This window comes from Lutjanus erythropterus, chromosome 12 (genome assembly GCF_056507025.1).
Source record: "Lutjanus erythropterus isolate fLutEry1 chromosome 12, fLutEry1.hap2, whole genome shotgun sequence".
NCBI classification, from domain to species: Eukaryota; Metazoa; Chordata; class Actinopteri; order Lutjaniformes; family Lutjanidae; genus Lutjanus; species Lutjanus erythropterus.
In genome coordinates, this window is record NC_139328.1 from 38,651,426 (window position 1) to 38,723,514 (window position 72,089).

The following is a 72,089-nucleotide window of genomic DNA, read 5'->3' on the forward strand; positions in this document are numbered from 1 at the left end:
CCCCCAGCTGTGTTTTTTCTCTGACCTTGTGTATATCATCAAGTTGAACTTGCATAGTATTACAAACGCTCTGATGAAGGCTTTGTGCCGAAACGCATAAGCGTTCGTGATGTGAGCCAAATAAATAACTGAAATGTGAGTATTTTGTCCTCCCAGACTTGAGATGTGCTACCTTTTTGATTTTTTGACGTTGCTAGCTACTTTTAGCTGCTGGAAAACATTTTTAACCAATGAACAATGGTGCGCTTTTGTGACCAGGAATGAACCGTTCCAGAGTTCACTTGACAGCATAACAGGACCATCCCTCCTAGGTGGACCAGAAGGTAGCTGTTTGGTCCAGGCCAGACTTCAAGTCTGGTGTTCACACCAACCCAAATGAACCGCTCTAAGGAGGTAAATGCTCCACGGTTTGCTGTGACTTTACAGTGGTGCTATGTCTTCAAAGACACGTGCATAAAAAGATAAGCCAGATCATATCACCTTTTTCAAATCAGAATGTTTTCACAAGAGGCATGAAAGGTAAATAATTTGAACATGAAAGGTAGACTCTGGCAGGAAGCAAACACAGTGAACTTAATGCTTGGAGTAAAATTTTTTCCTCCACAACTAAAGAGAACAAGTAAACACAACTCTTTCTAGTAATGAGCTAATTCAGCTAAAGATTCTGTTAGCAATATATATTTTTGTTAAAGCAAAAACAAAAATAGTAAATAAATGTATGTACTGGGGAACAAGATGGAATAATGATTCAGAATTTTACAAAAAAAATGATGCTGTAGTTATTTTTGATATTCTGAGTATATATTCTGTTATTACAGAGTAAACATGACCTACTGAGCAATAATCTGGATGTTTGGTAGGAACGTTGAAAGAGAATTAATACCATAGTTATTATTTAACTACTGGGTATTTATTCCAAGTATTTATAAATATTGAGTATTTATTCTGCGTTACAGGCTAAATACAATCTACTGGGCAATAATATGGATGTCCAGGTTGTATTTACCCTATAATTATAGAATAGGTACCCAGTGGTTAAAAAATAAGTACAGTATAATGTCTTTGTGAATCCCAAATTCTTACCCCCTTATTCCAACTTGTTCCCCAGTATCCCTGCATATATGTATTGGTTTGTACTGTACTGGTACAACATTATTACAAAAAATTACACCGTAACACCAGAGTCATTAAGCAGTACATGACAGGCTGTAATCTAAAGCGTTATGAGAAAAATAATAGTCTGATGTCACAACTTCTTCTTTAACTGGTTTTACAAAACAACTTGTAATACATATTGGTGTTATTGGTGTATATGTGGCTGTCTGCAGTGTGTGTGTGTGTGTTTGAGTGTGTGTGTGTGTGTGTCTAGTACTCATAAGCAGAGTGTGGTGTTCTCTGTGATGTGGTTCTGGTGCTCTGACTGCTGAAGCTAATATGTCTCTTCAGACAGGGGATCTTCTTTGCCACTAGCCGTCTGAAGTGGCTCTGGAACTTCTTCCCCACAAACGTATAAAATACAGGACTAATGCAACAATACAAATAGGCGATGTTCCGGGTCACGTACAGTGCGTAGTCCAAGCTTTCAGAGTCTGAACACGACTCACCATCCTCACGGGGGATGGAGATCTGAATAGCTCGGAGGAGGATGATGATGTTGTAGGGTGTCCAGCAGGCGAAGAAGGTGAAGATGATGACAAATATGAGCTTGATGGCACGGCACTTCTCCCTCATGCGGGTGGACAGGATGCGGATGGTGATGCTGATGTAGCAGTACATCACCATGAACAGCGGGAGGAGGAAGAAGAGCAGGAATTGTTGGTAATAACTGACCAGACGCCAGCGCTCCATGGTGCTCTCAGGGTATCCTGACTCGTCACACATCAGTCCTTCAGTTGGATTCTCCTGCACATTCTGAAGAACCAGCTCTTTCACGCTCGCCACAATACTAATGCACCAAACTGCCACTGAAGCAATGATGGCATATGCCCTTTTCCTGCTCTTGGCAGCCGCCACTGCATGCACCACTGCAAGGTATCGGTCAAACGTCATGAGTGTGAGGAAGAGGATGGAGCTATAGAAGCCGATGAAGTAGGCACTGCTGACCAGCTTACACAGAGCCAGGCCAAAAATCCACTCAGACATGTGGTACGCTGCCCAGAAAGGAAGACTGGAGGCGAAGAGAATGTTGGAGAGGACCAAATTCAGGAGGAAGATGTTTGTTACTGTGCCAAGCTTCTCATATTTGTAGATGATGAAGAGGACAAGCCCGTTGCCAAGGTAACTCAAGAGGAAGTTGACATAGTAGAAAATTGGGATGATTCTGGCACCAAACTGGTTGACAGCGGTCTTTGAACAGAGCTGGACAGAATTACTGACCACGTAACTCATGTCAGTTGTATTTCCGTAGTCATCGAGTAGGTCCAAGAAGTCTTGAAAGCTGCCCATGTTTGAGGTTTGTCCTGTGGCACAAAGACATTAAAGATTTGTGTAAGTCTGTTTGCTGGTAGTTGAAGACACTGCTCATAAAACACAACTGGTCCTAATAACACAAGCTGGACAAGACTTCAGCTCAACCTTCACACACAACGAAGAGGCCAGTGTTTGTGAGATGGGTGGCCAAGTGCTTGCTTGGCAGTGGTGTGGAGCAACTTGATTTGAAGTTTACCACTAATAACTCATGACTGTACTTTGCCCTTGACTACTTGATACCTTCCCCCAAGTACCCCAAGGTAAACAGTCGAGTATTTAAAAAGTGTGAATCAACAAAGCAATTCATTTGCCTTCATTTCCTGTATCAGGTATGCTAATTTTCTGCAAGGCAACACTTAATTCCCAAAATCAACTCTGTTTGAACAAATCTAACAGCATTCAAAGAAAGTGCATGAGAGAACCATGAAGGAGACACAACTTCCAACTTCACGGCGTAAAAAATGTTAACTCGAGGTTGTTAAAATGGCATTACATTTGTTGAAGCGTGTATTACAACTTGTTTTGGATTTTGAACTCCAAGTTTACTTGGGACTTCAGTCTTAACTGGAGACTTGACTTTGGAGTTGAGTACATAGACTTGTGACTTTACTCATTACTTGCAAAACAATTTTGGTCCCACCTCTGTTGCTTGGTAGCAGGTCATGTAAGTTAACTCACTAGCCCCATGCCAAGCAGAGTCAGCTCACTGTTATGAACATCATGACATAAGCAAAGAGTCGGAGGAGAAGAGAGGGACTATGCAAGTAACCACAAGACAAGAAAAAATTCAGGACTGGCTTTTAGCAGTTTCGCATCTCAGGTTCCCTTGTTTCAACTTCAATAGATTTTTGGTTTGATGCTAGTCTTTTCAGTTTCACTTTATCAGTGTTCAAGAAAGGCCCAGCTCTGCACATTATAATTCTGCTGTTGGGCAAAAAGAAAAAAAGAAGAAACTAGGCAGTAACTTTTAAAAACAGTAACACAGAGATGTATGCTGCCTGAAATAGGCAGCCAATGGCATACTTGTACCCACAGTCTAAATCTGGTGGCTCAGTTAAGTTAGCTGCCTGTAATGAGGTCTGGTGGTCAACTGAAGCTTGAGAGAATTTCACATTTTGTTCTACAAGATAAAATATGTCAGTAAAAAAAATTGCACTCTTGAATTTTGAAGCTTTAATGTGTTTTTAAAAAGGTGGTGCACAAGCTAGTATTGCTAAACAGAACGTTTAAGTTTCATAAACTTTTGTTGGCCACAGAGCTTTTTTTTTTTGCACTTGTCCAAAATCAATGAAAAAAAATCATACTGGCTGTTAGTGAAGGGCATCAGAGAAATGCTAATGCTTGTCACATTTTTGTAATTGCCTGATGTTTTGCTGTGATTGTAAAGTTATCAACTCAGTTTACACAATTTACAGTTTCACCTGAGGAAATGCTCCAAAGCAAAGATCAAATCTGATAGGACATAGGTGCCAACAGGCAGTGCAAGAAGCAATGTATGGAGTGCATAAGATGCATTTTTTGTTTGTTTGTTTGTTTGTTTGTTTGTTTGTTTTTTCAGTCAATCAAGCCCAGAGGTGTTCACAAAAGAGCTGAGTCTTCAGTCTTTTCTTAAAGTGGGACTTGAAGTAGAAAGTAATGCAATCAGATAGGAAAATGTCTGCAATTCTGCCTAAAATGTTGCTATCAGTTATCTGAAACCACACAAGTTTATGCACTGATCTGATACCATGTAATTTACTAACCTAGAGATGTGACCCTGCTTCCTACCAGCAGCGTCCTATTCATCATTTTTCCCTCAGGATGGCTAAGTTACGATCTATGGCATTTATTCTCTGTATGTATTTGTTCATGTTTACAAGTTAATTTATTTTAACACACTGTTATCAGATTGGTACGATATCAGTGGATATGTAAAATTCAGGTATCAGAATCTGTATGTGGTGGTATGGGAACATCTCCACACAGCTGTTCATATTTACGACACCAGTGTGTAAATGTGTAAATGAACTGCACTCGCAAATTGTAAAAAAAACCACCAAATCTTACATCATTTCAACTACTTACAGGAAACAAGAAGTTCCTCACATTGCTCTCACATTGCTCTCACATTGCGCAATCTGCAGAGTGGTCAGATCTGTTGGCTTATAATGAGGTTGTGTTGTTTTTTTTGTAAAAGCTATCAGTTGGTAGCTATTAGTACAGTGTAGATTTATGATAACCTCAGTTACAAAATAGATGTGCATTTGATTTATTCATACCTGACTATGTATTTAATGTATTTTGCCAGACTGGTTCACTCAAATTCATCTGGCCTGTGCACTGTGAAAGCTTGCACTGACTCATTTCCTGACTCATAATCATATCATCTGGTTCATCAAATGTTATAACAACACCATAGCTGTGGGTCTCCATATAGTATTAAAGTAAATGTAAATGTTGCTGTTGCTTTCTCTTTATAGTAAGCAAATTAAATCAGTAGTGACAAATGACAAAAGACTTAATTATAACATAACATAACATAACATAACATAATTTTGTTCTGCTATTATTAAAAAATGTAGTTGGTTAATGAGTTTTGATCAACATAAACTGTGTTCAATCACTCTTTAAAGCATGATTATATTTCATCATTTATATTACATCATCAGCAAATATGCACACAATGCCATTATTAACAATCAACAGAAATAACATATCTATTTATACATAATATTGTATTTTATCATAGAAATAAAATATCTAAGAAATATATAGGTTTTGTAACAATACAGTATTCACTAATGTTAAGTGTCTTATGACCTACTCAGCAGTTTTGTCTGTGTTACATTAAAGAATGGTTATAATCTGTGTAACCAATTCTTTATGGCTCCTCACAGTGAACTGCAGTTGTAATCATAAAGTGTTACTGTTACTTTTCACATCAAAGTAAAAAACCTGCATCTCTGCGACTTTTCTTTATCTGATCAGACTGTTAGTTTGAAGTTAGTTTGAATCAGTTTATTGGTTGTCACTGTTGCAAACAATTATGGATTAATTTTCATGTCTTTAAAGAAAATTCAAACTAGGAAAACAATAATAAGAAGAACAAAACATTTGTGAATCTTCCTTGTGATTTAGATCCGCTCTAAAATGACATTGGATCATCCTTGGTGCGTGCTATACCCTCACACCAAGTTTAATCAAAATAGGGCTAGTAGTTTTTCAGTAATTCTACTGACAAAAAGACAAATCCCACCAAAAACCTTACTGTATCACAGAGTAACAACATGAAACATGAGCTGTCACAGGAATAAAACACTTATGAGTCATTTCAGTGTGTGAAACCAAACCACTTAAACTTAAACCACCAGTGCTCTGTCTGATCTGTTGAAAGTCACATTTAAAGAGACACATCATCCTCACTGGCCATTTGATAGTTTCAATTTAGATTGAACCAGCAAAATATGAATCTTAAAGAAACATGAATTGATTAATACAGATCACTGTAAAAAAAAAAAAAAAAACCTGACTTTCCCTATCCCTGTCCTAAGGCTGATTGAACTCACCAGTACAGCTTTGCAGATGTGCAGTAGAAGGACAACAAGGAGCACAAAGAAGCACTGAGTGTTCACTGCAGCTCCCTGAGCTTAAGTGTCACCAGCATCTGCTAAAGGGGCTGTCCTAAATCTGTGTGTCGTTTGTGGGCACAGACAGGACTTATTCAGCTGAATTTGTTTTGGCTGTTGATTTAAAGGGAAAAATCAGCACTTTTTATGTGGAGGTCCAGTCAGTTTTGATGGTGAGTGTAGTCAGTTGAAGCAATACATTTGTCAATGTGTGTTAAATTAAAGCAGGGCTCTGCATAGACATAAGCTATGATGCACATGCTAGTTGAAATATATATATTTTTTATTTATTTGGCATGTAGGTTAAACATTTTTACAACTGGGGAATTAAGAATCAGTTTAGGCCTACAACAATGATAAATGAAAATTAAATGTTAAATTGGCTAATTCTTGTCAACGTCACAGGAAGCCACAAACGCATATTAAATGTGTGGGAAACCTTGAAAAATAAGCTTCTTTACTACTTATGCTCCCATACTGAAATTCTGCCATTCTGAGTGTGAGTTTTGATTTGAAAACCTCTTGTAGAGAACACAGATTGAGTGGCTCTTCAAAGGTCTAAAATCTTACTCCATAGGAACTACTTGGCTGTTCTTTAATTTTGCTGACAAAAGCACAATAATGGTCTGGTACAACGTCAGAGCTTACATGTTCCTTCTTTGTCAGGTTTCACACCAGCCAGCCAGGCAGAGGACACCTGGATTTAAAGTTTGGGAGACACATAAAAGAGGAATCAGGAAAAATGTTTGACCTGTTCACTAACAAGAATTTTTTTTATCTTTCCACTGATCGTGAAAAATACAAAAATACAAATCTGAAAAACAGGGATCAGCAAGGAAAATAAGGAACTTCAAGGTTCAGGAACTTCATTGCCATTGTGCAAGCACAATCAAATTGCAAACTGCAATTTCCTCAAATAATACATTTAAGACTCAAACATACTTACAAGAATAAATAGGAATGAGATGAGCAATAAATAGTGTAGAGAAGTACAGAAAATTAAGCAATAAAGTAGAAAATACAATCAAATACAACTAAGAAGCAGACAAAAGCACTGGTGCAGTGTGACTGATGTGGAGTGATGGTATACTGAATGACATGTGGTGTTTGGACTTGGTGTTACACAGTGGTTACTTTGCCTCATCTTGAACAAGCTAGGACATCTTTACCTTGTGAGGCAGCTGGATTTGCGAGCTCACATGTGAATTCATCTCACCAGGCTTTGAGTTACCTGTTTGTGTCTGCGCCAAAAGTGGTGCAGCCAGTCAGCATCCTAGGAGGAACTACTGTCAGCTATGAGGAGCGTCCATGGTCCGCTGGTTGATCTGATTGGTTGAAGTTAGCTTGTGTTAGATGTGATAGACACACAGTTCATCGAGCAACCTGTCAGGTGTCTTTTGAAAGTGCCTGTTTCTAAGGACAACTTCCCATATGGTTCTGTGTAACAAACCATCTGGAGTGTCAGGTTGAGGATGTCTAGGACAGATCAAACAATTAATACCACGTTGAAATTACTGTAATATAAATGTAAATATAAATTGTGTGCATATATGTACATAACACTGTGCTCTTACACAATTTAATCACAACCCTCGTGTAAAAGGTAGTTCAGAGGACAACAAATGAATACTATGCTGAAAGGAGCAAAACATGTGAATAAAAAATACCACTGATCTTAACTGTTTCGTTTGCTCTTCCTCTTTGCCCACATTCTCATGTCTCACTTCTCTCTGCTGCTCATCTGAAACTATCAAGACACCCAGTCTTGATATTTGGTTACAGGATACAGACAAAATATTGCATTGCCAGTCATATGGGGGCCTCTTGGCAGAATAAGACAGAAATTGAATACAAGAATCATAAGTATGTTTTCATTTGTGTATAATCACATGAAAATAAGAATCATTGGGCCTCATGCAAGAACATTTTCGTATTCTTGTCTTAAATTTCTTTATCTTCATATGATGATACACACAAGCCACGTCAGATTCAGCAATCAGCTGTAACTTCAGATGCCTGTGTAAATGTTCCACTGTTCCACTTCCTGTACGTTCTGAGTGCACCTGCATGAGACTGGTAAATGAGCATAATTAATGCCCCAGTAATTCTTTATAATGCTATGCTTCCTGACCCATATGTCAGGAAGTGTTCATGAATGAAAATGGCAACAAAGAGTAAAAAGAGGAACTTTACAGTTTGAAGTAAAGAGGAAACGTCTTGATATGAAAATGACTTCAAAGAAAAGTAAAGGACTTACCACAGACACAGTGAGGGGTGATCGATGACTGCAGCGGGAAGAGAGGGTCAAGAGGAAGTTTTAATCATAGAGACAGAGGACAGGCTAAGGATGTTGCATGAGGAAGAACAGCAACTTCATAAACCTGCATGTGCAAATATACAGCCAATACACCTGACAGGAGGTAATACACCATTAAATTAATGATGAGAGGCCTTATAAGTAAATTTACAATTATTATAATTTGAAATGTAGTCAAATTATGAAGTGTAATTTATTTTTCACACTCAAAGTGTCTTCAAACTAATGATATATACAGTCACTAGTGAAAAACTTTGGTTTGGATACCAGCAGACTGACTGCACATGACTCTACAACATGAATCATGAATTGTGTTCATATCTGACAGAACATTCAAAATTGGTTGTGACAAGTTGTCCCAAATCACTCGTACACACCACTTAAGAACAAATCTGTTTGTATGAGTGGTTCTTGCATGAGGCCCATTGTGTTTTCTTTACCTCAGAACAGTGTTTCAAAACTTTTTACAGTCCAGTACAACTTCAGACATCCAGCTATGTACCCCCTGCACCTACCCACCCACACTTACGATTTTCTTCCCCAACCTTTGTACACCTCTTCCACACATATAGCCTATATATAAAATCCACTTTAAACTGTGAAATACCAAACACAGGTTAATGAGAAGGGTGTGCTTGAGAGGACGCTCATAACTCTGCAATATTTGGCTGAAACTGAAAGTTTGAGTGTTAAAGTTTTTTCCACACACAGTCTGTGCCTCTATTTTTAAAAACACACAAACACGCGTGTGCTAGATCACTTCACATAACCTTGGGGCTTCTGTCACAGAACAAGGTCTCCCTGTTGGCTGTTCTGCATGGCCGTCAGGTAAGGGAGTGGGCTTATGTGGTCAGAGGGTGTTGGTTTTGAAAGTGACGTGCCAAAATAACATAGCAATGAGTAACAAGATAAAATAACAAGACAATGGGAAGCAGCTATGGGAGAAATGCCAAAGTGAAGACAGTTTGTTTGACTGCTGCAGCTAGAGGACCTTTGAATTTCCCCTTTTTCCATGCAAAGTTTGGTTTTGAGTTATTGTGTGCATGTTTAACACTAGAAGTGCCAGAATTCCATCAGGCCATAAGTATTCATTCTGACCTTTGACCTCCAAACTATCTCATTATCTCTTATGATAAATACCAGGCTTAGAGATTATAGTATTTATTCTATTAGTTTATATTTTTAAAAATGAAATAGCACCAAAATGTACTTTTGTAAAATGTATTTGTGTTTAACAATATTAAGAATTAATGTGCAGGAAACTGTAATGATTGCAAATATTCACAACAGTATTTTTCTGAATGGTAACAACCATCAGTGATCTGATTCAAATTTTAGATTCATCTAGAATTACTCAGCGCCCAAAACAATTAAATGTATCTTATAAAATTATTAACATGTTATTTTATCCACCAAAAATAATTACAGCCTGTGGGAAAACGCTGGAAACATGTACAAACATAAAACCAAAATAGTTGCAAACATTGCTATTTGTAATAAGTAAAGATACTTTGTTTCAAAATTTGAGAGCTTTAACACAAAAAGTTTTGAGTTATAGCTGCTGAGAGAAAGAGCGTTACAACCGTTCCTGGTCTCCCTTACTTTATTTTTAATGTTTACAAAATCAGCTGTCAGTGGAACACAGACAAAAAGTGGTGACAGAGAGGAATCAGGTGAGCTCATGCACTTTACTTTTAGCCTAGCAGCTGAACTCTCAGTTTTCTCGTTGTTTGATATATGCAGTACATATACTCCAGTTTGGGAACAGGGGCATTAGAAGGAGCTCCTCGTCTACAGAGAACACCATGTTGTTCCACCATATTTCTACAGTAGCTCAGAATGGACAAACCAAACACTGGCTTTAGCTACGGCCTGTCATGTTTTTCACCAGTTTCACATCCACTGCAAGTTCTCCTACACACTGGGAAGGGGAGGGTCAGGGCGACATGTTTGCAATCTGCAAGCTAAGTGCTAGATCCCACTACACACTGGTCCTTTAAATGAAAACTTGTTGCTAGGCAATGGAAAAGCTAGCATAGTCCATTATACTACAATTGTGGCTGTACAGCAGGTTATGAGCAGTGCTGGAAGGAGTACTGAAAATCTGTACTCAAGTACAAGTACTGTTACATTGCAAACAATAGGACTTGACAGTGACAGGTGCATGGGGGGAATTTGAATTGGCATAATAATAACAACAACAACAACAACAACAACAACAACAACAACAACAATAACAATAATAATAATAACAATAATAATAATAATAATAATAATAATAATAATAATAATAATAATAATAATACAACACAAGCCAGGTGTAAGCCCATGAAATATGTGAGAAATATAGCCAAACCCAACCATGGGAACTGTACTACAACAACAACAATGGCCAAAGCTGGCTTCAATATTTAAAATGCAAGACTAAATGAACTAAAATTTCACTGATGAAAACTAGACTGAAATTACTTAAAATTGTGCTTGACTAAAAATTACACCCCCCCCCCCCAAAAAAAACAACAAAAACCTAATAATTAGAATTTAACTAAAGCTAATATACGTTCTTATCAAAAGACTAAGACATGAGAGACCACCCTGAAAAATCAAGCTCAGGGGAACAAATAGATTTACATAAGCTTTTTTTTTTTTTTTTTTTTTTAACTCCTTTCCTAGAAGCAACAGCTGTGAAACAAAGGTGTTAAACACCAGCTCACTTCCTTTCAAAGTGACTCCTCTGAATTCAGTATCTCACACATCAACCCACACAATAAAGCTAAAAATCTAACTATTCATGTCAGGCTGTCTGACATAAGACAATCAAACTTCTGTTTAATCTTTAATCATTTGTTAAAATGTTGTCTCCCTTCATACAGACAATCTCTCTGAGGGCTCCAGTACTGAGGAAATAACAAACCTCTAACCAGCATTGTGTCTTCAATGGAAATTTATTACTATCCATTGCGCACTGCTGCAGACAGTGATCAACACATCATTCTTATAGTTTTTAACAGTTCCTGCATTTCTTTCCATACATAACACTGCCTGTGCAACAAAAAAATACAATTGCAGATTCTATCAGACAATGATATTCTAAATAAAATGAAATGTGTTTCTGATGAATCAACTTTTCCACTGTGTTACAATTCACAGGAACGCAACCTCTGACATGGTATTAAGTATTAAGTCACACGTGAAATGACTCACAATGCTGCTGCACAGATACTGGCCATAACTTCTTATAACATCCAGTTTGTTGTATTTACACAGATGCCTGGTTCCAGACCTTCCAGTCCACTGAGTTGAGTGATTCTTTTGGAAAAGGAATGTAACAAGTTTGGTTAATTCATAGTCATTAATTATCCCCACAAGGCATAAGTCTGGAGGGGATCATGTAATCAGCTCTGTGTGTGTGTGTGCCTGATCACTGGATCTACATTTTGTCTGAAGCAAATCTCAAATACTACTGGATTGATCAGCATAATTTTGTGCACATTCATGATTGTATGTTGAAGCACCTCTGGGATTCAGAATTTTTGACAAACTATGATTTTTATGCCTTTATGGCCACAGGCATCAGGTTTTCAGGTCATCCCATTTTTGTGAATGTAGTCTTGCATAGCCAGACCTCTGCTATATGGGAAAAAATACCCTGCCTTGTTTGCATTTCTTTAAACCAATCACAAATGGGCGGAGCTAAACCCAGGATGCAGCAACAGTGCTGCTGCAAAATAGTGTTGAGGAAGAACTTGTTTTGGTGGAACATTTGGACATTTGTTTCCCGGGGACTTTGACAACATGGACTATGGATGCTGCAATACCGTAGCCAATGGCAGGACTTAAACCCACTGTGTGCATCCAGGGTGTCAGGCTATTGTGGAGAATGCCTGGAGGGAATTTCCTCACACCTGACACAAATGTTGACTTGGACTACAGCACTTTTAATCAACCCACAGTGGTCATAATAAATGCAGGGATAGTTAGACCACAGAGATGATTATAACCAGCCCCAGCAGATTCTGTTATTCTGGCCTATGTATTGTGTGCTAATGCAGATAAAGTGAACATGAATGATATGCAAACTGATTTGCATTTGATTTTCAACATTAACAGTCTGTGTTAATGCTATATTATTTAGCAGATGGAGGCCTGTCAAAAGACTGCAAATCTAGATTCTGTAATCCTGACCTCGTGGTATCTGGATCAGAATGATACTGTAGAAAAATCTTTGAAAAACCAAGACAAAACCCACAAGATCACCTTTGTCTGGGGTTGTAAAAAAGGGGGGTTACATAATCTGGATAACTCTGATTTAATTCTATTCTACTTTGAAATAGTGGTCCCAGGAAATACTTAAGCACACAGGATATGTTCATGTATTTTATCTAATAAGTGTGAACAAACATGTTTTCTATGTTCTATGTTTCCCTCACCTACATCTGCACAGGAAACAGGAAGTTGTGGCAAATTAAGTCAGAAACCACAAGTTTGTATCCTGTTGTGTGATCCACCTGCTGTTTGACCTGCACTCTCTCTCTCTCTCTCTCTCTCTCTGCCTGTGTGTTTGAATAATATATTGATGGATGGATAGAAGTTAATTCAATTCTAACTGATCTGAGCACTGATCTGGACTATGTACCCTTGGTCTCTGGGGGTTCTTGCTGGGTTTGGCTGCTGGAGGTACTCCAGGGTTGAGTCAGCTAATTAGGTGGCTAGGTCCATGGGCCAAGGGTGGAAGTAACTAATTACAGATACTCAAATTACTGTAATTAAATAACTTTTTGGGGTACTTGTACTTTTACGAGTAGATTTTAAGGTCTGTAATTTTACTCATACTTAAGTATGCATATACTATGTAATCTACTTAGTTACTTTTAAAATCAGAATTGAGTATTGAATTGACAACAATTTGAATTGATGTCCAAACCTTTCATCTGCATTTTACTAGCCAATAAGATGATCTGATCGTATACAGGTCAAAGAACCAGAACATACGGATGAAAAACTCCCTAAAATACTACAGCAGGGATGGCTTTGGCAACACGTTCATTACGACAATTTCTCACCGCCCCTCAGCCTCTAATATCAAAGCACAAGGTTCCCTTTAGTGACTTGTAACTGACACAGCCAGAAAACCTTTTTAACAAGATTAATCCTGTGAAACAGTCGCAGTTTGGTTCAGATTTAAGCACAAAAAATACTTGGTTAGGTTTAGGATAAGACCATATTTGGAGTTACATTAACTATGTTACCTCACTGAAGTGACTGGCAACACAAAAGTCACGAGACTCACATAACATTTTGTACTTTACAACTTTTAATAAAGTTTTGGTTTTATACGGGACACAAACTTCGGTCTCCTGGTGAAAGTTCTGTTTGTTTGATCATCCATCCATTGAGTCAGTGACTAAAAAGTAACTAATAGTCTGAGTAGTTTTTGAGAAGAAGTCAAGACAAGTCTGACAAGTATTTTTCTAACACCAGCACTTTTACTTGTAATTGAGTGATATTTTAGTAATGTAACAGAATTTGTACTAAAGTACAGATTTTCAGTACTCTTTCTACCACTGGCTAACGCTAAAGTATGTCCACTGCTGATGTATAGATGCATGCAGTCATCATTCACTTAAAAAACATTTCTTTATTTACCGTTATAAACTGTCTCTTGTTTAAATATGCATGTAATTAAGTAATTAACAGAAAATAGTGAAAAGAAATGCCGCATGATATATTTGACATGTTTCACTCCCTTTATTATTAGCTGCTTTTAACATTAAAATGACTGTATCAGTGATCTTGGCGCTGGTAATACTTGGTATCAGAGCAAAACCAATTCTTGTGGTATCACCCACCCATCCACAATGAATTTCTCTAAAACTAGCGCAAGCAAGCATCAATGTTATAAATGTTTCTTCAAATTAGATGTTGAGGTGTTGGATGATGACAGTATTTTCACAGCTGAAAGCAGAACTTTCACTGTTCTGCAATGTCCTTCCCCTTTTTTTTGTTTTTAAGACAAAATACTGGAGAAAATTCTACTGGAAAGTATTTTTTCACTAGAGACCATGCTAATGAACTGGTGACTGTAGTTGCATTTCACTTGAACACCAGTATGGACTCATGAAGTGTTGTGATATGTGCATGGTCGTATATTGTTCTTTATTTTACAATGTTTTGTAATACTGATAATAATCTCCATTTTACTATTACTACACAGTGGCTATTGAAGTTGGGATTTCAGTTCAACCTAAACTTAGCCCAACACCAAAGATACAGCAAAATGTAAAAAAAGATTTTGCTAGAATAAGTGTCAGCCAGCTTGTGACGTGTTTGTGGTAGCAGCACAATGATAGCAGAATAAATAATATTTTTTGTTATTTAAACTTGTATTAACAGTAGATAATTGCCATTTACTCTGTTACTACTGTTTCGATAAGTCAAAATTCAATTTGTGTTTGGCATTAAGAGCTGTAATAATCTATATGAATCATTCTGAGTTTCATTGAATCATTCTTATTTCTGTGTTTCAGTCCCACGCACACAGTTACATGTAGCACAGATCTATATTGTTATGTTATATTATTTCCGTCTACCAACACAGCTCTGCCTGTTGTGCTGCACTGTTGGAAGTCCTTTCCAGATCCTCTCCCAAGTTTGAGTTGGGCACAAAGTTCAAAAATCTATTGCAGTATGTTGTACACCAAATTTCAAAAAAAGTGTTAATATTTCATCAAGTAAAATATCAAAAACTGTGTCTATGGCTCAGTGTCTTTTCCTCTAAATTGTGATGGTGGCTCGTCTTCTTGAGTCTCTATAAGCTATGGCTGCCAAAAAAGTCCTCAGGGAAAAGAAAGAATTTACTAGTTGCGGCTCCAGACAGATCCCCCCCCCCCCCCCCCCCCCCTTTTTTTTTGGTCAAAAAAGGCTCTTTTGATCATGAAGGTTGCAGACCCCTGTCCTAACCAGTGAGAAAGGCAGCTCTAAGCTTTCTCTGACTAGAGATAACAACAAAAAAATCTGATTGGATGAATCAATTTAGCTGTTTTCAGGACAGTAACCCTTTCATTTCTGAGGCAAAGTTGACAGAAAATGAAGTTTAAATATGAAGAAGAGAAGAAAATAGCCTAATAATTAAATGAAATAAATCAAATATAATATATTTAAATGCAACATTTGTTAGGCCTTCTCTAAAGGCCTTGAAGACTCTCAGGGTTCCCCTCTGCTGTAATCTGATTAAATGTTTTTTTTTCTGTAACTCTATATATTCTGTTACTTCCCAAGCCTGCTTGTCTATGAAGAAAACATGAACATGATTAGTAACTCAGAAATCATGACGACTAAAAATACCATTAACTTATTGTTTTCACATGAGAGGCTGTTAATTCATTAGCATTCCTGATAGTTCATGAAGTAACACTTGACTGAATTGATACTTTTTCATGATGTACCCTTATTATAAAGTGTTACCAAAAATTCCAGCAGTGACTTCACAGAGCAACACAACAGTCAGTGCAACAACATATTTAATTCAATTCATAACAATCCAGAGCAGTCAGTACCACACAAGTGTCTCTCCAAAACAGTGCTGGAGTGGAGGATTTGTCATTTAGTATTTCCATATATACACTCAGCACCTGTTGGAGCAGGACAACTTCCTCTTTCACTGTTCTCATTAGCACATGGAGTTGTTCAGTCCCAGCGTCCTGTGTCCAGCCCTGCTGTGTGCTCTGTCTCTTGGGTGTGTGCTGCAGCTGGTGGAGGAGGATTCAGCAGGTCAATGATCTGTCCTTCCCGGAGCTTCAGGACGGCCTGCCTCAGACTCCACCTGCAGAAATGGACACACACAGGTCAGGACTGGTGCATGACAAGCACTGTGATGCTACACTGACAACAGCCACATTTACACAGACAATATTTCTTCAATCTGATTAAAATCTTTCTGATTAGAAATTCCTACTTAACTGTTTACACCGATCAGGATAACATTATGATCAGTGACAGGTGATGTGAATAACACCTGTTAGTGGGTGGGATATATTAGGCAGCAAGTGAACATTTTGTCCTCAAAGTTGATGTGTTAGAAACAGGAAAAATGGGCAAGTGTAAGGACTTGAGCGAGTTTGACAAGGGACGAACTGTGTTGGTTAGATGACTAGGTCAGACCATCTCCAAAACTGCAGTTCTTGTGGGGTGTTCACAGTCTGCAGTGGTCAGTATCTATCAAAAGTGATCCAAGGAAGGAACAGTGGTGAACCGGCCACAGGGTCATGGGCGGCCAAGGCTCACTGATGCATGTGAGGAGTGAAGGCTAGCCTGTGTGGTCCAATCCAACAGATGAGCTACTGTTGCTCAAATTACTGAAGACGTTAATGCTGGTTCTGATAGAAAGGTGTCAGAACACACAGTGTATCACAGTTTGTTGTGTATGGGGCTGCATAGCTGCAGACCAGTCAGGGTGTTCATGCTGACCCCGTGCACCACAGAAAGCACCAACAATGGACACGTGAGCATCAGAACTGGACCATGGAGCAATGGAAGAAGGTGGCCTGGTCTGATGAAGCACGCTCTCTTTTACATCATGTGGATGGCCGGGTGCGTGTGCGTCACTTAGCTGGGGAGCACATGGCACCATGATGCACTATGGGAAGAAGGCAAGCCAGTGGAGGCAGTGTGATGCTTTGGGCAATGTTCTGCTGGGAAACCTTGAGTCCTGCCATCCATGTGGATGTTACTTTGATGTTACTTTGACATGTACCACGTACCATGTACGTACGTACGTACCACCATTGTTACAGACCATGCACACCCTTTCATGGAAATGGTATGGCTGTGGTCTCTTTCAGGAGGATAATGCACCGTGCCACGAAGCAAAAATGGTTCAGGAATGGTTTGAAGAGCACAACAAGTTTGAGGTGTTGACTTGGCCTCCAAATTCCCCAGATCTTAATCCAATTGAGGATCTGTGGGATGTGCTGGACAAACAAGTCCGATCCATGGAGGCCCCACCTCGCAACTTACAGGACTTAAAGGATCTGCTGCTAACATCTTGGTGCCAGATACCACAGCACACCTTCAGGGGTCTAGTGGAGTCCATGCCTCGATGGGTCAGGGCTGTTTTGGCAGCAAAAGGGGACCGACACAATATTAGACAGGTGATCATGTTATGCCCGGTCAGTGTATATGGACACTAAATAAAGTGAACTGATGAAATATGAGGGTTTACATGACCCCAAAGCTTTCATCAGAATATATTTTTTTCACACATGCAAACTGGCTCCACCCACTGTGAAGTGTCTGATTTGCGAAGAGTCCAGCTCACAGAACCTCTTTACTACATAACACGCCCACTTTATTACACAACATGCTCACTTTACTGCATGACACGCCTATTTCACTTAATACACACTCATCTTGCTAGAGTATGTGACCTGTCCACTTAAATGCATGACATGCCCATTTTACTACAACAATCCCACTTCAAACTATTACATACCACGCCCACTTCCCCTTACTACAACACTCCTGGCTGAATTTACTATATGACACACCCACTTTACTGCATGACAGACCCACTTCACTTAATACACGACCACTTTACTACATGCCCATTACACCCATTTTACAACATGACATGCCCACTTAACTTTACAACATAACTATGTTCTGTCACCATAAGTTACTGAATGAGAATAATTCTGCACCATTGTTTCCATTTTATATAGAAACACACTCAGTCTCATCACTATTTTATTTAATGCAGCCCTAAAATGCATAAAACTCTCATGAGTTGCATAACACTCAAAGTGTCCCTAAGTGCCACTCCTATTAGCATTAAAGTCTTATATTCATTCAAATCTGCTGGTCATATTACAAGCATCATGGTAGTTAACATACTGCTCCTTATGTTAGCACACAACTTGTGACATACTTTGCATTATGTTCCATTTAAGTAGCACATGTGTGAGCGCTCTTGCTATTTTGGTTCATACTGCTGCACGAAAGTGGAATATAGATCACAGGGTGTAGTGATTTCTGAATACACTCTCAGACATCACAGTCTGAAACTCCTGAGCTAATGGTCGGAATGAGTAACTGGTCACATATTATTGCAACTGATGTGATACATGATGTTAGCATTGCAATTTAATTCAAGAATAAAACATAAATCTCCACTTTAACTTAAAAGGATGGAATGGAGGAAGAAATACACATAATTCGTGAACCTTTGTAATACATGATGTCTCCTACATTAACAGGTAGAGTACCAGGTTCTAATAGACCAGTGTGATGTGTGTAGGGGTGTGTGGGGTTCTGTAGCAGCCTGATGTCATTTAGCACATGATTTAATAAGATAAGATAAACACAATGGATGGCTGCGTGTGATGGAACTGTGTTCTAGAGCCGGTGGATTTATCATCATACAGAATGTGTCCTGCTGCCTTCAGGTACTGCAGGGATTTAATGAACTGGAGAGAAACTTTTCATACAGTATAAAGCAGCAGTGGACAGCACATACTGAAAATCACTTCTTTTAAACTATAAACTGCAGACTAGTTTACCAACAGCTGGTAGCTCTTTTTAATTTCACCACATTTTAGTTTTAATCTGGTATTTTTTGGCTTTATTGCTGAAACAGGTATCACCTATGACAAAACACTCACGGGAACTGGAAGGGGGGGGGGGGGGGATTAAAGAGCAACAGACCTTAAGAGAACATCAATGCACACCGCATCTTTCAGAACCCTCTGATTAGATGGACACACTGCTGCAGACCACCCCAGTAGGAGTGGAGCTTGGACCTACAGGGATAGTTCACCCAAAAATGAAAATTCAGTCATTATCTAGTTGGGTTCAGTTTTTTAGTCCACAAAACACTTCTGGAGCTTCACAGGAAAACAGTGTCACAGAATCTCCCAAAAGTATGGAAGTGAATGGTGACCAGTTTGACCACTAAAATGTCTCTATACTGCTTGTTCGGCATAATCCAAGTCTCCTAAAGCTCCGACATACCAGCACGCCGTCACACAACACACCCACAGTTCAGACAGTGTGCATGTGCACATGAATGTGGCCAGTGTTGGGGTAGTTACTCAAAAAAAGTATTTAGTTACTAGTTACTCGTTACTTCTGTAAATTGTAATGAGATTACTTTACTAGTTACTGCATTTTAAAAGTAACTTCACTACTTATTACTTTACTTTCCCGTTTCTTAATTTACCATGTAGCCACATAGGCGTACCATATAAGTTTGGTGTTGCCATGCTGTGCTAACAAATACTTGGTTACAGGTTGCTCATTGACTTGACACTAGTTGAAAGACACCTGTCGCCTGTGCATAGAGCGCATTTCACACCAATATTTTTGTCCTTTAGAGCAATAAACTGAAAGTAATAAGAATATCGCAGCTGGCTGAAATCCCCCGCCTCCGTCTCCATTTCCCTCTCTCCATCCTTCACACAAGCAGCTACGTCACTCAAATTGATCTCTATGGCAACGTGCCCAGGCAAGCACACACACAGGCAGCACGCCTGCACACACCACTTAAACAGATCAGAACTTTACACACAGGCAAACACGGCTTGGGTAACGCAGGAAAGCGTGTTCCTATAGTCTAGTAAAGTAGTTTCATTACCGATATTTTAAGTGTAATGCAATACTTTACTTCGTAACCCAAAAAAGTAATACCGTTACTGTAATCCGTTACTTTGAAACTTGTTACCCCCAACACTGAATGTGGCTCACTAGACGAGCAGTATGGAGGCATTTCATGTTTGTTTGTTTTTTTCTGTTCAGTTGTTTGTTTGTTTGTTATTTTGTAATGCTATTTTCCTGTGAAACTCCAGCAGTGTTTTGTGAAAAAACTAAACCCGACCTTCAATTGGCATGAGGGTGAGTAGATAATGACTGACTTTTCATTTTTGGGTGAACTATCCCTTTAAGGCTGCTCCTGACTAACGGTCCAGTCAGGAAAATGAAATGAACAAAATATGGGACTCTGGTCAAGCAACAAGAAACCAGGGACAATTGTTGCCCACATTTTACAAAGACCTTCTCCACAACATCCTGGATCAAGCTGTGGACTTTAGATTGATTATGCTTTGTGCTCAAACACAGCGGACATTGTTTCCCAGATGTGGAACTTTTTATGTGAAGATGTCAGCCATATTATTATGACCATCTTGTTGCTGCTGTTTACATTCAACCTGATGCAAATTCAAAAAATACCCTACAGAATTATTTCCTGGGTGTATACATGCAGAAATAAATAACTGTACATATACTGTTGTAGTTTATTTTATTAGATATTTTATCCTAGTCTATTCTGAATTTAATTATCTATATAAGTTAAATGAAAGCACTACAACTTTCATTTTGTTGAACAATCCTGTGTTGTATGATGATAAATTAGTTACCCTGATACTTTAAATACCACTCTGCAGAAAAGCCAGAAATGATCAAACTGTCCAAGCACTGCTTGTGCTGGTTGCAAAATAAAGTCATTCCTGTGTTATGTCACACAGCTTGGGGAGTAATGGATTACAAGTAATGGAATTACATAATCTGGATACCAAAAAAAGTAATTATTCCATTACAGTTACTGATTTAAAAAAGAAGTATTTACAGACACATTTAGTAAAAATGTGGATTATTAGTAGGATTACAATTTGAAAATAAAGAACAATATCCTACCATGCACAGTGCACACACAGCTGCCAGTTCATTATCATGACCTCTTGCCTTTAAATCAATCAATAAGTCAATAAATTGTGCACAACAAAGGAAGAAACAGCTGGATAAACTAATAAACTGAACAACAAACATAATACAACTAATACAATTAATATATTATTAATCCACTATTAAATTAATCTGCATTTATTTTGATTATCGATAAATCGTTTTGAGGGGTTTTTTTTAACTAAAAAAGTCAAAATTCTCTTCTTCTTCAGAGATGTGAACAACTTCTGGTTTCTTTATTCCTCTCTGACAGTAAACTGTATCTTTGAGTTGTGGACAATACAAGACATTTGAGAACATAATCTTGGACTTTGATCAACATTTTCCCCCATTTTCTGAAATTTTATGGACTGATCGATTAATTGAGAAAATAATCAACCTTTTAATCAATGTTGAAAATAAGTGAGGGCGGCATGGTGGTGCACTGGTTAGCACTGCTGCCTCACAGCAAGAAGGTCCTGAGTTCAATCCCCCAGCTAGTTGGGTCAGGGCCTTTCTGTGTGGAGTTTACATGTTCTCCCCGTGTCTGCGTGGGTTCTCTCCAGGTTCTCCGGCTTCCTCCCACAGTCCAAAGACATGCATGCTAGGTTATTGACTCTAAATTGCCTGTAGGTGTGAATGTGAGTGTGAGTGGTTGTCTGTCTCTATGTGTCAGCCCTGTGATGAACTTGTATGCATAGAAGTGAATGTACTCACCTGTTGGTATCAGGGTGTCTGACTGAAGAAGTGTACAGATAACCTCCAGTGATTGACCCGGTCACAGGGATCTTTATCTGCAACACAATGCAAACAGACTCATAGCAGAACTCTTCACATTCATGTGGCACATCTGCCTGCAATCTGAACCCCTCACTGATCTCATGTCTGAGAGAGTGGACACTTTAAAAATGAAAAAGAAAACTCAAAATTTACAAGTATTGCAATACCAACTACTGATCTTTTGTTGAGATAACTTATTTGTCTTCTTCAGATAAACTTAAAGCTTTGATTTTCAGAAACCCAAACATTGTATTTAAAAAATAGAGTAAATTAATTTAAGTAAAAGTAAATGTTAAAATTTTAATATTCTCAATCAAAACTCTTCAATTTTTCAAATTTTTTTATTTTTTGGGCTTTTGCCTGTAATTGGAGAAGGACAGCTGAAGATATGACAGGAAATGCGGTAGAGAGAGGGGGAATGACATGTAGCAAATGGGTCAGAGGCAAGATTCAACCAGCGACTGCTGCAGAGGACCAACAGCCTCAGTACATGGGGTGAACACTCTACCAACTGAACTATGGGAGCATCCATGTGCTGCTAGTTTCTAAAACTCAGATTCAAGTTTATATAAAGAAGAAAAGTAAATTATCTCAACAAAAGATTATAGAAATTTTTAAAGTTTATCTCAAAATTTAAGAGTTTGAGTTGGGCTCCAACCGTTTTGAATTAAAGTCAAACTCTTAAGTTTTGGAAAAACTAAAAGAAAAAGTTTTGTTTACCTCACATATAAATTTATATAAGTTTTTACAAACTCCTGAATTTGAGTTGGGCTCAACACTCAAAAAACGAAATCGAAATAAGTTGCCTTAAAATTTTGAGTTTTCTTAAGTTTTTCCTTTTTACAATATAGGACATTTAAGCTGAAATAACAAGCTCTTGTTTTTTAGTCTAATCTGTAAAACCAAACACATATTTTAATTGTTTTATACTGCAGATATAAATCTTGAAGTATCAGATTTTTTTTCCACAGTCTTTTATTTATTGGGTGACGCAAATAAAACCTCCTGTGCCCCACCACAAGCCAGTCTTTGGGAGTGAATGGTCCAAATCACTCTACCTGTGCCGTGTGCAGATCCACACGGTTGCTTCTGTCAGTCAGATGGATGTTGTAGACTTTTAGAGGTGGGGCCCCCAGGCTCTCCATGGCAACTGGACATTCTTCCAGCTTTTGCACAGCCAGTCTGTGGTAGTCTGACTCAGCAAACTTCTCTGATTGGACAGAGGACAGAAAGGTAAAACACAAATGTCTGTCTTCTCTCCAATATAATGGAATTAGATTGCACTCAGTTTAGTACCAAAAAAAATTCAAAAATTCAAAACTAGTGTCTCTTTCCAAAAATCATGACCTACTAAAGATAATCCACACACCATTTGTGAGCAGTTTCATGTAGGAAAAGACATTAGTTCCAGTAGATTCTAAACTCAAGTGAATCCTACTGCAGAGAGGAAATAGTAAAGGATGAGAGCAATTTAAAGATAGTTGACATATAGCAGGTGTTGCAGTATCAGTTAAAGTGTAAGCACTGAAAGAAGTTGAACTTGAATCATTTGAGTTGCCCCCTCTTCACATATACAGACTCAAACACTAGACACACAACAGACTGTCATTCACTGTGAATGAAACCTGAAGATAGCAGCCTGGAGCCTCCTCATGCAAGTCAAGTCTCCCAGCATCATGACCCGGAGAAGTTGAGAAATTTTCATCTTTATGCAATTTACACAGAAAGCAGAAGCACAGCTGTCCGCAGCTCAAATACGTAAGAGAGAGCATGCCACTCTGGGATCAGGATGTACCTACTTCCTTGTGGTTGAAGGATGTATGCAGGAGGGACTGTTTTTTTAATTCTAAACAAATTTTTCATTTTAGAAATCAGTTACTGAAAACATGTGAAAAGACTGAGAACTATGTAGTACTGAATTGTAGAGTTAGACTGTTAACTGTTGTTCAGGATTTTTTGGGCAGACCTGAAAAATGCCTCTGTGACATGAACTACACCGCCTCGCCCTCCCAAACAGTCAGTTACAAACTTAACTTCAACAACTCTCTCAGCCCAGCAGTTCACTTCAGCTCACTTCAGTTCCAACAACACAGAAGAAATAAATACCATCCTGCCACTGTCCTCTGGCTCTGTCTAATAACGCTGCTAGACTGAGTGTCCATGTTTCAGGTCGTTTTTGGGTTGTACTGGTGTTTGACGCTAAGACAGTGGAGCGGACACGCTAGATCCATCAAATTTGGCATTTCTGTGGTGTAACAAACTCAGAACTTATTGTTGCTTTACATAATCTTTAAAGTAAAAGCAACGACTGTAGTGTCGCGTCTGCTGATGTGTAAGAACGGTCACAAAAACAGGAGGCATTTCGGTCACATTTTTCAGCGGTCCGTCTCAAGTTCATCTAACAGAACAGAATCACAGGCTGCAATTTACTCATCATGCATGCATAATGACCTTGCAGTTATGCAATGGACAGTGACTCAGTTTCACACAGACACACACACTACTTTATTGTGTGTTGCCCATTCAAACTCACTCTAATATAACAATGGCCTCCTTTGCAGAAGACTGTCACAAACTGCTGCTCATACAGCAGCAACTACACACACAACTAGTGCAGCTGATTCACAATGACGAGCTCATCGTCAGTTCATAAAAAACACTACATTTTCATCCCTCTTTAAGTAAAAACATTACTTACAGTATTGGCCCTTTGCTAAGCATCACCCTCCTTAGTTACTGTTGCTACGCCTGCAAACTTTTCATCGTCACACTGTATTTATGCAGTTTACAGCGATAACGGTGGCAGATTTAACATCAAAATTGGGAGTAATTGTTGAAACACGAGATCTGTGATTCCTTAGAATCACAGTCCTTCCTTCTCTTTTCTATCTGATGAAGTTGTTTTTTGTCAAATAAAATAATGACTCACAAGCAGATTTCATAAGTGTAGCTGGCTGATGTAAGCTAATGCTAATGCTAATGCTAACTCCTTGAGTCAGCTGAGAAGTTTCCAGCTGACATTTTAATGTTTCCATCTGACATGTTTTACAACAAGAACCCTGTGAAAGTGTTCAGGTAAAGTTAGCTGACAGCTGTGTACATGATGCTAAAAGACTGAGGCTAAAGCTAGCTTACATCTCAGCAATCACTGGTCAGATGGTGAAATACAGCAGGTTGTCTACATCTATATGATAGATGACAGAACCACAGAACCTCTCCACCACAGGAGAGGCGGGATAAAAGTTAAGCTAACACGGCTTAGACCTGAGACAGTGAGCCAGAGAGAGATTCATTGTTGTCGACCCACTTCGATTCTGCATCAGCCCACATCCTCCTCCTCAAACCCCCACAGAACAAATACAGATGCAGTGGGATCTAACAAGTTTGTCTGCAGGTGAAGTCACTGCAACTGGTAAGCTAGTGTTAGTTAGCCAGACATGCTAACATTTGCAGCTTATGTTAGAGCAGATGAAGACACCACTGTCCAGACTCATGAAACGCTGAGTATCTCCTGCACACCTTCAAAATGTAGAATAGAAAAATTGACTCTAGTTATGGTTGATGTACTATGATTGGACAGTTACTGTTTGGAAGTGGGGCTTAGTGAAGGGTCAATTGAGCACACTCATTGTCAGCTCTCTGCAAACTGAACACTTCATGAGTTTAACATTCCTTGTGGTGTTTTCAGATGTGAGATGGAAGGAAGTACAAACACTTCACTGCTGTACTTAAATTAGAGTTTTCAGGTATCTGTACTTTTTTAGAGCCCGAGCAGCGGCTGGTGCAAGGACCCTATTGAAACTGAAGGAATTATTATTATTATTACGACAAAAATAAATAGCCTTTTTGGGGGCCTTAACATACATGAAAGTGCGCAAATTTTGGCGGTCTCATCAGTCCCAGCAAAAAATTTAATATTTTAGGGTTGTTGGCAGTGGGAGGTCCAAAATGGTTAGGCCATACCCCTTACCCCTGTTTAAGGGGTATGGCTAGGCCACTCAAATCTTTTTCAGGAACACCATAAGGCCTCGGTTATGTTATATTGTGAAGATTGTGGCGTATCGTCAAACAGCGTTGCCCTGAGAGCGTGGCGAAGTCGATGTTTCGCCAAAACACAGAAAGTGGCATTAACTTCGGTGTACTTGGTCCAATGTGACTGAAACTTCACGTTTGTTAACGGTCCATGCCTGAACATATGGTGGTCACGCCCTTTAAAGTGAAGCACCCCCCATAACAAGTTTCACCGAAATGCACGAAAATCAGTACACACATGTATCATACCCAGACACACAAAAAAGCCTCTTGGACACATAGGCCAAACCCAAAAGGAAGTCAGCCATTTTGAATTTCGCGGCCATTATTGGTGTTTTCCACGTCTCCGATTTTAACAAACTCCTCCTACAGAAATGTTCAGATTGACGTCAAAACTGGTGTATATCATCTAGACAAGCGTGTGATCAAAACTTATTAAAATATTTGGTCAGCATTAAACGGTGTGGCCGTGGTGTGGCATCACCATGTCTCACAATGAAACACAAAATTGCTCTAACTTGGGTGTACATGGTCCGATCCACACCAAACTTCACAGGTGTCATAAAAGTCCCAGTCTGAACACATCTATATGATAATCAGGACACATACTCATAACGCCACCTAGTGGCAACCGGAAGAGACGTCGAATTCCGTAAGGTGCTGTCCGAAGGCTGTGACAATCGAGAGCCTCTTCGCCTGGGTCAAATCCTGCCACGAGGCTGCGGCCACCGCTAAATTTGACTCAACAGCAATGTCTTTTCCCAGAATTCATGACCCAGTTACTCAAGACAATCCACAGACCTTGTTGTGAGCAGTTTCATGTGGGAACTACTTTCTTTCTGCAGTAGAATCTACTGGAACTACTTTTGAATTGACTGGAACAACTATCTTTACATTAAAAAGAAAGTAGTTCCTACATAACACTGCTCACAAGAAGGTCTGTGGATTATCTTGAATAATTTTAGGTAAGACATGTTGGTTTTGATCTTTTCAAATATATTTTTTAGTGCTTTGAGGACCACCAGCCAAGTGCTATTTAGTCTCATTATATTGGAGAAGAAGCAGACATCTCTACGGCTGATATCTCCAAAACTCTCACACCAAAACTATCTAGATGGATAAACAGCACTACAGGCCAGAGGAAAATATTTGTTTTTGGTTTTGGAGTGAACTGTCCCTTTAATGCTCCGAATTGCATATGACATAAGGTTCAGATAGCTTCACAAAAAAACAGCTGGTAGAAATGTCCTTTAGAAGACGTCTTCATACTGTTTTACTTCAAGTACATTTCAGAGTACTTCAAATTTTCCAGAGTCTTTTTTACAACTTGAGTAAAGAATGTGTGTACATCTGGCACCTCTGGGTGTTTTTCCTCATCTGTGTTTTTCCAGTATTTCTCTTTTAAACCAGAAAATAAGACATCCTCTAATTTCCTAGGATATGCAAGGTTTTCCTCTAGAGGTCTCCATGAGACTAAAGAGTGCTTGTTACGCCAAGCAAGGACTAAACATAATTGAAAGGACTGATGTAGACTCTAAAGTTAGGGAAAGCCCACCCTGATCTATCTCTGCAATATGGCTAGTTTGTGTGAAGGATGGTCATTATTCCAAATATATATTTATGTAATGGACTATCAATCCTGACCCAGTAGTCCACTGGGGGAGAGAGCGGAATCGTCATGCTTAGAAAATTAATGTGCAGCTGAACATTCATTTCTATTGCAGATATGCAAGTCTGCAAAGAAGCAAGCAGCTTGGTCCAGATTGTAAAATCATGTTCATTTAGCAGCATCAAGGTGGATTTTGTCCAATTTATCTTGTACCCTGACTGTTGCTTGAAGTCCTCAAATACTGCCAAAAGAGATGCAATGGAGTTTTCTATGTCCGTGAGGTATATAAGGAGGTCATCTGCAAAGGCTGATAGAGTGTGAGACGTATTTCTAATTTGGATAGGGGATATGACTGAGTTCTGTCTCAGGTGCTGTGCTAGCGGTTTGAGGGAGAGAATGAAAAGACTCAGAGAAAGGCTGCAGCCCTGCCTGGTACCATGAAAAATAGGAAAGGGATTAGAATTCAGCCTGTTTGTAGTAACAATGATTGAGGGATTAGCGTACACAACTTGTACCAGTCTAATAAACTCATAACCAAGCCTTAATCTTCGCAGCACAGCCCATAAATACTGCCACTTGAGCCTGTCAAAAGCTTTTCCAGCATTGAGTGACAGTATGGCACATGGTACTTCTAACTGCTTGGATTCCTCTATCACATGCATCAAACGGCTCAGATTATCTGCTGTAGGGCAGCCTCTCATAAAACCACATTGGTCATTGTGAATAAGTTTATCCATGTATCTCTGTAAACCTACTGAAAGCAGTTTGGAATATAACTTTAAGTCTGAATTTATCAGAGATATCAGTCTGTAATTAGAGCAGTTCAATGGGTCCTTGACTTTCTTTGGCTGCAGTGAAATTAGGTCTACATTTGGTATGGTCATGAAAAGCACCTTTCTCTATAGCTGTCTGAATGGAACTCAGAAGCAGAGGTCCAAGGACGTCCCAAAAGCGCAGTAATACTTCAGGTGGGATCCTGTCTGGGCCTGGAGATTTCCCTCTTGACATTTTACTCACTGCATTCTTTGGCTCCTGCAGACACTGGGTGTCCTAGGTGTGCTGCTTCATGTCTCTGTAAGGTGGGTAGATCTACACCACACAAAAATGCATTACATCTCTCTGAATCAAAACTACTACACGATGTGGAGAAGGTCTTGTAGTACGCTTGAAAGATGCTGTTTATCTCCCTCAGGTCTGAGACCAAACCTTTAGTGGGATGTCGGATTGAATCTCTAGAAGCCTTAGATTCAGACTGGTTCAGTTTTGGAGCTAGGGGCTGGCTAGGTTTACTGCCACTGCAATAATAATTTTGCTTAGTCCTATGTATAATGAATTCTGCTCCTCTACACAGTAGGTTATTCAGCTCTTGCCTCATGACCTCCAACGCATCTTTAACTATGCTGGAATATTTGTCTTGAAGAGTCTTTTCCAAACATAGACATTTCTCCCCTAATTTTTTTACTCTGAGGTTTCTAACCTTTTTCAGATGTGACGTATATGATATTGTGAAATCACGAATGAAACCCTTTGTCACCATCCACACCAATCTGCCATTTGCTAAAGAGCTTTTATTATCATCAAGGAATGAGGAAATCCTGGTTCTAAATTCAAAGTTAAAGGTAGTGTCATTTAAAAGCAAAGTATTGAAGTGCCACCTCTAAGACCTTTTGATTTTGAAGCTCAATGGATTGTGGTCTGCCAGCGTGGCTGGTAGAGATACTACTGGTTTAGCACATTCCTTCAGACCATGAGATAGCAGAAAATAGTCAATCCTTGAGAACGACTCATGATTTGCAGAGAAATGTGCACAGTCTCAAATGGATTTTGAAACCACCAAATATCAATAAGGTTTAGGTTTTCTATCATCATGTTTAAGGCCAGAGAAGCTCATGATTGGTCGTGTGTGAATGTATCAAATGATTGGTCTAATTTGAGATTACAGACTGCATTCATGTCTTCACCCACAACTAATTCATAATCTGCAAGGCTCAGCAGGTCCTCCGTGAGGTCAGGATAAAAATCTTTCTCAAACACTGCCATGGCATAGACTGATATATAATGCAACTTTTCTGCCATATACTGACATGCAAATGTATACTATTCAACCCAATTTGTTATTAACTCCTCTGGACCTAGAACCATTACTAGAGGATGGGAACACCATGTATTGCTTGTTTTGCATCCTGGTAACATCTGCTTGTTTTAGGTGAGATTCTTGGATAGCACTACATCAGCTTTTGCTCTGCACATTAGTTCTTGACATTTAACTCTTTTAATATTGGCATTCAATCCCCAGATATTCAGGTTAAAATAGTCAACTCAACTATTTTCAGTGATAACTGTATAAGTATTCTAGACAGCCATCTGAGCACAGATCATGTACCTCAGTTTGCAGTCCAGACTTGTGTTAATGACAAACAGGGAAGTCCTTACAGTAAAGTCGAGGCTGTAAAGATTCCTCGCCTTCTCCTAAGTATCAGCGGTCACCTCCAGCGCTGTTGCACACTCTGGCTCCATCACCTCTCCACACTGGTGGACTGTCGCGGGTGCCTAGGTCTTCCCTCTATACTCCTGTTGAGGCCCAGACAAGAACTCCTCCACATCCCGGGGGTCGGTAAAGCTGCACTGCTCGCCATTTAGAGTGACTTTCAAGTTGGCAGGATAGATTAGAAAGTATGTGATGCCGTTCTCACGTAGGGTCCTCTGTACACCAGAGAATGCTTTCCGCCGCTGGCTTGTGTGGGCACTGTAGTCGGCATGAAAATGCAGGGTCCTGCCAGCATCCTGGATGGGGGCATTTTTCGCTGCTTCACGTGCACCATTCAGTATAGTGTTGCATCATGTATAATGTTGTCAATGTCAAAGGCACATCGTCACCGAGTTTATTTTCATCTGCACTAAGCTGTGCTGTTACCTCTTATAACCTACTGTATTTTCCTCAGTGCTAATGTGCGCCGTCTCCTGTTAACCTATATATTTTTCATTTGTGTTAAGGTGTGCTGTCAATAGTTAGTATGTACAAGTTAGAAGGTGTGCTGACAGTGATTATGCTTTAATCTGTCACAGTGCTCCAGCACCAGATTTTGTCAGATTGTCAGGTTATCACTATCTTGGCCGTGCTATTATGACTCCTCCTCTATATGTGATGTGCATGGCCAGGTTGGATAATCTTGCAATGGGGCCACTGGTTTAATAATCTGCAGACACACACTTCCCTTTATTGTGCACTGACCTTCCAAACACTCACTGTTACAACAACTTCTGTTATAGCTGTTGCAAATCTATATGCACACAGCAACAACTACAGCAGGATGAGGGTGACTCATACACAGCAGTGCTGCTGTCACTGTGCAGGCTGTGCAGGGGCAGCACATTTCCAGGTATCTTGGGCAAGACACTGAACTTTGAAAACAGTAGAAGTATTTGCGATTTGGTAACACAAACACACGCACAGCTGATCTGTACTCACTCTGCTGTAGATAGTACATGGTGCCGATCCCTCCTCCAGTCAGCACGGTGGTGAAGATGGTGAGCTGCTGTAGTTGACTGGTGGAAACCCTCATCTTTGTTTGCTTCCCTCGAAAGCAGACAGACAGACACCGGTCTAGAGAACCATATAGAAGCTATTATTCTTAATTAAAGGCTTCAGTGATAATAAAGTATGCTTAGTCATTCACTTTCATTCAAAGATATTTAATACGACACGGGCTGCTAGTGGTTTGGATAAACACAGAACTCATAGAACTGGGGTTACATCCAGTTACAACTATATCTGAATCAGTCAGAGCACTGCATGAAGACAAAAATGTAAAAATCCACGCAAAAATCCACAAAGAGCTACTTAAACTCTGCTGACTGTCAAGGGCAATAAAAGGTGTGTGGAGGTGGATCCAGCAAAATGATTAACTGATTATTAAATCAATCACAAACTATTTTGATAATCAATGAAGCATTTTGAGTCATATTTTCATGAAATATGTGCAAATCTCTGATTTTAGCTTCTAAAATGTGAATATTTTCCAGTTTCTTTATTCTTCTCTGACAGTAAACTGATTATCTTTGGGTTTTGCACGTCATCTTTAGCATTGGGAAACACTGATCAACATTTTTCACCATTTTCTAACATTTTATAGACCAAACAGCTAATCAATTAATGGAAAAAATCATCGACAAATTAATTAATTTTGAAAATAAGGGTTAGTTGCAGCCCTACAGTAGACAGTCCCCCATTTTTTGAGAGTTTGGACGTGCTTTATCAAACTTGTATTTTCATTACTGAGCTGAGTGTGTAGGTCACCTTATCCAGCCTTATATTATCTTAATAACCATGTTGTTAAGTTGTTTTTATATTTCATATTGTTTATATCCCTATTTTATATTTCTCTTGTTTATGTTGCTCCTATATCTTTTCCTCCTGTTTACATTCTGTTTACATACTAATTTTGTATTGTTTTTTACTTTTTATCTCATTTCCATTTTTTATATGACTAACCACCAAGGTAATAACTCACAACAAGCATTAAGCTCGGCCTAAGAGAAGTCAACACGTTAAGGTTAGTTGTGAAGGTGTTACAATCAAGCCGTCCAAAAGTGCAATGAAAATGAAATAAACTAATTCTCGCAACTTTATTTTAACACTATGAGGCATCCATTCCAGTATTTGGAAGGAAACGGAAGAGGTGAGAATGAGTAACCTGACTCATTTCAGAGAACTGAAACCATTCTGAGCTTTCACAATTATTCATTCCTTTATTTATGCCTGGCACTGCTGCCTTGACCTGTTTATTTACAGGTTGTTAACATGAACTTGGAGACAGTTTCCGGTTTAGCATTATGTTGCAGCTGACCTAGTTTTTAATTGCTGTGTATTTTGTGCACAAAAATAAAGTTGTCTGTGTTTGACACAGTCTCTTGTGAACGCATTTTGATGTGAGTGGATGTAGAATCAGGCATGTCAAACTGGTCCACAAGGGGGCCGGTGTGGCTGCAGGTTTTTGTGCCAACCAACCAAGAGCACACAATTTCACCAATCAGCTGTCTGAAGACCAAGATCAGTTGATTAAATGAGTCAAGTCTGGTGTGCTGTTACTTGGTTGGAAAGAAAACCTGCAGCCACACCGGCCCCCTTGTGGACCAGTTTGACATGCCTGATCTATCTATACCCATTGGTCCATCCATCAAATATCCATCAATGACAGAACATTATACAACAATTAGTTCTGACCAAGTACCTTGATTGATTCTATGAGTGCTGATATGGTGTATACCAGCACTGAGACTTTGAACTACATGTATCCCTCTGCTTCACAGGAGTTCTAATAACCTTTACATTAACATTACAATGACTAACAGTGTAGACACAGGAGGAAAAGTGGGTTTTTCGGGTTGATAACTCTGTGAATAGAGTACATCTAGGACACAAGAGCAGCAGAACATGCTAATCAGGGAAAATACCAACACTTGTGTATATGTGTTACCATGGTCACAAAAAGATTTACATTAATATATACCTGGCTCACACTGATTGATTATTAGATTTCTTCTTGAGCAGATTTCATGATCAGCAGATAGATTTATTTGTAGATTAACTATTGAAATTTCTCCACAAAAGGATGTGATTATCCTAAGTTACATCACAGCTGTACTGATATTCAGTACAACAGCACAACGTCAAGTGTGATAATGCTTCAATGGATGGATGGATAAATGATGTGATACCAAGTTTTTACTTAAAATAATGGACTTCATTGGGCCCCATTTGCTTTCTGTTTTTAACAATTCCCTATCTACGGGTTGTGTCCCTGATCATTTCAAAACTGCATGTGTGAACCCGCTTTTAAAAAAAAGTGGTCTGGACCTCTCCCTCCCCCAAAATTACAGACTGATATCCAATTTGCCATTTATTTCAAAAATAGTGTCCAAGCAATTTCTATCGGCACTGGAAAATAATAACACTTTTGAAAAATTTCAGTCTGGTTTCCGGAAGTTCCACAGCACCAAAACGGCCCTGCTCAAGGTCACAAATGAATAAATCTTTTAATGGCTGCTGACGATGGCAAAGGTGCAGTTCTTGTTCTCCTGGACCTTAGCTCAGCCTTTGACACAATCGACCACAACATCCTCCTCGACAGACTGAGGCGCTGGGCAGGGATTTCAGGTACAGCACTGCAGTGGTTTCTATCTCATCTACCAAACAGGAAAATTCTGCGTCTCTGTTAACAACTACCTGTCATCCTTCGCGTGTGTTAAATATGGTGTGCCTCAAGGATCAGTTTTAGGGCCAATCTTATTTTCTCTATATATGTTTCCTCTTGGGCATATAAACAAAGCCATGGTGTGTCTTACCATTTTTATGCAGATGATTTGCAAATGTACCTACCTCTGAGATCCTCTGACCCTAATATGCTTGATTCACTAAAGGACTGCCTGTCTGAAGTAAAGGATTGCATGTCACAAAAGTTTCTCCAGCTAAACTCTGATAAAACTCCCACCATTTGCTGGTCCCCTAACAAATCATATCAAGCCTGTTGTTAGGAATCTGGGAGTGTGGTTTGATGGAAACCTAAATTTTGAACATCATACAACAAAGCTTGTACAGTCATGTTTTTATCATCTAAGAAATATTTCAAAAATACGTTCATTACGATCTTTTAAAGACACAGAAACCATTTTACATGCTTGTATCTCATCACACCTGGATTTCTGCAACAGCCTTTTTACCTGCCTGAACCAAAAATCTAGAATGTTCAAAACTCAGCTGCCAGACTTTTAACCAGAACTAGGAAACATGATCATATCACTCCTGTTTTAGCGTCTCTACATTGGCTCCCTGTGTTGTTTATGTTTGTTTTCTCAATGGCCTCGCTCCCTCATACATCTCTGACCTGTTAGTACCTTACATATCAGGACGTTCCTTGAGAGGTCTCTTGTCTGTTCCACAGGCCTGGCTGAAAACTAAAGGGGACAGGGCCTTTTCAGTCAGGGCCCCAAGGCTCTAGAACAATCTGCCTGAGGAAATTAGATCAGCCGAGTCAATGATCTCCTTTAAATCTCTTCTTAAGACATACTTTTATCGGAGAGCCTTTCTTGATTTTATCTAAGTTTGAACTGTTGTGCACTGTTTTCTTAAAAATGTTTTTACTTTCCTATTTTGCTCTGTACCATTTTATTTGATCTGTTTTAGCTGTTGTGTGACTCTCTTTATTTTGTTGCCCTTGTGAAGCACTTTGTAATGTGAATTTTGAAAAGTGCTCTATAAATAAAGATTATTATTATTATTATTGTTAAATATATTAATATAAATGTATACAAGTCCTTGTACAGGCAAATTATATTACATATTAGTAAGAGCCAATTCATACATATTGAATCACATTAACATTTTGCAGAGTCGAGATAGTTGAATGGTAGCCCACTTCCACCAGTGAAAGAAAAAAATATCTCCATGGTAAATCATAATTATGAGATAAGAAAGTTGAAATAGAGAAAAAAAAAGTCATAATTGTGATATAAAAACTCATAATCATGAGATAACACATTGGAATTGAAATGTAAAGTTATGATTCTGAAAAAAAAATGTCATAATTGAGGTAAAAGTAGAAATTATGACATAAAAAGTAGAAATTGAAATTTCTCTGAGGTAAAATGTCATAAGATGAATTATGAGATTTTAAAAAAAGCCAGCTTTTTAAAGTTGTATCTCATTAATTCTAATTTTAGCTCATAATTATGACTTACCATGGGGCTATTTTTGTCTTTCACCAGCGGAAATGGCCTTCCACACGGCGACAAAAATATCCCCACATCAGTGAAACAACCCTATAATCTTGTGTCAAAGTATGGACAAACAAAAGCTACAGTTGCATACAGCTGCAGAGACAGACAGCAGAGATGCTGCACATCAGAAGTCCCCTGGATGAGACATTGAGCAGCTGACGTGCAGTCAGTGAGACACTCGGCCTGAATCAACATGAATCATCTGGACTGTTTTCTGTACGTTTGCTGTCTGAACTTCACATGTTAAACACTGGACGGTCCTCCTCATTTCAAAGACAATCTGAAAACATTCTCACCTTGTTTGACACATGACCGTGAATACCGACTCTGCTCCTTTTACATCCGTATACGTCACATAAACTGTAGCCAATAGGGTGTAGGTGCGCTCCATCCAATATTCGGGCGTGTGCCCATTTTGTTCAGACAGGCGGTGTCTGCACGTTCATATGGAGATCAGTTTAAGATCAGTTTCTGCTGTGACTAATATCTACTGACTAACATTACAATTATATTGCACATACAACAGAAAAGAAATACTACTACAACTAATAATAATAATAATAATAATAATAATAATAATAATAATTATTATTATTATTATTATTATGTGTATATGTACAACATTACTTTGCTTCTACTAATCACACCACAATGTCACATTTCGTAAGGCAGTATTGCACTGTTAGTTTGAATGCAAAACTAAATATTGCCTGTTTAAAGTTTGTCACATTGGCCCTGAAGTGCAAAACACAATGTCAACCCAGAAAACACAACAGCAAATTTACTTCTGTTTGTTACAATTCACAAGGTGGGAAAAATAATTAAGAATTTTTCATGGACAGTTTTTCTGGGACTGATGTTGTTGACGCCTCAAATTAATCACATGCAGGTTTTTTTTCTTTTTTTTACCGGAGGATGGAGATTTGATCTAAAGGAGGATAACAAGAACGCATGAGAACTAGCAGGTGTGAAAGCAAAAAAGGTGAGATGGTTTATTATCTGAACATCATGTACAGATACAGATGACATTTTAGCAGCTGTAAATTGTGTGTGTGTGAGGTTAACTGTTCTTCAGAGTGACATCCTGTGTGAAGAAGCTGCTCTTGTTGTTTTGACGTTCAGGGCTCTGTGGCGCCCACCAGAGGGGAGACTGATGACACTGTCTGTTACATAACTTCAACTGTCTTTACCCCTGTCCTTGTAGTGACATGTCTTTTGGTTGCTGTGCTCCATATCCCTGCATCCTGTGTCCAACAGTGGTAGCTTAGGAAGAGAACATTTGTAGACAAAGTAAGTCATAATGGAGCGCGTCTTTCAAAGACTAACAGAAAAGCAGCATATTAAGCACAGCTGCAAAAACTGCAGCCAGCTTTGAAAGAACACAGTTTTAGTTGTCTCTTATCTCTGCACTACAGCCCAGAGAAGTGAGCGGGTGTGTTTCAAACTGACTGCTGAACTGCTCATGCAGTTGTATGTCTGTTTGCTCTGTGAGAGGCCTCCTTTTAGAAGCACACTTTGCATAGATTGTCACATACTTTTCTATTATTCTCTTGCTTTTCTTTTTCTCTTCATTGTTATGAGTAAAGTTCAACGTTTTTTTTTTTCAGTACTACAAATTGTACATATGTGACTTGGTGATACTCGGTGCACAAGACCCAGAACAAACTGGAACCAGACACTGTTGTACAAATATATATATATATAGATATTAACTTGTTACTTGCTAATTATCTCATATTTACCATGAAATTTGGGGCAAATTTTCAGTTAATTTCAGAAGAAAGTTCAAATATGCGACATGTAAATCACCACGTACTTGCTTTACAACAACACCTGCTGATTATCACATCCTTAACATGAAATTTGGGGGTAATTTCTACAAAATTTCAAATATGTTACTTGGTAATTACCAGGGGACCTGTACGTTGAAGCGTTACCTATTACTGATATCAATATTGTGACATTCATATCACTCAGCCCTGTGTTGGCTGTAGGTGTTTTCTTTAACATTTGTTTATGGTAAAAACAAAAAAAAGCGTAGCATAATAAATATAATAACAGTAATAATGCAGGATATGTATAATGATAGTGTCATATATGTGTAATATATAGTACATAATAGTCATACGGGTTACTTTACATGCTAATTTCATAGTGTGTGATTCCTGTATATGATTGTTATGAGTTGGTATTACAGGATTATTTCATTCTTTTGGTAATGTCTGTTAATGAGTAGGCTGCGTGAACCGACTATTGATGATAATATTGAATGAATATTGAGTGATGTACAATGTAATACATTCAATAAAATAAGGGACATTTACTTCAACAAGTTCAGCTCCTTAACCCCAGATTTCAAACAGCTAAATTACCTCTCAAAAGTAAAAATACTCTCAGGAAAAGGGCTAATTATCATTATTATTATTATTAAATCAATTTCCTTTCTTTCTTTCTTTTGGAAGGTTTGTAGCAAAATCACTTTTTCTTGTTTATGTATGTCTTTGCTTTTTGTTTTTATTCACCACTTGCTGTGGCAGTGTCAACATGTTTCCCATATAAAACCTCTTTAAATTTGAATTGATTCCGCCCCTCTCCCGCTGCAGACCGGTCCCACCGCTGCAACAAAACAAGCGCTCCTTATGTAACACGCTGCGGCGGAAGATGTGATAAGTAGCCGTCGTGCTAACATCGCTGTTATGTCACGTCAAAAGAAGTAACGTCTTCGCTCCTACGACAAGCAGAGACATATCTGTCGGTGTGAGTCCCAGGGGAGCTTATTAACAGCAGGTAAGACATCAGCAGTGTTACTGTTACCTCAGTAGTTAAAGGGCTGTGGAGACTTGTGCATTTAAAGGGATATTTCACCCAAAAATGAAAATTCAGTCATTATCTACTCGCCCTCATGCCGATTGAGGGCCGGGTTTATTTTGCTAGTCTACAAAACACTGCTGGAGTTTCACAGGAAAACAGTGGAGGTTAATGGTGACCAGTTTTCAGACTTAACAAAACAACAGAATAAAAACATAAAATGCCTCCATACTGCTAGTCTGGTGTAACCCAAGCCTCCTACAGTGTGGACATGCCAAGTTGACTAAAAATATACACCATGTTTTTAACCTGAATCTTAATTGTAGATCCTCAGCTTGGAGCCACGTGTACATGGACATTTACACTGTCTGAACTGGGTTTGTGTATTGTGACAGTATGCAAACGGCATGTTGGGACTTGGATTACACCAGACGAGTAATATGGAGGCATTTTGTGATTTATATCAGTGGTCACCATTCACTTCCATTCTTTGGGAGATTCTGTAACACTGTCCTGTGAAACTAAACCTTCAATCAGCATGTGGGTGAGTAGATAATGACTGAATTTTAATTTTTTGGGTGAACTATCCCTTTAATCCGCTTCAGTAATTAAAGAAAAAAATGTCCAAATTCTCTGATTTCAGCTTCTTAAATGTGAATATTTTATGGTTTCTTTACTTTATCTTATATCTTATAATATGTTTGAGTTGTGGACAAAAAAGACATTTGAGGACGTCATCTTGGACTTTGATCAACATTATTCACCATTTTTCTGACATTTTCTGGACCAAACAACTAATTGATTACAGGAAAAAATGATCAATAGATTAACTGATTATAGAGCTGATTATTTTTAAATAAAGAAAAATAATTACATTAAATAATAAAATAATAATTACATGAAATAAAAAGGTTTTATCTAAATTAGATGGAGGGAATGTGTGGTTTTAATTCATGTGCTCTACATGTTTGGACCGATTTTTCAAGTGACAAGATTAGTTAATTGATTTATCAAGAAAATGGTGTCCATTTTCTGTCCATTGATTTTTTTCCATTAATCAATTAGTTGTTTGGTCCATAAACTGTTAGGAAATGGTGAAATGTTGATCAAAGTCCAGGATAATGTCCTCAAATGTCTTGTTATGTCCACAATTCAAAGATATTTATTCAATATTCACATGTAAAAGCTGAAATTTTTCTTCTTAAATTACTCAAACTGATGAATCAATGATAAAAAATAGTTGGTGATTCATTTCATAATTGATTCATAATCAATTAATTGTTACAGTTGAAGTTGTCTGTTTTGACACACTGTACCCACCAGCTGAGATGAACGTGTGTATCACACTGTAATATGGATTTATGGAATTATACATGACTTTTCTTTGCTTTGATATCAGCATTATATATCAGCCATCGCCAGCCTGGCTCTCTTAGTATCAGCATCAGCAAATAAAAAACACACATCGGTCAACCGCTAGTTTTCACTTCCTGCTAGTTGAACCTGTATGTGATTTACCACATGGACCAGTGGTCTGCAGCTTACAGCTGTGGAGCCACATGTGGCTCTTTAGTCCCGCTCCAGTGGCTCCCTTTGGTTTTGGCAAAAAAATGAATAATGTTTGTTTTTAACATTTTAATTTTCACGTATCATTGTTGTAGCTCCACTGTAAAGATGAAAAAGATGAGACAACTCGAAATTTCAAGGTAACATGCTGCAATACTTGAAAAAAGAAACCTCCCAAAATTGTATTCAAAAAATATTTTATATTTTCAATTAAAACCATTTCATTTTTCAGGTACCAAAATAATGACAAATCAGATTCACATTTTTTTTTTTATCTTTTATGTCTAAAACATAAAAATTCAAGTTTATCTAAGGAAGAAAAGCAAATAGTCTCAACTACAGATTATAGGTCAGCAAAAGTTGATTTCAAAAGTCAAAAGGTTTGAGCTGGGCTCAAATCTAAAAGATCTATTTCACAGGATTGCCTTGAGACCTTGAGTTGCCGCAACTATTTATTTATTTATTTTTTTTTTACAGTGTAATGTTTGTAAACAGGGACAGGGACAGTGCACAGCTATTTACCAGCACCAGAGTTAGCTATTAGCTAATATTCATCTGTAGTCCCTGTAATTCTTAAGTTCTCTAACTGGAAAAATATGTAGCCTATAAACCAGTTTTTATTTTTAAGTTTTATTATTATGCCAAGTAAAATGTGTGTCATAGCCTTCATCTGTGGCGCGGTGTCTTTTCCTCTGAATTTTGGCAGTGGCTCGTCTTCTTGAGTCTCCATCTGCTGTGGGTGCCAAATCAAAAAAAGAAAAAAAAGACAAAAAAAAAAAAGTTTTAAGGGTGAGAATTAAATTGTTGTGGCTCCAGTCAGATTTTTTTTTTCTTTTTTGGCCACAGCTTGTACCAGAGTGTGGATGTTGTGTGGATGAAAGAGTGTGAGTGTGACTGCACTGATGCACTGATGCACAGGTTACAGCTGCTCTTACAGTTTTTCTTAACTGTTGAAAGACGTCTCCTGAAACTATAGTTCAGTTTCTCAAAACTCTCCAACACAAAAACAAATGAACCATTTTGTCAGAACTTTTGCAAACTGAATCATTGTTCTCTCTTCTCAAAACTGATGCTCATAAATATTGTGTTGACATAATCATTGTATCAGCCTGGGATAAGATGCACATTTGTGTGTATCAGTTGAGCTCAAAATGGGCTGACACATCTGAAAGGAGGGGTCACTGGGTTTTGGTCCCTCTTTGATTTATGACATGAATATTTTAAATAATCCTGTTGGTTTGGACACATGAAAGAACTGACTTGATGATATTATTGATCTGCGGGACATGTGATTGAGCTGCACTAACTCCTGTCCTGTCCTCTGTGTGTCTCAGGATGTTTGGAGCGGTAGTGGTGGGCATCGGGACGGCAGGCTGGGTGAGGATCAGAGACATGTTGGCTCCACTGGCCGGCAGTCCTGCAGAGAAACTCACCGTGAGAGGATTCGTATCCAGGTAACACACACACACACACACACACACACACACACACACACACACGCTGCCCAGCATGGCCATGTGCATGAAACCAGAGGATGTTCTGAAGCAGCTCCTGAGCATGGCAGAAGGGCTTTTAGCTGAGTGTCAGTTGTTGTCAGTGCTGCTACATCACACACCTCCAGCACCTGTCTCATCCTGACAGATGTTTGTGTCCACAGGAGGACTCTGGACGATCAGCAGGGGGTGGGTCAGATGTCAGTGGAAGAGGCTATGAGCAGAGAGGACATTGATGTGGCGTTCATCTGCACTGAGAACTTCTCGCACGAAGACAACATCAGGTAATGTTTCAGACAGACAAATGACTCCACTGCAGCAGATACAATTAAAATGAATTGATGTTGCTGCAACTTGGTTTTAAATCAGAAGTTCAGACATCCAAACATGAGCACACCAGAGAAGATGGAGCCTAAAATTATTTTTCATTTTCATTTTGTGAATAACTTCAATCATTGTTGACAAAATCTCATCTCAAGGTCCACTAACTAACTTTTTCTGAGGTTTTGGCTCAGGACATATCATGTGACCCAAGTACAGGACTTTGGTCCCTTGATAACAAAAGCAAAACCGCTAAAAGTCAGATCTTAAAAACAGGGAATTAAAGCAATAAAGGCTATATTTGTAGGAATTACATCTTAAAACTACTACAGCTGCACTGAAAACAAGTACATTTGTCAAGACTCGAAGAAAAAAATCTATCATCAAATGCCATTATTATTGAGCACTCGTATATCCAGAGGCTATAAAAACAACATGCAGGCCGTTGGTGGTCAAGGTGAAAATGACAAATTGGCCGATACATACAGTTCTGCTTTTAATGTGTGTAGAGATGAAAGGGATGACATTCTTGAAATAAGAAACTCTGACATCAACAAAGCAGTTTTGTTTGTATCAGTGTTGATCAAACAGCTTCTAATTTTAAGTTCTAATTACTCAGAACCAGTACTAAAATCTCAGTAACAGGTTAGAACATCTTATTAGGATAATTAAAGATGAAATAGTGTAAAACAAGCTCGAACATAGGAAGAGTCTTGCCAGTCAATAGATGTGTCATTATACTCAGATGTCAGTGTGTGGCTTTATATAATGAGATGCATCATGTGATGGTGGTTTTTATGTCCCCAAGTTAAAAAAAAACTGCAAATAATTTCCTTTTTTTTTTTTTTTTTTTATTACAAATGTTTAGCGTTTCTGAAGAAATGGTTAATGTTGCACAACTTCCAGTTACTAATCCAAACTCCTCCTCCTCCTGCTCCTGTCTCATCAGAACTTTCCTGCAGGCAGGGAAACATGTGTGTGTGGAGTATCCCATGGCCATGAACCATAAGGCTGCTGAGGAGCTCTGGGATTTAGCTCAGGAAAAAGGTGAGACTACTTTCTAACAGCGTAAGTTCTCACATGTCTGTGTGTTCATGTGCAGGTGAGGAGAGCAGGACACTTCAGAGAAATGCTTTCAAATAGACCAGTCATTGCTCACATCCAGCAGTAACACATGTCCTCAGCTGTGGAGGTGAATTAATTAGTGTCAGATACAGAGACAGAGACAGAGTCATCGTCATCGTCATCATCATCATCGTTTGTGTGGTTCTTTCAGGAGTGATCCTCCATGAGGAACACATCGAGCTGCTGACTGAAGACTACAAAGCACTGAAGAGAGAGGTGGAGGGGAAAGTCCTGCAAGAAGGAACTCTGCATTTCACTGGTAAGAGATACAGTGTGTGTGTGTGTGTGTGTGTGTGTGTGTGTGTGTGTGCGCGCGTGTGTGTGCTGACTCCATCCATTGTAAAATTTGTTATGAAAGTATTTTCTTTGTGTCTTAGAACATGGCTTTAAAGCAGTGTTCCCCAACCCTGTTTTTTTAGGTGTTTCTCTGCTCCAACACACCTGATTCAAATGATCAGGTTGTTATCAGGCTTCTGCAGAGGCTTGATGACGAGCTGATCATGTGAATCAGGTGTGTTGGAGCAGGGAAACATCTAAAACATGCAGGACAGTGGGCCCTGAGGACCAGGGTTGGGCACCACTATTTTAAAGTTATAGTACACACAAAAATGAAAATTCAGTAGTTATCTACTGACTGTCGTGCTGATTGAAGGTTAGGTTTAGTTTTTTAGTGTAGTACAGTGTTGCAGAATCTCCCAATGGAAATGAATGGTGACCAGTTTTCAAATGTAAAAAACAACAGAATAAAAACATAAAGTGCCTCCATACTGCTCGTCTGGTGTAATCCAAGTTTCCTAAAGCCCCAAAATGCCAAGTTGACTAAAAAATGTTTTTTCCACCATGTTATTATCCTGAATCTTCACTGTAGATTCTTAGCTTGGAGCCACGTTCACATGCACACTGTCTGAACTGTGTGTGTGATGTGACGTTGTGCAAATGGCATGTTGGGACTGGATTAAACCAGATGAGCAGTATGGAGACATTTTATGTTTTTACTCTGTTGTTTTTTTGTTTACATTAGAAAACTGGTCATCATTCACTTCCATTGTTTGGGAGATTCTGCAGCTCTGTTTTCTTGTGAAACTCCAGCAGTGTTTTGTGGACTAAAAAACCAAACCTGAACTTCAATCAGCATGAAGGTGAGAAGATAATGACTGAACTTTCATTTTTGGGTGAACTATCCCTTTAAGTTTTGATGGTGTATTCCAGTTACTCAAATGTCATGCAGCTCAGTGTGTGGAGAACCTTTTGTCTTAAGAAAAAAAAAAAAAAAAACATACAGTAATGCATGCATGATTGATTTGAGATTTCAAAAAGGGGGGATTGTGTATGTGTGTGTGTGTCTACATCTCAAAAAACAAAAATGATGTGTTAGACAACAGATGCCACTATACATTTTATGTCTTGGCACTTAATAACACTGGCGGCATATGAAGATGTCATGATACATGCAGAACAGGTTTTATTATATGATAGTATCTATTATATTAAGCTTCATTGGGTGCTGCCAAGAATCATATGTGTGGGTTTTTTTCATATTTAAAATACTGATGATATCTGCTATGACTGAGTGCAAAAAAAATTGTAATACAGAAAAAAAAGAATGAATTACTTCAAAGAAAATTTTATTTTTAGAAAGTACATTTGGCCCTGTGTCTGCGTTGGTTCTCTCCGGGTTCTCCGGGTTCTCCCTCCCACAGTCCAAAGACATGCATGCTAGGTTAATTGGTGACTCTAAATTGCCCGTAGGTGTGAATGTGAGTGTGAGTGGTTGTCTGTCTCTATGTGTCAGTCCTGTAATGAACTGGTGACTTGTCCATGGTGAACCCCGCCTCTCACTCAATGTCAGCTGGGATAGACTCCACCCCCCACCCCCAAGTTAATCCCTTCAGGAATAAGTGGTTACAGAAAATGGATGGAAATGGATGAATGTACATTTAGAATAGTGTCCATGCAAATTCTCTCCAACATTTAGAGCACTGTCTATGTTCAGTTACATTAATGTGTGTTTAAAGTAATAATAATGTATCTATGTTGTCATTTGTTCAGGTGGAGCTCTGAAGCCTGGATTTGGTTTCCCAGCATTCAGTGGGATTGCTCGCCTCACCTGGTTGGTTGAGTTGTTCGGTGAGCTGTCAGCAACTGCAGCAACCTTCGAGGAGGACTCTGCCAACAACTACTGCAAGATGACAGCACAGCTGACCACAGCTGACAACAGGTGAGACACGATATGTCTGTCCACGTGTGTGTGTGTGTGCCCAAAAATCCCATGAAAAGACAACATGTTTGTCCATCCCTCAATACTGCCTGACACACAAGGACCCCTTTAGCCCCTGCATGAAACTCACCAGGCTTTTGAGTAACTTCAGTGTGAACCCATCTGTGTCAGGTGACATAATATGAAGAGAGAGAGAACCAAGTATGGAGGAGACGGGGTGGATGGATGAGTCAAAAAAACACAGGACCATCACCAAGGAGACTTCACTTGCGAGATTTAATGTGCTTATTTTCACCCAATTATTTCCTAAACCAAACCAAACCATAACTGGTTTACAACATTAACCCTTTAAAGAAACTTTCTGGCAGAATTGTCTCAAAGGCCACGTTGCGCATCGACTACAGCACTTCTGTTACAGTGTACGGCTCCTTTGAGTCCCTCACTGCACATGGCTGAAATTCACTGTTAGTTCAATTTAGGGCTGCAGCTATCGATTCATTTAGTAATAATTGATAGATTACTCTATCAATTATTCTGGTGATTTATCGACTGATCAGATAAGAAATGTTGTGCACAAATAAGACAGGTCTCTTAAATGAACAACTAACTGTTTCCTTTTTTGAAAAATCTGATTTTTAACGTGAACAAAGCATTCTGGTGACTGAGAGGGACCTACATCTTCTGTTTGTGTTTCCCACAGACATTACTACCTTTACTTTTATGTAGTTGAGCAAAAAGTACTAAGTAAGGTACTACAGTAAAAGTAAAGTTAGTTCATGTTGTACCTACAAGATTTGTAATTAAGTATTTTTACATTGTGGTATTACTTTTACTTCAGTAAATGATCTGAGTACTTTTTCCATCTCTGCAGGTCAGTGATCAGTGTTTCAGCTTCTCTCTGTGACTGAGTGAATACAGTGTCTTATTTATGGCGGCCTGCCACATTAACAACATCAGCCATCTATACTAGGAGCTGCACACCTCTCTTGGTCGTGTCTAGAAGGGAATCCTTGATTTGCAGAACTCTCCTGAGATTTGTCCTCATTGTTTCCTGTAACATGATCAAACTTGTGTGATCTTTCACAGGTCTGGGGTTCCCTTCTAGACATGACCCTCACTCTCTCATTCAAACTCATGAGACTGACAGACTGTGAACAGCATGATGTTACACTGCAGTGTTTCACACACAGAGGCTTTATTTTACAGGTATATTTTGTGACAAACTTTGACATTTTAATTTTATTTAAATCAGTCCAAGAGGATGACAGCATGCATGATTGATCAGTGATCAAACAGAAGAACAGAACAGAAGAAATCTATTTCTGTTAAACTGTAGGAATTGGGTCTTTCAAAATAAATTGGGGAAGTTTTTGAAACAAATCCTGTCTGTATATGTTTTTCATATTGTGTTAAGAAGTATATTTCTGTTTCTACAGCTTCTTCATTACACTGAATGCAAGAAATCACTAGTTTAAATATAAGTGATTTGGTTTTGAGACAGAGAGAGTGTACTGAGCAGCAGTTAGTGGTTACTCTGGTGATATGCTGCCCCCTATGTGTTTGGAGTGACCAGGAGAGGTGGCCTAATCTTTTTTCTCATTTTTCCTTCTTTAAGACCACAAAGGTCAGTAGGAAGGTCATTTCCTTCAGAGGGAAGGCTTAAGAATCACAGAAACATTAACCCACGTGTGTCCTTGCAGACCTGTGACGTGGATCGAGGAGCGGGGACCGGGTCTCCCCAGGGCCAAGAACATCAACTTTCAGTTTGATTCATGCACTCTGACCCAGGTCCCTCCTGCACCCAGAGGGTCTGTGGGCCTCTTCATGCAGGACCTGGTCTACTTCTCTGCCAAGCTGACAGGCCAAGTGAGTCCACAGGAGCTCCAGAGAGAGAAGACCAGGATCCTGCACTGCCTGAGCCTGGCAGAGAGGATCCAACGGTTGTGCCAATGTTAATCATGAATGTCGTTTTATTTAAACATGAACCTCTTTCTTATTTTATTTATCACCATGCCTTTATTGTGTGTACTGCAAGTGTAAAAACTTTTATTTTGTATTATTACATCACAGCTGAGATCATTAAAATCAGCTCATATTTAAACATCGCTGCTTGAATGTAGAATATACACAGTATATTCTCTATATTCTCATATAGAGCTGGAACACTGGAAATATCACATGTATCATCATTAAACAGCTGCACAGGTGGCAAGTAACTAAATATGAATACTTTGTTATTGTATCTAAATAGTTTTTTTTTATGACAGCTTTTTGCTTTTACTCCCTACATTTCCCAAATATCTGTACTTTCTACTCCTTACATTTTCAGAACAGGCTCATTACATTAATTTTAATGCATTTAAGGGAAATGATTGATTATTTTTGTTTCACATCATTGTGCGCTGCCTTCCAGCATCAAGACTGATTTCAGCCTAAATGGATGGAACAATAACACCTAGAAAAGCTGTTTCATTTATGTATACATCAGTGAAAACCAGGCGTGGCAGACGTAGCAAAAAAGGTAACAAAAAAAAAAACAATGTAAAAGACTTAATAGGGCAAAAAAGGCTTAACAAGATGAAAACCAATGTAAAAGATGTAACAACAAAAAACATGTAACAAGAACAATTTAACAGAAGTAACAAGACAAAAATCAATTTTAATAACCAATTTTCAAGATGTAACAAGATGAAAAAGACACATGTTGAAAAATAATGTAAAAGAATAAGACAAAAGATGCAACAAGACAAAAAATTAGGTAACAAGATGAAAAAGATGGAACATGTTGAGCGACACAAAGAGACAGAAATGATGTAGCAAGATGTAAATCTAACAAGATGAAAAAGATGTAACAACAGAAACAACTATGTAAAAACAGTAAGAAGATGAAACGGACAGAGGGACAGTTGACCACAGAGAAAAGCTGAAGTTCACTTGCACAGAAACAGTCAGTGGAAACGTCTTGCAGAGGACAACTTTTGACTTTTACACAGTTCAGAGCCTGTAGTTTTTCACATTTACTGCAGTACAGAAGTTAAGACAATACTTATCTGTATCTACATACGTATCTGTACTTCTACTTGAGAACAGAATGTGCACACTTTTGCCACCTCTGGACAGCTGTCTGATGATGTGATGTTTTTCTTTTGTCAGAAAGTGTTGTTTTTACATTAGAATGACCAAAACAGTGTTAGTGGAAGTATTTATTTATTTATTCTCTGTGTTTAAATCTGTTTGAGGCCAGGCTTTGTGGGAGTCAGGTGGAACCCTGTGTGCAGTACCTCTATACCAGGGCTGGGCAATTATTTTTCGTGGGGGGGCACATGCTCAGGCTGCTGTGGGCCAGACACAAATGATATAAAATAAATAATGACCAAACCTCTAATAATGGAATGGTCAGGAGTGTTCTTTATAGGGCACTTCTACTGTTGGTCACACTTTCTGAATCGCCATGTGATGAATTGTGGTAGAAGAATATTTACTTTCTGTTCAATTAATTCTCAGAATTGAAGAAGACTCTTGGATACGAGGTGAAATGTCTTCATGAACCTGAGCTTGTCCAGTTGCCACTGATAACCCTTAATGAAGTCTTATTTGATTCTTTATAATGGATTAAATAAAGAGCTCAAGTGGCGTGGGTTTACTCTGGGTGCTCTGGTTTCCTCCCACATCATGCTTGATTTCTTGATTAAACATATGTAACAAGAGATCCAATAAAAATGTTAAAGATTTAAATTTCTGCTTATCTCTCTCATCATTTGCTTTCAGAGCTGATGTTCAGTTTCTCTCATGAATTTCACTCATGTAGAAAATACAAAGAGAGCTTGGTCCCTTTGCAACAATTTTTCTTTCATTTAAAAAAAACCCCACTTGCATCAGCATTAAAGTTTAGCATTTAGATGGAAACCTCTCCATAAACTCCACATTTCCCAGTGCTTTGTCTCATCATCACCTCTCTGGAACCCTCTGTAGCTCAAATCAATGGTGCAAAGGGAAATACAGCTGACATCTTGTTCAAGACACTGGAAACTGTAATACATGCTAACTTTTCTATATTCCAGTCTTGTTTTGGGGTTATCTTATCCATGTGCCATCGTGGAGGGCAAACAAGCCCTTTGTTGAGCAGTTGATGAATGAGAGTATCATGTATATTTTTGTTCAAAACATCCATGTTCAGTGTTTCAGATGAATGTAGAGTGATGATTTGCTGTTATAGTCAATCTAACCTCTAGTACTTAAGTCCCAACGTGCCATTTGCCCACCATCTCACACACACACACACACACACACACACACACACACACAGTTCAGGTGAGGGTTGAGTGACTGGACAAATATATACACCATCATCATACATTTGCTAATGTAATAGTCTGCAGAGTGACAGCAGCTGCCCTGCACCACGCTCTCATCCAGCAGCACAGGACACACCCACTCAGCTGGACCATGAGTGCTCTGAGCTGGATGAGGAGTGAGAGGAAAACAGCCTGCAGAGTCAGACTCTTTGCACTCTTTTCACTCTGTGAATTAAGGTTTAAATTCAACCAAACAAGAGTTGGTGATTGTTGATGGGGTGGACAGACTGGCAGAGATGGTTTTGATGAGTTTCACATGTTTTTCTGTCCAGTTTGAATGAAGTGTGTTTTATGAGGATTTAACGAGCCAATGAAGCTTGTCTTTGTTCAATAAAGGGGAGAAACTTGAATTCAGAAGGTGAATGATTGAATTTCTTTATTTAAAAAGGAAACTAGGTGTGAGAATTTTTAATTTCTTGACACTGAGTTTATTTTGTTTACTGGACACACTGAATGTACACAGCATATGTAACATAGTGAATTTGCTGCATGCAGATCCGAATGGATGGAAGGAGGTAGGAGGGGGATGAAAATATTGCCAATCGCCGATAATGGGCTGGTAATGGTCATTGGCAAAACAGCTCTAGTTCAGACAGCATGCATGAGCTCATGAACGTGGCTCCAAGCTAAGGATCTACAGTGAAGATTCAGGCTAAAAACATGGAGGAAATAACATTTTTTAATCGGCTTGTCATGTTGAGGCTTTAAGAGACTTGGTTACACCAGGCAAGTAGTATGGAGGCATTTTATGTTTTTATTCTTTTTTTTATGTTTGAAAACACTTCACTTCAATTGTTTGGGAGATTCTGCAACACTGTGGGGCATCACGGTGGTGCAGTGGTTTAGCACTGCCGCCTCACAGTCCTGAGTTTGATCCCCCAGCTCGCTGGGGCAGGGCCTTTCTGTGTGGAGTTTGCATGTTCTCCCCGTGTCTGCGTGGCTTCTCTCCAGGTTCTCCAGCTTCCTCCCACAGTCCAAAGACATGCATGCTAGGTTAATTGGTGACTCTAAATTGCCCGTAGATGTGAATGTGAGTGTGAGTGGTTGTATGTCTTTATGTGTCAGTCCTGTGATGAACTGGTGACTTGTCCAGGGTGAACCCCGCCTCTCACCCAATGTCAGCTGGGATAGACTCCACCCCCCACGACCCTCCCAGAATAAGTGGTCAACAGTCAGCATGAGGAGGAGTAGATAATGACAGAATTTTCATTTTTGGGTGAACTATCCCTTTAATTTACTGTTTTTGTCACAAACTACTCTAATCTGCTCACCTTGCTTTTCTCTGTGCTGGACAGTGCACACACACCAAGGCTGGTCCTGCCTCGTCTTTCTCTCCCTGTATGCGTTTCATCTGTTGACGTTCTTCACCAGCAGGATGTTTAATAAAGTCATCCAAAAACACAACACACATTTTGAGTTTTTCCCACCTGTGATTCAGCTTTCACAGCAGCAGTAGAGCTACGTGTTGTTAATGAATGTATAGCATCATGCTGATCACAGACAGGCCTGTTGTCATGAGTTTGTGAGAGTGACAGAAAGAAAGTCTGGATGGTGTTTACAAAGGAACCCCACACCCATGAAAGACGGTGTGAGGGATCATTTTAACAGAAACTATGATAAGTACAAAACTCACAGGGTCTGTTGGAAAGTCCCTGCTCACAAAGTGGAAAGAATATAGAATACATCAGTTTCATCAAACACTAATACTCAACACAACATCAGAAAATTTATACTCCTGAACGTTCATATTTTGTTTGGTTGGTAAACTCACAGTAATTTTTTTTTTTTTTTTTTGATTCTGCCTGAGTTTGGACACTGGCTGGAAGGAACCACTAGAGGGAGCTACAGTACAGATGAACACAGTGTCACATACAAACTCATCTTGACTTCTCTCTCCGCTGTCAAGACATACTGAAATAATAAAGAATTTCTGCTGTTGTTCCTATAATTAATCATTCATTTATCATTACATGCTTTCCTTAATCCTTTCTGTTCTTATTGTACAGTGCTGGGTTGTAAATGCACACATATTTGTATTTAGTATGAAAATAAACACACAGCCAGTGTTTCCAAGGCACAGTGTTTATTGGGAGACAGATTACAAGTGCATAACACATCAAGAGAAGAAATCTCAGGTGTTATAGCTGGAGTTATTACAGCTGCTAGAACAATACTCAGGTACTGGAAAACAACAGCTCGACACAAATAAAAGAATGTGTCAGTTCTATGACAAAAATGATGCTGATGACGATGACTGACCATGCCAAGGGACCAATCAGGGGGGATTATTGGAATTATTTTGTACTGTCTGGGGGCTCTGAGGTGTGATCGTTGTTTTGGCCTGCCTACTTGACTTTTATTTATTCTGTTTTTAAAATTATTATCATTATTTTTTGATGTTTTATCTGTTCATTTATTCAATTTCAGTCTTGTTGTTTTGATTGTTTTTTGGGGGGCTGGTGCTGGTGCTGTATGGATCTCTATTATCCTGTTTCTGTTGTATTTTTATTTTTGTCTGTCGAGATGGAATGTGTCATTTGATGTATGGAGCTGTCATGTACCAACTCAACCAAAATCAATAAAAATTTGAATTATAAAAAATGACAATACACACACAAGTATTTGTATAAAACAAGATTATAGTGAACTAAAACTAGAGTAAAACTAGGTGTAAAACACATTTTAGTTAACTGAAATAAATCTAAAATTTAGATTTAAGAAAAAACAAAAACTAACTGAAATAAAAGCATACAGAAACTGACTTTAGTTTTAGTCTTTGTCAGTTTGGGCAAATCTGTCAACACATGTCGAGGTGTTGGTTCATGTGTCTATTGAGACTGTTGTGTGTTTCTACAAAATACATAAACAATGTGTATGAAATGTGTATGGGGGATGTGTATTTTTGATTTTAGAGTGAACTGTCCCTTTAACAAGGATAAAAATTCACAAAGAAGTAAAGATGAAATGAAGATTTAGCCTTTTTTGCTCTTTGATCTGTCTCCTCACTAGAACTCTTTTGGAAGTCTAACCCACATGCTGTGTGTGTGTGTGTGTGTGTGTGTGTGTGTGTGTGTGTGTGTGTGTGTGTGTGTGTGTGTGTGTGTGTGTGCAGCACATGTGACAGTAGGAGGACAGAACCAATGATGCTGTGTGGAAAGTTTAAATGTTGTTAAATGTTGTTAGTCACATTGTACTATATCAGGTGGCTCTGTATCCAATGCACAATATTAAAGATATTTGCAGTACATTTATATTAACAGTAGATGGCAGTGCTTCATATGAAGCGTTGAAGATGAACTTTCATGAAGTGTGCAGAAATACAACATGAAGACTGAATCAGTCTCAGTGATCCAGTAAGAACACTGATGTCCTGTCTCTAAATGATGCTGTACCTCCAACACAGAAATGACAGAAATCATCACACAGTCACAAAATTCCATCACAAAACCAGATTTGTGAGCTAGCGCTGAACAATCATTCATTCATTCATTTTCTGTAATCGTTTATCCTTGAAGGGTCACGGGGAGCTGGAGTCTATCCCAGCTGACAGTGGGTGAGAGGCGGAGTACACCCTGGACAAGTCGCCAGTTCGTTAGTGCTGAACAGTTAATCCAAATTTTATCAAAATTGCAATATGACCTAATGCAACTTTCAAACTGCAGGAGGGGCAATATTTAGAATGTATGTCAAAATACTATTTTAAATATCGTATTCTACATTCCCTCTGTTAATGCAAATTATATCACAATGCTGTATCTGTCAAAAATAATTGTAATTAGATACGTTTTCAAATAGTGACCTGACCTGATCTGAGCTGGGCTTGAACGAGCTACCCTCCTGTTTCTGAACCAGACTGAACTACTGCTGAAAATACAGATTTGCAAAAACACTACAGCTTGTGTGTGTTTACTGGATAATCTGTAATTGTTGATAATAATGGCATCATATCTCCTCTTAGCAGAATTTAAAAAAAAAATCATATCAGAGTTGCTCTAAGTGGCTGGATGTGTTCACATAACTAAGAAATATTTTTATGGATATATTTTTTTAATATATTTAAATCCCAACTCATGATAAACCAGTTCAACTCCTGCCCACTTGCCCAAACCCATTTTATCTGGCACAATGCAACCCAAAGCAGCACTACTGGGCAGAAAACCACCCAATCTGGCAGATTTCCACTCTGTCAAATAGCCCTGTATTCAAAACTTTCAGTAAAAGTATATACAACACCATTATCAACAAAATGTACTCAAAGTATGAAAAGTAAAAGTAGTTATAGTGCAGTAAAATGTTCCCTATCAGTGTTTTATTATTATATCTGATGCTTTTGGATTAATATTACTGCTGTATTAATGTGAATGTTGCATTTTACTGCTGTAGATGTTGAAGGCTGAGCTCATTTGATCTACTTTATTTTATGGTAATGCTTGTATGAATATGTACATATATCTATAAAAAACTTTTCATGGTGTCAGGAAAATAGCCATTTTTTTCTCAACCGGTGAAGGAACACTTCATCCTTCAGTTTATCACAAACATTCAGTATCAGCATATGATGCTGAATGATGATGATATGTGGTTTTCACCTGACAGGACGTGTTTGAAAAATTGTAATCTGTAAAGTATCCATCAAACAAATAGTGGAGTAAAAAGTACATTATCTGATTCTAAAATGTAGTGAATATTTCTAATTTGTGTAACTATATACTTTTATATAGTATGCTCACTGCTCACCACCACCACCAGCTCTGGTTTGGTTGAAATAAACTCTTAATTCACAAAGTTAGATGTGAAAATATTCTGGCCTCTCACTCCTCTCCTGACATTTTCACATTTAACTCACTGTGCAGCACTGCTCGGCCTTATTGTCAGGACACAGTTTTCTTCAAATAAAAGTGTAGACACTCTGGCAGACAGTATATTTCATATGGAACTATATTTGCTCAGCAGTGTAGTAGTGGTGTAGTAGGGTAATCACATAGGTGCTAAGATGGGTACCAATGGTCAGGGGTGGAAGTAACTAATTAAGAGTATTAAGTAGTTTTTTGGGGCATTTGTACTTTTATGAGTAGATTTTCAAGTCTGTACTTTTACTCGTACTTTGGTATGCATTTCACTGTGTACTCTACATAGTTACTATTAAAATAATAATAGAGTACTGAGTACAGTTTGAATTAATATCCAAACCTTTCATCTGTATTTTTGTAGTCAATAATGCTATTTGATCACGGGCCAATGAATAACCAGCACATAACACCTGAGATTTCTTCTCTTGATGTGTTACTGCAGCAGGTTCAGGTGTGTAGTGGTGACAGTGACCACCGACCAGAACAGAGCAGGAACTGGCTGAAGATTTGTAGAAACAGAAACCGCTTTGATTGAATGACTGCAACTGATAATTCATTAATCAGTCCCTCCAGGATTTCACAGGGGTTTTTTGGGGGGGTTGTTTCAGTCTAAAATGCCTGATTTCATGGCAGCTTTTCTGAAAAAAAAAATGGTGCATGTTGCAGTGTTTCTAAAGTATTTTTGCAATGAAATTGTGTGAGAAAGTGAAAATTGCATCAAAAAGTTGCAGTTTTTCTGTATAATTCAGAAATTAACTTGTTTTGTGGGAGAATAAAACCACTACTGCTAATCGTATATTTTAATAAAGTGTGATGGTTGGATGCTCACTCTTTTGAAGTTGCTTCACCTCAGTTTCTGAGCTATTTAAAGTCAGCTGTGCTCATTTTTAAAGCTGCACTAATCACTGCTGTTATTTCAACAATAGACCAAGTATGCAAAGTGAAAGGTATCACAGGAATCACAGAGAATTATCACCAACTCTGCAGCTCTATTAAACCTTTCAGTGTTATTAGCCCATAGGTAAAGAATGCAGCTTTAAAGGGATCATTAACCCAAAAAATAAAAATCTGTCATTATCTACTCAGTCCTGTAGTTTCACAGGAAAAGTGTTGCAGAATCGCCCAAACAATGGAAGTGAATGGTGACCAGTTTTCAGATGGAAAAAGCAACAGAAGAAAAACATCAAATGTCTCCATACTGCTCATCTGGTGTAATCCAAGAGTCCTACAGCCCCATCATGCTGTTCACACACCGTCACACCACACACACCCAGTTCAGACAGTGTGTGTGCTCACATGAACATGGCTCCAAGCTGAGGATCTACAGTGAAGATTCGGGTTAAAAACATGGTGTAAATTATGTTTTTCATGTCAATTTGGCATATTGGTGCTTTAGGAGACTAGAATTACACCAGATGAGCAGTATGCAGTAGTTTTATGTTGTTTTTTCATTTGAAAACTGGTCACCATTCACTTCACACAGATTCTGCAACACTGTTTTCCCGTGAAACTCCAGCAGTGTTTTGTGGACTAACAAAATAAACCCGACCTAAAGTCAGCATGAGGATGAGTAGATAATGACTGAACTTCAACTTTTTGTGAACTATCCCTTAAAGTCATATATTTAAATCAATTCTATATGTATATTATTGAAAGTACTTTACTCAGAAACAACCAGTAAGAAATTGACTCAATTTTTATGAATTACAAAAAAGTAACTTTTATTGGTTAATACCAAAAGCAGTGATACTCAGGGGTAAGTAATAACATAAAATGTTCACCATGACCCAGCCCAGTGGTTCCCAAACCTTTTCTGGTGTGCCCCCTTCAGAAGTTGAAAAAGTTCACCTCCCCAACTCAACATTTTTTTTATAATCAATCATTATCAATAATTGGAGAGCAACTGATAAAGAAGGATTCAGTTCAGCATGATAGCATCAGCAAACTCTTGCCTGTTTATTTCCCTGACATTAATCATATTCATTCAAAATTGTTTCTACTCTGGTCATCTGCACCCCCCCAGGGGAGCCCGCCCCCTGAGTTTGGGAACCACTGATCTAGCCAATTGATTTTAAAACCAAATCAGGTCAACACTTTAATTTCCATCAAACTGAAAAAAACAAAAAAACAAAAATGACAATATGTCTTCACCACTTATGACATCTATCATCATTTTCTTTATCTTTTTTTCCTGTGTGATAAAGCCAAACATTTCCGGCAGAGTCATAGTATTATATACTATAAACACTGTTGATGTAGAAATCTGAGAACAGATAAACTAAACAAACAGTGGAAAGATCAGATTTCTGATTTTAGTTTTACAGAATTAGAATTCTCTGCTTCTATTCTGCATGCTGTATGCCAGTGCCATACTGTATGTAAACCTATTCAGTAATGAACATTCTCTCCTAAACTAAAATGTAAGCTTACAAAATGTATAAAAGCAAAAGTCATTTTTTATAACATTAAAATGTGTTTCAGTATTAGTTTCCCATAAGAGAGAATCATAAAAGAGTTTGTCATGAAAACATGTAAATATAAAACTTTGATCTACAGTTGAACATGTCTCAATAGGTAAGAAAAGTTTTACAGGTTATACATCACTCGATCTCAGCAGGGACAACTGAGCTTTAAGGCCTGAAACCTGCTGAAACCCATCAACATTCAGGTACAGCTCAGAGTTTTAACCAGAGCTGCAGTGAGACGTCGAGTCAATGATCCAAAGAAAATTAGTTGCTGACTATTATGATAATCGATTAATCGTTTCAGTTCTTTTTTAAGCAAAAGTGCTGCTTCCAGCTTCTTAAATGTGCTGCTTTTCTTTGTCATTTATGACAGTAAATGAAGAGTTTTGGGGGCTGATGGTTGGACTAAAGATGCAATTTGAAGATGTCACTTTGGACTCTTCAAAAATTCTTTTTAGAGACTAAATGATTAATTGTGAAATAATCTGCAGATTACTCAATAATGGAAAGAATGGTTGGTTGCAGCCCTAACCCTTGGTCATTAAGACGGTTCTTACAAACTACAGACATATTCAGGAGGATCCTTTACAGCTCCTACATGTAGCACAGTAACAAAACAGAGTGTCAGCTGAGTGGAGTCAGACCAGCAGCTCAGGGCATAGTTTAGGTGAGCAGTTTGTTCTTCAGGCTGATGTATTTAGATGTCGGTTTTGGCTGCAGCATATCAAGTCCTACCAACAGTCTCTGAAAGACTTCAAATGTTCTGGAAAGTTTGGGAGGATAGTCCAGATTTAGGGCGTAGGTCAGGCCGAGGAGAAGGCAGCAGGCTCTGGACATGTTATCCAGACCGGTCAGCACCGGGATTCCATCGATGATGATGCCCACTGCGTCGGGCTGGTGACACAGGTAGATCTTCATACTCTGTGTTTTAAGGTCCTCGTGCACCGTGTCCTCTGCTGTTCTCTGGAAAACATGCAAATACTCACATCAATACACAGTGGAAAATGTATCAACTACAGGAGGTCAGTAGAGTGATTACTAACTGTAATGACATATCTTTTTTCTCTGGAACTGTAGCAAATTACAAAAACATTTACTATTATCTCTCCCAGGCGTAATCATGTGATTGGTCCTGTGTGTGAGGGTATGTGTGCTAGAGGCGACACCCGACAGTACCCGAAGGTTCAGGTCGGGTTGGGCCTTATTTTTCACATACTTCATGGGCTCACGTTGGGATTGGACTAGGGATTAATCCCAGGAAATGGGATTCTCAGCAATGCCCCTCCAAACCATTTTTGTTTCCCGTAAAATAGAAAGAGGGAAAAAAAACAACAACCTTTTTTAAATATTCAGAAAATGCAGGAATTTATGGGAATATATATTTAGAAAATATGTGGGCTTAGTTTACTTTCTTTGAATATATCCAACAGCTGCATATGCACGCTGGTGGAATGTGTGTGTGTGTCAGTGGAGCACACCAAGCACTTTAATTAACAATTAACAAGCACAAAACACCATGAATTCAAACACATCTGACTGTTGAAAGTGCTTAATGCAGTAGCTGTGGCTCTATCATCTGAATTAGACTAACACAACACAAGTTCTGCTACCAGTTTTACATAGAAATACTTAAAATTTCTAAACAGTAAAGACGCAAAATGTGCACTGCGCTGTCTGAATGAGGGACCAATACTGGACTGAGGTTCAATAAGCTGTGACATTTAAAATTTCAAACAAAACACCAAGTGAAGCCCAAAGCTTCAGGATTAGTGCTTTATCTAAAACACTTCTTGGTGAAATGCAGGCAGAGCTGGCAGCAAAAGATGGATTTACAAACATTTTACAAAACATTGCCATCACAAAATGCTCACAGAAAAATGACTCCCAGAAAAATCTGAAGAATCCATCCAGAATCCCACACCAAGTGAATGAATCATTTTTATACCTTTGGTTTTGAACTTTGAGTGATCACTGACTTTATCAAACCGATCTGACACTGTGGTGTGGACTGTGCCAACCTTCTGCTGGAGATGCACCAGCCTGATGCAAACACAATCTGTCTCAGCTCAATATAGTGAGGTTAAACGCACCAAATGACCTGCTTTAACAAATAATATTAGTTTAGAATATGAAGAGTTGTAAAATATCACTTCCACAAGGAAGATCAGTCACACAGTGACAGATGACAGGCAGTGACCCTCACAGCTGCAGCAAAGGTCAAGCTGCAGCGCAGTTTATTTTCACAATGACTACAATGTTGATTAATGGTGAAATAGCTTCTTCTGCCTCAACAACTATTTATACCACCAGATAACACACTAAAGCAGCAAGGTTTGGAACACACGTTTCTCCTGGTTACATATAACATCACCTGAAATATGACCAATGGTTTTCACAGTTGCTGAAATTATAGGCTGCCTTAAATTTCCCTTGATAATGTGCTTCTTTTCAGGAGATAGAGAACGTCTGATTTTCAGCAAAAATATTCATCCCTAGTCCTGGCTGTATAATACTATTACCACTACTACTACTACTACTACTACTACTACTACTACTACTACTAATAATAATAATAATAATTATTATTATTATCTGTCTGTCTGGTAAGAAAAATGTCAGGCTGTAATTGGGTTTGTTCTGAAATATGTTAATGAGGGTTGGGTTTGGGTTGGTTTTGGGCAGAATGTGTGTGTGTGTGTGTGTGTGTGTGTGTGTGTGTGTGTCTGTGAGATCAATGAACCTGCAGCTGGTCCACAGCTTATCTCTCATACTATTGGAGCCATGAGTCTAATTTTTTTCATGTTTATGACTGTCTGCTGAAGGACCTCTGTGATTCACAATTTTAAAAAAACACTTTTTCTATGGCCATCAATCAGAAATGCAAGTTTTTCCGCATTTAGAGCAAAAAAATAGCAGGACGTCCTTGGGAACTAAAGTGGGTGTGTCATATTCTACAGATGAATTGTGCAACACCCTCTGTTGATGACATCTTTGATTTCTGCTCAAAACTGGTGGAAATGATGCAAGACATCTCTAGATTAAGGCCTCATGCTGACTTAATGTTTGAAAGGATGTCTCGGAAAATGATTCATACTCTCATCTGTGTGCTACAGAAACAGTTAACATGCCATCACCAGAGCACCACACAGAAATCAAACATATTTTTAGGTTCTGGAAAGTAACGATGGCAGAGTTCTCAAAACTACAATAAGACTTAACATAGTGGAATTAGGACAATACTTACGTAATACTCAGAGATGAGCTCCTGAACACTCTCCCCCATGTACTCGATGAGGCATCTCAGAGTCACATCCCTCTTCTTCACCACTGAGGCATGTGGGTCCTACAGTCAGTCAGTGGACATGAGTAAGAACTAGGGATGTGCACGATTAGTCAACTACACAGGTAATAGTCACCATCCTCACTAGTTGGCACCAGAAACACTAGTCAGTTAAACTATTTAGCAATATTTTATTCATGCACAATGCCAGTTAACTGTTGCTTCTAAGATGTTATGCAGCCGCCCGCCACTAGGCAGGGATGGCAGCACCAAAGCGTATGCCCCAGTGGCCCTGGATGTTTTTATCAGCAAAGTCGGACAGGTGACAGCTCATAAAAACCAGCGTGGTTTTGATACAAAAAAAGGTAATAAGGTTGAATGTAGACTGCGTCAGAATAAACTGCTGTATAACCACTCGACTGGAGCAACATGTGACCACATTCAGCACAGACACACACATTAACCTGCAAGCAGAGGTTAGCCACACCGTGTGTCAGGCTAACTTAGCAGTTACAGGCTGAGAATGACAAGTACCAACAGGATGTCTTGATGAAGAACAGGTTTTTTTCCTCAAACCATTATGTACACACATTCATCCTATTGTTTTGGGTGAACTTATTATTAGACTTAAACTTTTCACCACATTGACCTCACCTTTATCAGATCAATCAGCACACTCTTCATGCGCTGTCCCACAGCTCCTCCCTTTGAGCTGAATAACTCCAGAAACTTTGGTGTGTACCTGTCCAGCTGGGAGGTAAATGTGGACTCCAGTGGAATAGTGTTGCACCTTCGAAACTCCTCATTTATCTGGAAAACAGGATTTTGCTGATTACTTATTATTTCATGCCTCTGTAAATCTGGAAAAATCTTTTGGTACGTTTTGCCCTGCTGGGAGGTTTCTATGTGTCTGCTGCTGCCAGAAGGGTTTTAAGACCTCAGGACATTCAGTATACATGCGTACAGTAATGATCAGAGTAAGTGTCTGTCTAACTTACATAAGAGGTGTATAAAGACTATAATACACTTTCATTGAACATAATAAAAGCAGTCTTTAACTTTAAAAAATATATAATCTATTAATGATATTAATGTGCATCAGCACACTGTTGTATTACCAAAAAGTGTTAATTTACTTAGATATGACATTTTCAATAATAAAATAACATTTATGACATTTCTTTAAGAAAAGTTAATCTAAATTATATGTAACATTAATATCTCTATGAGGGAATCTGTTGACTTTGATCAGGTCTTGAACATAGTAAGGCCTCTAGGGAGAAGAAACCAAACAGTGCACATGGAATACCCGATCTTCTAATACATACAGGTACTGGAGCAACATACTGTATGCTGTCACTCAGATGTCTTTTTCAGGGAGGTCCCTGCTTATTTCATACACAAGTTCTGTATGTGTTCCAACAGCGTGGCTTCGTAGTAAACAACATCAGGTACTAGACTGATCTGTCTACAGTCCAGACCTGTCTCCAAGTGAAAATGTGTGGAGCATAATGGAGCACAAAATGCGACAAAGACACCAGACTGTTAAACACCTTAAGTCATATACCAAACAAACAAATGAGAAAGAATTTCACTTTCAAAACTTCAACAATTAGTGTCTTTAGTTCCCAAACACTGACTGTCAGTGAAAAGTGGTGTATCACAGTGGTAAACATGCTGCCATCCCAGCTTCTTTGACATATGTTGCAGGCATTAAATTCAGAGTGTATATTTACAAAACTCAATAAAGTTTTATCAGCTTGAACATTAAATATCTTGTCTTTGTAATATATATAACTGAATATAGCTTGAAAAGAATTTGCAAATCATTCTTTATTTAGGTTTTTTTTTTTCTTAAGTTATGTTTTTGGGCTTTTCTTGCCTTTATTAGATAGGACAGCTGAAGAGTAGAAAGGAAAGGGGGGTGAAGAGAGAGAGGATGACATGCAGCAAAGGGCCACAGGCAGGAGTCAAACCAGCAGCCACTGCAGAGAACTGACAGGCTCTATACATTTGTTTATGTTTTGTAGGATTGACACCCAGTCCTATTTATTATCCCAGTCATTACCCCAGGTCTAATCACACTGAGCTCACTTTCTTGATGAGTTTGTTTTTAATTAATTAACTGATGTGATAAAAAAAAGAGGGTTTCGCATTTGGCTTGAGCTGTATCCATTTTTTCATACCTTCATAACCTCCTGACATTTTACTGGGGTATACAGTATTATGACTGTATTTACATAAGACTTTGTGTGAAACAGCTCACCTCTACTGTGTTCCATTGTACTATAGTACTGTCTTAACATAGGTGGAGCTGATCGTCATAGTGATGTTATTCCCACAGCTAGGAAACAACACACACACACAGGAGCTCTGCTTCTTCAGAAGCTGTGGCTTCTCACTGTACATTTACTGCCAGGTGTACAACTTTACTGGTCACCTTTTCCTCATGTCAGTGTGCATTCACCGTCACTCCCTACCACCACAGACAGTAATTAGTTTAATTGCTACTTTACTTCTCTCACACTCACTAAAGTTACACACTCACTACAATATAATCCTCTAACCCAGTGTTTCCCAATCCTGGTCCTCAGGGCCCACTGTCCTGCATGTTTTAGATGTTTCCCTGCTCCAACACACCTGATTCAAATGATCAGGTTGTTGTCAGGCTTCTGCAGAGGCTTGATGACGAGCTGATCATCTAAAACATCTAAAACATGCAGGACAGTGGGCCCTGAGGACCAGGATTGAGAAACACTGCTCTAACCAGTCAGCAGTCTGCAGTGTTTGTTAGTTTACCTTTATCATCTGGACTAAATCCGACATACAACCAAAGAGGCCTTTTCCCTTCCCCTTAGCCCTGTAACTTTATGCCCCAGATGCCATGCTTCTTCTTCTTTTGAAAGCTGTTTGTTTGCTCAGCTGCACTGCTGTGTAGAGACTGACCCCTGCTGGCATGTGCTACACTCTACAATACACCATCTCCCTATCAGTTTAATGTAAAGGAGCATCTATACTCAGGAAAGAAGTGAAAATCATTTCTTGGTATACCGTAATACCTTTATACCACTCAATTTCACATCATGACTGACGGCTCACACGGCTCATTATGTAGTTGGCTGGGTGAATGGGTGGGACTTAAATACAGCGGCTCCAACCCTAAGCTCTTCTACACACTCTGGTTTTAAATGATGTCACCAGTGCAACATGGCAGTGCTCAAGATATTTCAGCTTAATTTTTGTACAGCAGGAGGAAGTGGAAACGTGCTGTCCATCTTTGAGCAGTTAATGTTTTTTAAACTGTTCCCCATCTAATGAATCTTTCACTCTCAGCTCCAGTTGGGAACCACTATACTACACTAAGGTGTAAAAGTGTTTCCAGGTATCACAAGAAGATCATTCAATCATTGATTTACCTGTATGGGATCAAACAGGGCAGGCCATCTCTCTTTGATTTCTGCTACTTGCATGGACTGGCCAACCACCTCCATTCTTCTACAGCTGTATGTTCTTGACATCATGTCATTTATCATCTGAACATTGTCCTTACTCTTGCTTGCTGCAATAAGCTCGAGTCTCACAGTCTCCAGGCTGGCATCTGTTTCACCGGCTGGATGTGGGGGCAAGAAGTTGACCTCAGATTTCCTTGGTTTCTTGATATTTTTGGCAGGTTTTCTGTCACCCTCCTGTTTATGTTTCATTGTATTTATCAGCAGTTCAGGGTTTCCGTGTGCTTTAAGTTTGTTCCGGTAGTTTCCACATTTGTGTTTTAGGCTTTGCTGCCACCCATAGCATCCATTAAAGGAGCCGGGCTCCCTCAAACACGGATGCTTTTCAATTAGTGCCTGTGCAACAGCAGCCCTCTGTGGATCGTTGGGATAAGCTGTGTAGGAAAACATGGCCTCTGCAAGACGCTCCAGAATGTCCGATTTGACACTCTGGGATGTCAGCAGGCTTCCATCTTTTAGAAAATTTGCATTACCTTGCCTCAAAGCCATCTCTGTATTGTAGGAGAAGGTTGGAATGGGAAAGATGGCAGGCCAGGGGTTCTGCCTCTCAGTGACATGTGGACTGGGAATCAGGTTGTCTTGTGGACCCAGAGAGAGCAACTTGTCGTGTGATCCCATAGAGAGCAGCTTGTCGTGTGAACTCATAGAGAGGAGCTTGTCGTGTGAACTCATAGAGAGGAGCTTGTCGTGTGAACCCACAGACAGCAGATTGTCATGCGGACCCACAGAGAGCAGACTGTCATGAGGACCCACAGAGAGCAGATTGTCTTGTGAACTCACAGAGAGCTGATCATCTACAGAAGACACGTCGGATGTGTCAGGATTGCGTTCCTGAGGGACTGTGGTCATTATAATGCCTGGTGGCACATGTACTACTTTGAGTGTGTCTTTATCCTTCAGATCACTTGTAGAAGTTAGTGTGAAGAAGTCATCAAAATCAGTATCTTTGTACTGAAGACTTATGGCCGTGTTGATGGAAAATGCTTGTTGAAACACTTTAATCAAGTCCTCCACAGATGAGGGGAGGCCATTTTGGAAAGTTATCTTCTTGATATCATTATCGATGAGAACTCGAAATCTCATAGCTTGTTGCATATCTGCAAGTAAAGGAAACACACAAACTGTCAGACATTGACAGGGTGAAATGTTTTCCTGTGGTTTTAAAATAACCTCATCCAATGATCATACATATTTTTTCCAAGGAAACTTTGACCATAACCTCAAGCTGCAAAAATAGATTGGTCATTTGAGAACATAGAATCATACACCAAAACAAGCTGATGGATGAATGACAACCATGTCACTGACTATAACTAGTTGTTGTAACTAACTGGTTATGTTTCATTTTGGTCAATCAGATCACCTGCTTTGCCTGGCTACACACAGCCAGCTGATAAAAAAGGTCAAACAATCAGCAAAACAGTCCAAGAATGGACAGCTGAAGCTCCTGCAGGTCTACAAGAATGTTTTATATGCACCGACTGGCAGATGAGACGAGAAGAGAAGAGAAACACATCAATCTTGAAGAATGTACATCAATAATGACAACATACATCAAATGTGTTGAAGCCAAGCAGGCTGCGGTGACGCCCCCCCTCCCCCCATGAAAACATTTCCTGCTTGTGCTGCTTCATAATAAAAGTGTTTAAATAATGAAACACAGAACTTTTAAAGGAATTTAAGGAAACGGTGTGTTTATCCCAGAGATGTATATGAAAGGTTTATCCACCACTTAACAGCCACTCGACTCAAGCCTGCTCAAGCTTATCTTCAGTTAAAAGACACACCTTCAAGTAGGTAGCCTTGTTGTAATGGAAATGCAAGCCCCTGCCATGCTGGGCTGACGAGCTGAGTCAAACTGAGCTGAGCCAGGTCAGCTCTGTGTATGGAAAAGGGCCAAGAGTGAAGCTGGTAGGCCTGATAACATGTCTGGCTGTGTCCTAAAGACATGAACCAACCAGTTGATAGATGTCATTACTGACATCTTTAACATATCACTGTCACTGGAAAGTGTTCCCACCTGCTTCAAGACAGCCACCATCGTCCCTGTGCCTAAAAAGTCTGCAGCGTCTAGTCTAAATGACACTGCCCTGTGGCTCTACACCCTCATTCTGATGAAGTGCTTTGAGAAAATGGTTCTCTAGTGCATAAAGAACAGCAGCCCAGTTAGCTTGAACCCTCACCAGTTTGCGTTCAGAACCATCAGATCCACAGAAGATCTCCACTGCCCTCCATTCAAGTCTGTGCTCGCAACACTTACATCAGATCAGCCATTTGATGATTTCAGTTCATTGTGCTCATTGAACACAATGTTCCCCATTAAGCTGAAAACTCAAGGCTTATTGGATTGGATCACAAACAGACCCCAGACAGTTTGGATTGGCTGTCTCATCACCTCAGCATCAGAGTCTGTGGTGCACAGGGATTTAATAACAATATAAAATTATTTTAGAATTACCCTATTTCTAGTGGGTTAATTCTTATTATACTTAGCCTGCATATCATGCTTGCATGAGAGGACAAGTCTTCCCAAGCAATGACATCAACTAGCAGTCACATTCTTTTCCTCACTCATACTCTTAATCACACTTTTTGGTTTATGTAACTAAAATACTACCCCCTTTTCTGTTTTGCTACTGTAAATTTGGACAAGTCCTGATTCTGATTTATTTATTTTGAGGCATCAAAATAACAAATTACATTTACTCTTGTTACTGGAAGTTGTTTCATAGGCTTTTTGTACTTAGAGAAAAAAGTAATGGTAACACCTCGATTTACAGGTCCTATAATTTCATGGTAAATGGGTAGTAATTACCAACTAATATATCTGAAAATTTCTTATTAATTCCCCACAAACTACCTAAAAAAGGTCATATATTTCATGGTTAAGTATGTGATAATTAGCAAGTGTGATTTCCATGTAGTTGGTGGTAATTAAAAAGTAATATATTTGAAATTTCTTTGAATTTACCTGCAAATGCCCCCAAATTTCATGGCAAGAATACATGAAATTACACTTGTGAATGATCACATACTTACCATGATGTTTGGGGATAATCTGGGTAATTTCTTAGAAACTTCTTGGTGATTACCATCTATTTACCATGAAACTGTGGGACCTGGAAACTGAAGCGTTACTCACAAAAACAGTAAGTTTACTTTACTGACCTACTGAATAGAGCTGCAACTATTAATCAATTAATAATCAATTCTTAAATCAATCACCTAATTTGATAATTGCTTACTCGGTTTGACTTTTTAAGAAAAAAGTCAAAAATAATGAATAAAAATAGTTGTGAGTTGCAAGCCCTGCTACTCAGTACAGACTAAGTAGGTCTACATCTTACATAAGTACAAATAGTAAGGTAAATTTCTTTGCAGTAAAGGTACTTTTACCTGAGTAGACTATTATTATGCTCTTTCTATCTCTGTTGAGTTTTGCAGTTAAGCAACAGACATTTAAAGGGTTAATATTCTGAAAATGAATGAATATTTGGCATTAATGATCAGGACAGATGCTGGTTAAAAATTGATTCAGTCGAAGTGGAAAATAATATTAATGTATAAATTGTTTATGGCAGTTTTTCTACAGTGGCCATTTTTGTGTCCCAAAGGTGCTGTGTGTGAGTTGTTTTTTTATCTGGCACTGTAAAACATAATAATGCAAATCAAAGCTGTAACTCATCATTGTCATATCCAAGGCTGTGATAACCCCTTTCAAAGAAATACCATTAACACTTAGTATATGGAAATTAATCGATTTTTTTTTTCATAAAAACACCAGGGGAATTATGTAAGTAAATTTAAAATTCTGTAAATGAATGAATCAATGTATGATCAGAACAGACGTTGGTTAAACAATTGCTTTAGTCAAAGTGGAAAATAGTAATAATGTTTTTAAATCATTTTTATGGCAGTTTTCCTACGGTCACAATTTTTGGTCCCGCAGGTGCTGTATGTAAACTTCGTGGCGTCTTGTTTGGGATTTTTGGTCTTACTTCCGGTGTCAGCTCCGTCAGCGGGAATCAAACATCATGGCCTGGCAGCACTGCGGGATAACAGCGCTTGTCTCAGAAATATCGCAAGATTCGGTCTGGGAGGTGACGAACCACGGCTCGTAGTGATCAACCACGTAACAATAACACTGCTCACCACCTTTGTTTCGTCTTCCGCTTTTACTCTGAAGGAACTAGTGCTCAACTTCCGATGTCCATTTGGTTTGACTTGACGCAGCCGCGGGAAGCTACACTGTTGTTCCCCTCACTGCAGCAGCAGTGCTCCTGCTGCTCCCTCTGCTGCTTTAAATGGTGTAAAATAACACAAGACTGAGCTGAGACTTAAACCGGGTCTGTACAGTCAGCAGAATGTAGACAAATAAGTGCAAACCTGTTTTGTTGGAGATGGACTGAGACCTCTCATCCTCCAGCAGCCTCCGCTGGCGGTTCATCTCTTCTTCGTAGTTTGATATAGTTGTTTCCAGCAGGCCGAAGATCTCATCAACAGCCACAGAGAGCCGCTGGTTGATGAAAGTTTTCAGCGTGTGCAGGGTGGACATTTTCACAAGAAAAGTGGCATGAAGCGTGGTACAGATGTTGCACTCGAAGCTGCAGACTTCTTCTTCTTCTTCTTTTGGATTTTAAGGCGGCCGGCATCCATATGAGTTCCACTACCGCCACTTACTGGAGCGGAGGAGGAGCAGAGATGAACAGGGTGTAGCTGCAGAAGAGGAGGCTGTAGTTTCAGGAACGCATTTTCCGGAGTTTTTCGCTGCAGCGCCGCCCACCTACTTAATACCTTTTATTTAAGTCCTTCAAAAATCTACACTGCATGTATTTTGTAAGTCTGGACACACATGGTTATCAACTGCAACATGACTTGTGGAGGCATAAAACCACAATGCAGTAATTCTAGTTTGTATTGTTTTCTTGAATCTGTTTGTTGATTGTTGTTTATTTATGTGTGTGTAGAGTATCTCTTGATTCTGCTCCCAGGGTTATCCTTGCGTCTTGCTTCTATCCAACCTTTAAAATATTGTAGAAATCTAGTCAAGTTCATTTTACAGAAGTCTCTGTCAGTCTCTCAGGGCACTTTTCACATAGAGCAGGTCTACACCAGACTTTCACATTATGTAGATTGCAAGGCCATAACACATGAGTCTGAGTATAATGAGCTAATTCTGTAAATTATACAAATTGTAAATCTTAGTAACCAAGTTGAATTGCAAAGTAGTATTTGAATGGCAACTGACCCAGCAATATATTACCTACAGCCCTAATCTAGATGTTATGTTATTGCAAAGATAATACTTTATAAATGAGAAATAAATGCATTTAGTCTGAGTTAACAGGACATCTCATTGGTTTTATTTCCTCTCATCAGGAAAATGATATAGAACATTTTAGATTACTGAAATATAAGAATATCATTAAGATACTACTACATTTCTTCCATCATCTTTTTATTTATTTGGTGACCCAAATAAAAGCCAGTGTGACCCACCTGTGGGTCCTGACCCAGTGCTTGGGAATAACTGATTGTCCTGTGTTTTGCACATGGGGATGGGTACCGACATTCAGGTATTAAACGGGCCCAGAGCTGAACTGTTAAAAGTGTAGAGTAATCATAAGCTCTGGCGCTCTGCAGAGTGTAACATCATGCTGTTCACAGACAGGTCTGCTGTCCTGAGTTAGACAGACAGAGAAGGGATCCCTGGACCCCAGATCCAAGCAAGTTTGATTATTTTACCAGAAACGATGGGTACAAATCTTGCAAGAGTTTTGCCCATCAAGGGTTCCCTTGTAGACATGACGAAGAGAGGTGCACAGCTCCAGAAACAGAAAATCATTTCATGGTGGCTGATGTTGTTAATGTGGCAGGCCACCATAAATAAAACACACTCAGTCACAGCGAGAAGCTGAAACACTGATCACTGACCTGCAGAGATGGAAAAAGTACTCAGATCATTTACTTAAGTAAAAGTAATACCACAATGTAAAAATGTTAATTACAAGTAAAAATCCTGCTTGTAAAGTACTAAAGTAAAAGTAGTAAGTTAAGTAAAGTAACTACTTTTACTGGAGTACCTTACTTAGTACTTTTGTACTTTGTACGTTTACATGTTAAAATCACTACATGTTTCTCTGGGGGAGGATAGGGAGCCCCCAGACCCCCTACAGGGGATTGGTTTATGAACATGTCACCTTTTTCTCCTCTTATGAGTTTGCAGGTCTGTATTTACTAATGAAAAAGTACCAATAAGAGTACTGTACACAACAATTACAATTAAGGCAATAAAAATGTTGATTTTCCAAAAAAGGAAACAACTAATTGTTCACTGAAGAGACCTGTCTTATTTTCTCTTTTGTGTATTACTATTACTCTTAAATAAAGCAAAAGTAATTTAATGGAGAAAATTGCAGAGTGTGCAGTATTTCTTACATGATTACTTGATTAATCATCAGAATAATCAACAGATTACTTGAGTCTAATAGAATCAATAGTTGCAGCTTCATATGATTGCAAGCAAGCAACTGCAAGCCACTACTGACTGCCGCAGTCTCACCCGGTGTTGCGCTACACTACTTTGGTAACCGATTAGATGTTGTGACCTGCAGTGTTGGAAGATGTACTCCAGCTGTGACTGACTGATAGATTAAAATGCTGCTTATGCATTGCATCATTAGTATTAATGATGAACTTTATTAAATGTATTAAACATATCAGATACTTAAGTAAAGGATCTGAGTACTTCCTCTTACGTCACTAAAACATGTTGAAACGCCAGTGAACTCCACATCTGAGTATTTCAGTATTTCTTGCTTTGAAACTGCAGTGAGCATGTCTAAAAAAACATGGATTCAGTAAGGATGGGTATATGATGTTATAAACCTAAAGAACCAATCCCATTTATCAAGGGGGTGGAGTTTGTGGAAAGGGCAGGGACAACTTTCATATTCATGAATCCTTGAATACTAGACCTGTAGACCTATATGTAAGCCATTTTAACAAGGTATGTGAAAACAGTAGACACTATTTATAACTTCCTGTAGAGCATTACTATTTTGTGTTTTATTGCATGATCATTTCTACACAGCAGACTAATATTGAAACAAACATACAGGAGATAAAATTTGTTTTAGATTACATTTCTACGGAGCCCCTCTGGTGACATTGGATGAAAAAAAAATAATGCGTGGCCACGCATTACTATCTCGTGGCCACGAGATAATAACGCGTGGCCACGAGATACTTAATGCGTGGCCACGCACTACTATCTCGTGGCCACGAGATAATAACGCGTGGCCACGAGATACTTAATGCGTGGCCACGAGATAATAACGCGTGGCCACGAGATATTTAATGCGTGGCCACGAGATAGTTATTGTAGTCATCCCATGCAGACTGTTTATCATGGACAAGTTTGATTTAATTTCATTTTATTTTAATATGGGAATGAATTACAATGACATACTTAAGTCACTTGCGGCAAGGCATGGAGTAATTCTCAGCAAGAGACATTTAATTCGGCTGCTCAAAATGCATGGGCTTAAACGCAAGGAATATACTGATCTCGGGGAAGTAATAGATTTCATCGTTCACCAGATGGAAGGACCTGGGAGACTACATGGCTACAGGTGGATGTACAACAAGTGCTTAACGAATGGAATTCGTGCAAAAAAGGAAGATGTTCGCTTGATTCTGGCAGCTCTGGATCCTGACGCGTCAGCCACCCGTCGTTCCAGGAGACTGAACCGTAGGCAGTATTTTGCTCAAGGACCTAACTATATCTGGCATGTAGATTCTTACGATAAGTTAAAACCATATGGAATCTGCATCAATGGTTGCGTGGACGGCTTTTCGCGCAAAATAATTTGGTTGAAAGCAGCATACACAAGCAGCGATCCACGCGTCATAGGGGGCTACTTTATACAGGCCATCGAGGAGTTTGGTGGCTGTCCCCGGATCATCCGGACAGATTCAGGAACGGAGAATGTGGTTGTCCGAGATATCCAGACCTACCTCCGCCGCAGTGATGTGGACAGCAGAGCTGGTGAACAAAGCTACATCGCAGGAGCAAGTACTGCGAATCAGAGGATTGAAAGTTTGTGGGGTGTGCTGCGGAAAGAAGGCATGGAGTACTGGATACAGTTTCTGGGCGAAATGAAAGATGAGGGCCTGTGTGCTGGGGACTACCTGGACAAATCACTTGTGCAGCTGTGCTTTCGGAACATTATTCAGGTGAGGTTGAAAGTCTGTAGCTTAAGTGAACTGCTCTTACATCCATTTAACTGGTGTATTTATGTTAAACAAAGCACAAATATTAACAGTGATGTTAACACGGTACTTTTGTTAATTTACCAGTGCTAATGAGAGGTAAACAGATTTATTGCCTGCTTTCTGTGCTTGGAGGAACAACTGGTGCTCCTCCGGTTTGTTAAAAGATGAGGCAATTTGACAGTAAAAATGTATCCTAAGTCTAATTGATAAAGCTCTGTAGGCCCGAAGTCTTTATAGAGGCTACCAAGATAAAAGCTCAGACAAAATAACGTCGACCGAACTAATATTTAAGGAATTAAATGGGACTGACGGTATCGTAGCCTACTGTTTGTTTATACCGCGAATTGTATACGGAAGTGCCGGGCGCAGGGATGAAGTGACTTAGCGGTCTGCTAAAAAAAAATTGCAAGGGGCCAGTTTTTTCATTAAAAAACAAAAACAAAAAAACAATCATTGATTTAACCGTGAAATTGAATTTATGCACGTTGTCTTTCAACATCTGTAGGGGAGGGGTTAAAAA

At 38.9% G+C, this 72,089-nt stretch overlaps 5 protein-coding genes across 6 annotated transcripts in view; 2 read left to right on the forward strand and 3 right to left on the reverse strand.

Annotated features, from left to right (window-relative positions):
- Nucleotides 1-662: 662 nt before the first annotated feature.
- On the reverse strand, nucleotides 663-2,662 carry ccr12a (chemokine (C-C motif) receptor 12a). Its single transcript, XM_084732645.1, has one exon. It carries the CDS (start codon nucleotides 2,443-2,445, stop codon nucleotides 1,366-1,368), a length of 1,080 nt encoding a protein of 359 aa, XP_084588771.1. The 5' UTR covers nucleotides 2,446-2,662; the 3' UTR covers nucleotides 663-1,365.
- Nucleotides 2,663-15,948: 13,286 nt separating this feature from the next.
- On the reverse strand, nucleotides 15,949-35,684 carry coa1 (cytochrome C oxidase assembly factor 1). Of its 2 annotated transcripts, XM_084733179.1 has the most exons (6): nucleotides 35,599-35,672; nucleotides 33,906-33,956; nucleotides 30,996-31,130; nucleotides 22,944-23,095; nucleotides 21,823-21,899; nucleotides 15,949-16,213 (listed from the first exon to the last, which is right to left on the reverse strand). In XM_084733179.1, exons 3-6 carry the CDS (start codon nucleotides 31,087-31,089, stop codon nucleotides 16,078-16,080), a joined length of 459 nt encoding a protein of 152 aa, XP_084589305.1. In that variant the 5' UTR covers nucleotides 31,090-31,130; nucleotides 33,906-33,956; nucleotides 35,599-35,672; the 3' UTR covers nucleotides 15,949-16,077. The 2 variants fall into 2 exon arrangements, with proteins under 2 accessions (XP_084589305.1, XP_084589304.1); XM_084733178.1 differs by lacking the exon at nucleotides 33,906-33,956 and having other exon boundaries at nucleotides 35,599-35,684.
- A 2,325-nt stretch (nucleotides 35,685-38,009) lies between these two features.
- On the forward strand, nucleotides 38,010-47,054 carry blvra (biliverdin reductase A). Its single transcript, XM_084732849.1, has 7 exons — nucleotides 38,010-38,089; nucleotides 41,011-41,130; nucleotides 41,334-41,453; nucleotides 42,440-42,537; nucleotides 42,767-42,874; nucleotides 44,665-44,833; nucleotides 46,534-47,054. Exons 2-7 carry the CDS (start codon nucleotides 41,012-41,014, stop codon nucleotides 46,787-46,789), a joined length of 870 nt encoding a protein of 289 aa, XP_084588975.1. The 5' UTR covers nucleotides 38,010-38,089; nucleotide 41,011; the 3' UTR covers nucleotides 46,790-47,054.
- Nucleotides 47,055-56,955: 9,901 nt separating this feature from the next.
- LOC146318473 (uncharacterized) lies at nucleotides 56,956-68,915 on the reverse strand. Its single transcript, XM_084733140.1, has 5 exons — nucleotides 67,679-68,915; nucleotides 63,200-64,389; nucleotides 60,438-60,593; nucleotides 59,748-59,846; nucleotides 56,956-57,466 (listed from the first exon to the last, which is right to left on the reverse strand). Exons 1-5 carry the CDS (start codon nucleotides 67,845-67,847, stop codon nucleotides 57,167-57,169), a joined length of 1,914 nt encoding a protein of 637 aa, XP_084589266.1. The 5' UTR covers nucleotides 67,848-68,915; the 3' UTR covers nucleotides 56,956-57,166.
- A 1,710-nt stretch (nucleotides 68,916-70,625) lies between these two features.
- Nucleotides 70,626-72,089, forward strand: part of LOC146318474 (uncharacterized) — a 2,680-nt gene continuing 1,216 nt past the window's right edge. The window contains exon 1 of the mRNA XM_084732725.1: nucleotides 70,626-71,530. Coding sequence (XP_084588851.1) covers nucleotides 70,652-71,530 — 879 coding nt within the window. The 5' untranslated portion in view covers nucleotides 70,626-70,651. The remainder of the gene's footprint in view (nucleotides 71,531-72,089) is intronic.

Coding starts and splice junctions, on each gene's coding strand:
- ccr12a (XM_084732645.1), bottom strand. CDS start 2,445: ATGGGCAGCTTTCAAGACTTCTTGGACCTACTCGATGACTACGGAAAT.
- coa1 (XM_084733178.1), bottom strand. CDS start 31,089: ATGAGGGTTTCCACCAGTCAACTACAGCAGCTCACCATCTTCACCACC. Junction 23,096..30,995: donor CATGTACTATCTACAGCAGA/GTGAGTACAGAT, acceptor CTGTCCAATCAG/AGAAGTTTGCTGAGTCAGAC. Junction 21,900..22,943: donor TGGATCTGCACACGGCACAG/GTAGAGTGATTT, acceptor ATTGTGTTGCAG/ATAAAGATCCCTGTGACCGG.
- blvra (XM_084732849.1), top strand. CDS start 41,012: ATGTTTGGAGCGGTAGTGGTGGGCATCGGGACGGCAGGCTGGGTGAGG. Junction 41,131..41,333: donor GTGAGAGGATTCGTATCCAG/GTAACACACACA, acceptor TTGTGTCCACAG/GAGGACTCTGGACGATCAGC. Junction 44,834..46,533: donor CTGACCACAGCTGACAACAG/GTGAGACACGAT, acceptor GTGTCCTTGCAG/ACCTGTGACGTGGATCGAGG.
- LOC146318473 (XM_084733140.1), bottom strand. CDS start 67,847: ATGTCCACCCTGCACACGCTGAAAACTTTCATCAACCAGCGGCTCTCT. Junction 60,594..63,199: donor CCCTGTTTGATCCCATACAG/GTAAATCAATGA, acceptor CCTGTTTTCCAG/ATAAATGAGGAGTTTCGAAG. Junction 59,847..60,437: donor TGCTGATTGATCTGATAAAG/GTGAGGTCAATG, acceptor GACTGACTGTAG/GACCCACATGCCTCAGTGGT.